General features: G+C 43.1%; 3 protein-coding genes across 3 annotated transcripts; 2 read left to right on the top strand and 1 right to left on the bottom strand.

Moving 5' to 3' along the window:
* Positions 1-1928: 1928 nt before the first annotated feature.
* On the top strand, positions 1929-18900 carry LOC306956438 (butyrophilin subfamily 1 member A1-like; the record flags this gene model as incomplete). The annotated part of the gene is given in 19 exon segments (XM_079547709.1): positions 1929-2031; positions 3440-3778; positions 4751-5014; positions 5568-5675; positions 5678-5836; positions 6751-6804; positions 7662-7728; positions 8262-8353; positions 8990-9034; positions 9215-9232; positions 9586-9606; positions 10618-10638; positions 11175-11195; positions 12419-12439; positions 14061-14105; positions 14671-14691; positions 16171-16191; positions 17582-17608; positions 18338-18900. Coding segments are annotated over 19 exon segments (2010 nt in total).
* A 3076-nt stretch (positions 18901-21976) lies between these two features.
* LOC306956440 (butyrophilin subfamily 3 member A2-like) lies at positions 21977-30386 on the bottom strand (the record flags this gene model as incomplete). Its single annotated transcript, XM_079547711.1, has 7 exons — positions 21977-22512; positions 23232-23258; positions 26219-26245; positions 26617-26715; positions 27450-27734; positions 28387-28743; positions 30314-30386. 7 exons carry the CDS (start codon positions 30384-30386, stop codon positions 21977-21979), a joined length of 1404 nt encoding a protein of 467 aa, XP_079403837.1.
* A 9485-nt stretch (positions 30387-39871) lies between these two features.
* LOC306956442 (butyrophilin subfamily 2 member A1-like) lies at positions 39872-49548 on the top strand (the record flags this gene model as incomplete). Its single annotated transcript, XM_079547713.1, has 12 exons — positions 39872-39947; positions 41232-41582; positions 42860-43144; positions 44806-44904; positions 45294-45320; positions 46031-46057; positions 46614-46640; positions 47055-47081; positions 47443-47469; positions 48375-48395; positions 48578-48604; positions 49010-49548. The coding sequence occupies 12 exons, from the start codon at positions 39872-39874 to the stop codon at positions 49546-49548; spliced, it is 1533 nt and encodes a 510-aa protein (XP_079403839.1).
* Positions 49549-72089: the final 22541 nt, after the last annotated feature.

Genomic DNA, 72089 nt, shown 5'->3' on the forward strand with positions numbered 1-72089 from the left:
AGCCTCAGAATATTTATATAAGTTAATCAAATGTTGTGAGACTTCTACTGCAGTTTTATTCATTGGACTACTACTCTGGAAATACATATAAACTTTGCAAAGAATTGGTAAGTGCAAACATGCAATCGAAAGGTGGATCAGTGTGCTTGTCTATATATAGTTAATCATGTTTAGCATGCAGCTGTGTACGGTTTTGGTGCTTGGTGAAACAACGTGAAGGAATTAATTGGGAATGTGTTATTCTGACATGCTTGTTGGTTGATTAGTATCCTCAGTGGTGTTGTGGATATTTGCATTGTCTCCTTTTTCTCCTCTGTGCATTTAAATTGAAGTCTGTACTCTTATGAGTAATGGTGTATACCTCTGGTGCTTCCTTACAACACTCAGCTTTATTGCCCTAACGTACTTCTACTACCCTTCAGCATTTCACTTACACTTTTCATTGAAAGAGGACAAGAGTACAAACTCATGGCAGTAAAGATAGATCGCAGGTGCAAGATAACATAACCATAGATATAGGGAGTGGGGCATGCTGGGAGACAGGGTGATGGGCTTAATGAGACTATGAGAGGCGCTGTAAGAAAGGAGTGGCTGCTGGTAGTTCAGTCACCACTGGCTCCTTGCTCTGAGAATCTTGCACCAGAACATGACACAACACTGCAGAATCAAGGTAGGTGAGGAAGCATGAAGCACAGCTCCATTTTGTAAATGAAGCCAACACGAGCATGTGATGCATTGCAGCCCATGTGTAGCATGAGAGCCTGAACAGGACTGGCAGTGAGCTTCAATCTGGGTTCAAGGTCTGCCCAGGACCCAAGCTACCTACAGCACAGGTCCAAGGTCTGTCAAGAAGAAAGAGCTTGGAACAGGGCTGCAGTCCATGGTACAAGCTTGAATTTCCAAAAGTAATGGGTAGAAAGCATGGCTGGAGGTGAGGGTGCTCAGGGTCGTTAAGGCACTTTACAGGGTCGTTATTGCACTTAAGACACTGACAATGACAAAACTGAGAGCGCCACGTGACCAACCCAATTCTTAGTGCCAAAAAGAACCCCAGGGATTACAGGATGCAGCCAGAGGGAGGGTATTGAGACTCTGCCTGTGCTGCCCATCTTGCTTGTGGATTTCCTCCTAGGATAGTATGGAGCTGCAAGAATCCCTTCAGCGGAGACAAAAAAGGGAGTCTGTAGTTTATGCCAAACTCAGATCACCAGCAGTTATGATGAGGGAAAAACTCCATGTATTCTAAGGGCTGTATATTTTGTTTGCACTGTTTAGAAGCAAAAAAGTATTTCCTGCTTGAAATTGCCAAACTTTGGCCTCAGGAGATGTAGTTGTTCTGTAGAGCAGTTCTGTGGCTGAGAAGTTCATGCTTGACAATCACTTTCAGGTGGCCTAAATGCTTTGCCATTCCAAGGCCAAGAAGGAAAATACAACAATATGTCATCAGAATTTTAATCTTCTTAAACCCTTGGTGGGGCCCATGGTGTGGTCTGAGTTTTGGTAAGAATAATGTAAGGGAATAGCAATTCAGCTGGTAAGTAATACATCCACAGAGAGCTCTACTAAATGACATGACTGTTCCATCCTACGTATGCTTCTTTCTTTTTTATTGCTTCTTCACTGTCTATTGGAAAACGGTGGAACTTGAGGAGGTGGGAAAGGCCCAAATGAGTCTTATGGCATTTTCTTTATTCAAGTTCTCTGTTCAAACCATACGTTTTGCACTTTGGATGACTATCATCCAAAGATGTACTGAATATTTCCCACTCTACATGCTAAAGAGCAATGAAGACCTCAATGCCTTGCTAAAGAATGTGATTCTGTTTTAGGAATATTCGTTTGCTTATGTTTCGTTCCTCTCAGGAATTTTTATTTTTTCTCATATCAGGTCAGCCTTTTCCAGGAGGATTATAAACAACTTGCCCAACATGACAGTTTGGGAAGTTTTATCGCGTGTGCGCCCCAGAAATATGAGGGAAGTCCTGTTCTTGAGTATTCCAATATGTTTTCTTACTGCAGTGTGGCTTACAGGTAAGACAAAACATATTCTATCCAGTGATTCAATACAGTTGTAGAATATAAATAAGTACGATATGTAAGATCAGTAAAATGCAGTGAAATGAAGAAAGCAGAAGCCATGGAGTAGGCTGGAACTGTGTTCTAGTTCCCATTTCTCTCAGTTTCTCTCAGTTTCTCTCTCTCTCTCTCTCTCTCTCTCAAAAAGAAAAAAAAAAAAAAAAAAAAAAAAAAGGAGAAGAGAGAAAAGCACCTTTTATTTTCCTGCATTAGCATATAAAAGACAGTGACACCAAGCTAAATATTTCTTCTGAGGACTACCTTAGTTGCTGATCACTAGAGGATTGTTGTCCTTGGCGAAAAGCCCCTTGTGGAGAGACAATAAGCAAAATCTGACTTTGGTGTAGGAATATGCTTCCAATGGGAGTTTACCTTCTGTGTCACCCTTACATTATTTATTTTAAACCCATGACTGATTCTTTCTGGTCAGGAGTTAGCTAGAGTTTAAACCATTGATTTGAACCACATTAAAACTTGCTGTGATGAAGTTTCTGAGGTAGGTCTCCAAATGACTCTTTCAAGGGACAAGGAAAGATCATGATAATGACTGCTACTGTTCCAGCCCCAGTTTTCTTGCCAACACGCACACTGCTGATGCATCCACCAGGAAATGGCCTAGAGCAACTTGCAATATCAAACCAAAGTTCTGCTTATTACTTTGGCACAACATCTTAGTGTACAGTTCAGTGTCAGTTATCCTGAGATATCACACCTGCACTTCATGTCATATTCCCATTTTCTGATGGAAGAAATGTAATGTAGATCCTGTCTGAAACAGTCTAGACTGGGGCTTGGGACAGCGCTGGCCATCTCAAATGATGGGAGACACTTCAGTCCCACTCTGGGTTTTCAGGGAGTAAAAGTAGTTGTGTTGTCACATCACAAACATGGAAAAGGCACGGTCAGTGTCTCACAGGTCCCATAGCCAGACTGAGTGAAGAACAAAAGCCTGTACAGATTGCTTTCAGGGTGTGATGATTGTTGCACAGATCTTTGCACCTCGTGTTGGTAATTTGCTCACTGGTCATTGAGCTTTCAATTATAATCCTCCCAGTAATGTCACCTATTGTCTGCCTGAAAAAAAATTCCTGTCCCAGATGCCCCTGTTCTCCAGGACTGTCTAACGTGACTGACATCAGTAAAACCTGGAAAGGTGGAAATTCTAACGTGTGTATGTGGCTTAAGGAGCTCCTAAAATTGACTCAAGACTCTCCTTATCATTGAAGGGGACTGAAGAATTCTAGCCTAGAAAGTACATTTTTGTTTCGGATTAACCTAATGTCAAGAATTTTTGTCTAATTTTTCCATCCTTAGAATGGTTATATTTGCAGAGAAAATCAATGCTCCCACATTTTCCTTGCAGGTGAATCTATCACCATCACCGCTGATCCTTCAGTTGCCCTTGTTGGTGAGCAAGTAACTCTGTCTTGCCAGCTGACTCCCAGAATCCTCTCCAACGCAAGTGTGCACTGGTACAAAGAGGAAAAGGGAAGAGATGCTCCACTCTGCTCTTCCTCCAGCCTGGATGGGGAGGTGGAGCAGTGCCAGGATGAAGAACAGTGCAGGATTAAAGGGCGCTGGGAGAGAAGAAGATTTCTCCTGACTATCCAAAAAGCGCAAATATCTGACAGCGGGGTGTACATTTGTGTTGTAAGTGGCAACGCTGTCTCCCAGGAGGCTGTCACTCACCTTGATATTATAGGTAAGCAGGGAGGTTGCTATGACTGTGCTTAGTTCAGTTCCCATCAGGACTCTTTTGCTCTGTCTATACCTTGCTCAGCAGTTGAGATCTTCCCCACAGTGAATTAAGGCAAGACATGCTGGAAAACCTTGCTTCAGGTCTGACTGTCTAAGGTCTGGGTACAGAAGGAGCAAGGTGTTGTGGCTTGTCGTGTGGGAAAACAGTGCAATGGGGAACAGCATTATGATGCTCAGTATTCCTGTGTCAGTACTGATAGGGTTTTCTGCTCTGGGATTATTATCCCTTCCTCCCTTCCTCCCTTCCTCCCTTCCTCCCTTCCTCCCTTCCTCCCTTCCTCCCTCCCTCCCTCCCTCCCTCCCTCCCTCCCTCCCTCCCTTCCTTCCTTCCTTCCTTCCTTCCTTCCTTCCTTCCTTCCTTCCTTCCTTCCTTCCTTCCTTCCTTCCTTCCTTCCTTCCTTCCTTCCTTCCTTCCTTCCTTCCTTCCTTCCTTCCTTCCTTCCTTCCTTCCTTCCTTCCTTCCTTCCTTCCTTCCTTCCATTTATTCATTCATTCATTCATTTACTTTTATTTATGAACATGCCACTGCTATTTTTTTTACTGGACAAGACAGAGAACAATTCCTTATTATTCTTTCTTTCCCCACTGTTCCTTTTCAATTGGTCTGTATTACATCCCCTCTCAGTAATATGGAGACTCCCCTGTTTTCTCAAATTTTCATATAGTCTTCCTGACTTCTCACCATTCCATTTCCCTGTGGTTCACCAGGTGTGGTGTCTCACAACGGTGCTTTTCCTTGTAAGATTCTAACTAAATGACCCTTTTGTCTGGCTATGTATGGTAGTTCCTATGTGCCATGAATATTTAGAGCAGTGTATTGACACTTTCAGATTTGTTTCTTTTTGCTTTTATATAACTTACTTAGGAGTTATGCAGAGTATTTTTTCTGTCCCTCATTTCAATAACTCCATTACAGCAATAGGGAACAAACCAGCTTTGGTAAAGGATCAGCAAGAGGAGAGCTTGTGTCGCTACACATGTAATTCAAAAGGATGGTACCCAAAGCCTCAAGTCATTTGGACAACCTATGGAGGAGGCCAAAAACATATGGAGATCAAGACCAGCGTCACCTGGAGTGAGACAGACCTTTTTGTAGTACAAAGCATCGTGGCAGTTCCTTGTGATGACGTAGATGTGAAATGTGTCATTATGCTCGTCAAAGAAAAGATAAACCAAACTGGTAGGTTCCTAGAATCATTTTGGGTTGGAAGGGACCTTAAAGACCTTGTATTCCTAACAACTTTGATGTGGGCAGGGATGCCACCCACAAATTAAGGGTTTCAGAGATTTCACTCGTTTTTAACAGCGTGAAATGTGTGTGTTTTTTTGTGTGTGCAGGGTTCCTGCACTCAGGAAACTGGAAAAGATAGTGTGATTCCAAGGGAGTCTTCTTTTTTACTGTAAATGCCACCTCAGTCATGGAGAACAGTGACAAATACAGCTTTCCTAATGTCTAGCCAGTAATTTCTATTATCTGTGCTGAATTTATTGAAAAGCTTTTTGTGAAAATCCTTCTTGGTTCAGGCAGGAAGTTACACATTTGCAAGTGAAAAAATAAAAATTCTTCCTGTTGCTTCTGAAATTTTTAAAAGTAAATGCTCAAAGGCCAGATGTGTTTCATGGCAGATGAAGCAGCAACAAAGCTGTGGGTGCTCTGTGAAATCTCTTTCATGTTGTACTTGTTATTTCTGTGTTATGCCCAATGCAAGAGTGATCAGTTGCCTTTGTTACAGGTTCCTTGAATGAAATAATTATGCAAAAGCCAAGCACTGTACGTACTTGTATGTACAAGAGCCAAATGAGAGGTGTCTGTGTAAATCCCAAGGCTATTTTGGTATTTCCCCAGGAGAACATCTATCTTCATTGACCAAGACAAGCATCCTAGAGGAGAAGTACAATATTTTTGCAATAAAAAGCTCTGATGAGATACATGGTGGACATCTAGCACTTTCTGACTTGACAACTAATGGGGAATCCTATTTACATATTGTTCAGCAGTCAGGTATGCAGCAATTAAGATTTATTTCTTGTACTTAAACCTTTTATGTTGGGAAAGGTGCCCTCTTCTCACATTATCCTACCCTAATAAGAAGGATGGGCCTAATGCTGTGAATTATTTCACCCTGTTTCCAACAACACTCAACAGTTGACTCAATTCAGACAACTATTGCTCAATAATCTGAGAAAATCAGTAGCTCTATAGATACGGTATCGCGCTATCCAACTTCTGTTTGCAAAGGGAAGAGCACCAAGGGATGCCAGGAAAGCCAGGAAGACAGTGGGTTCCTCAGCTGAGTGCATCTATCCTGTTTCCCACCGTGAATATCTACTTCTCAATGCTGACAGATCTTTTGTATTAAGCTCTTTATTAAGAATTATTCTGACTGAAAGATGACATTGAGCAGCAAGGCTAGGGCTGAGCTCCTTCAGAATCATAGAAGCATGAAATCATTAATATTGGAAAGGACCGCTCAGGCCATCTTCTGTTAATTCTACTCAGTCATAGCTTTGAAATTCAACTTAAGATAGAGCAATTTTATGGTATCACTTACAGCAATATTACTCGATTCAGAAATAGTCTGCTAAACAGGCAGGCTCTTGAATAACAGTGGAGACATGATTTCAAAATCAACATTAATTTAAAAATTCCCAGATATTTCCTTCTTTGTTTATCTCCAGGGTGTCTAAGAAGTGGTACAATACAAAAACTTCAGTACTATGTCTAAGCTTTCTTTAAAATATTTTGTGGTCCTCATCACTCTCCCAGATGAGTAATTATTTTAAAAAATGTTCTTCTGTTAACCATATCCAAATGGCACAGATTAGATGACTTTCACTGCCACTCTACACCTGTATTATATTGCAATAAATGGCTTATCATTTTTTTTAAAAAATTGCTTTTTCTCCCTTTCTTAGGAAACCATGACTGGCTCTGGATTCTTTATCTCTTTTGCTTCATTATTGCAGTAGGTAAGCTATTCCACCATGCCAGAGCCCCCAGTTTACAGTTCGTGGCAGAGAAATTTTGATAGCCTTCTCACCCAGAATTTCCAACCTTCTATTGTCCTCCCAAGTGGCATAGACATCCTATGTTGGAGATAACTCATTCTTTCCAAGAAACTCACAGCTCTGGATTCCTTCAAGAGAATCTTTTTGTTAATGAATTCACTCAGGAGTGGCTTCCACCTTCCAGATGAACCCAAAACTTTCCATCTTCCAAAATCAACATCTTCCCTCACCTTCACAGAACAATATTGTCCTTTGCCTCTCCAGTCCTTTGTGTTTCTAGCACCTAGACATTCTGAAGTTGGTTTTCTCAAATGAAATACCTTTTTCATTGTCTCATCTTTCCTCTTATTTATTTTATTTCCTTTTTATTTATTCTTTTCTGGCTTAGTAATGAACTACAGAAACATTCCTTATTAACTGGGCATCTGTCTGTTCAGATGTTATGAATTGGGTATCTTTTCACACTCTCATTTTTCCTTCCCAATGTGTAGAGTTCACCAGAACCAATTTTTATGTGCAAATATTTTAACTGAAATTGAAATTATATAATTTGACAAGCTTACTATTACCTGGAGAAAAGTAAAAATTGTCTTCTGTGTGCAGCAGAAGAGAGAATATGATTTCTGCATGTTGAGAATGCCAATGATGCTGAAGAACACTAAGAAAGCCTCTGGGGCATTTTATACGAAGCAAGATCTGCATCATTTTGTGTAAATGTGGAAAAAAAAAAATAATAATGCAAATCTGACTTCTTTGGGGCCATAACATTCCATGTTTTTAGGTCTGTCATGACGGTAACAGTGTAGTTCCATTTTTAGCATTTGTACTACAGATTTTCCAAATGATCCTCTGGCATCCATTCATTGTCACAACTGAGTTTTCCTGGTTTTTTTTTTTTGTTTTTTTGTTTTTTTTTTTTGCCTTTTAAGTACAGATGTGTATTTCACATTCAGGTGTGAGACGACTTGATAGCATTTAGTTGGGATATATATCTCAGTTTCTGGCAAATTGCAGGGTTGATACATATCGAAGTTTTAAGGAGTATGCTTTTAAGATGGACCTTCCTGAGAAGCGATCTAAAATAGTATTGCAACCATGGCGCTGGGAAAAGCTTTTGCTACTTCCCTTCTAACCACTGTCCCAAAAGACCTCACTGAGGGAGGAAGATGCAAAGTGTTATAAGGAAGGCAGGTATACAGCTGCACACAGACTTTCTCTTCCTCTAGAAAATGTCCAGTCCTTTGTTAGGAAAGGTCCTTATGAGTGTCAGATATCACAGACCAAAGAAGGAAGAGTGCAGTAGAGTGAGTGGATTGGTTTACAGTGAGTATGTAGGACATATGTTTATTTGGTGGACTGAAGTGAGAGCTCAGAATGGCTGTCCTCATCTCTGAGGCAAGGCTGTTCTCCTGCTACAGTACACATTTGTCAGGGTCTGTAGAAATTTGTGGCAGGAGACCACAGTTCACAAACTGGCCAGAATACACACTAATAAATGCAGATCTAACAGGTGAGGTGGAACAACTATGGAAAAAAACTCCAGGGAAATTGACTACCATTCCCTGAGAAGTAAGGAACCACTGAGGTGCTATTTTTCATGTATTTTCTTTTTAGCACACAGTGAGAGAAAAATCAGTGTGTGTGTTGATGGTGTAATAATGAAGAATGGCCATGGAGTGAGTTCCATATTAGAATGAGGAATGTGCAAAGGTTTGTTCTCTCCATGGCCTCAGGTCTCTTCTGTGCCCTATTGTGCATTTGGTATAGATGAGAGGATGTGCTTATGATATTAGGACTCAAATATTGACTGGACTTCTTTCTCAGTTGCATTTTTCCTGTGTCAAGATTTTAAGCACTGGACATTGAGAGCAAGCAGTCCAAGGTACAGTATATGCCATGACAGAGCAAATAGGGGACTGTGAGGTTTAAGTCTTGGTCTGAACCAGAAAGAAAGGGCAATTGAGATGTGATGTAGGTGTTACCTCAAAGCCACCATGTATGGGAAAACCCTGACTAAGTAAGGGGTTGGTGGAGAATGAGTGTGCCATGCTGAAGGCATCCCATCCTTTTCCCTAAAGTTCTTGGGAATGGGTTGCTAAGAAAGGTGTCCTGATTACTCTCACCAATATCTGTGTCCCTTTTTTAGAGGAGCTCCATGCACAAAGAAGAGCAGGGGAGGATGCACAGAAAGGTGAGTGCATGCAGGGTAGTGCCCCAATGGCACTGTGCATGAGTGTTCTCTTGAATAATTAAGGTCTACACCTTCATTGTGAGTGTGCTTTGTTGAGGGATTCCCATACTTCTTCCCAAGTCTTTCTGGACGATGTAGTGCTGAGCAACATTTCCATCCTTTCCTCTTTTCTTCTTGCAGAGACCCTGAAGAAGATTGGTGAGTAGAGCTGTCTCACTCCTGCCAAACCCTGCAACTGCTTGGCAGACTGTTGGGATGTGCGGTTGTGTTGGAGGTTGTAATGAGTTTGGTGGAGACTTTGGAGCAGATAAGAGTGATCCTCTTTTTCAGAGCAACTGCTGGCACAAAGAAAAGCAGAGGAAGATGCAGAGAAAGGTGTGTACAGGAAGGACAGTACAGCAATGCCTCTGTGCATGAGGAATTACAGCATAATGTATTGTTGATGTAGTGTCGGTGTGCCTTGTTGAAGGCTTCCCACACTTCTTCCCAAGTCTTTATGGAGGATGGGGTGCTAAGCAAGGTATTCTTTCATTCCTCCTTTCTTCTTGCAGAGACCCTGAAGAAGACAATTGGTGAGTAGAGCTGGCTAACTCCTGCCAACCCCTGCAACTGCTTGGCAGACTGTTGGGATGTGCGGTTGTGTTGGAGGTTGTAATGAGTTTGGTGGAGACTTTGGAGCAGATAAGAGTGATCCTCTTTTTCAGAGCAACTGCTGGCACAGAGAAGAGCAGAGGAAGATGCAGAGAAAGGTATGTACAGGAAGGACAGTGTGACAATGCCTCCGTGCATGAGGAATTACAGCATAATGTAATGTTGGTGTAGTGTCGGTGTGCCTTGTTGAAGGCTTCCCACACTTTTTCCCAAGTCTTTATCATAGAATAGAATCATAGAATCACCAAGGTTGGAAAAGACCTAAAAGATCATCCAGTCCAACCGTTCACCTATTGCCAATAGCTCCCACTAAACCATGTCCCTCAACATAACATCCAGCCTTTCCTTGAACACCCCCAGGCTCGGTGACTCCACCACCTCCCTGGGCAGTCCATTCCAGTGCCTGACCACCCTTTCTGAAAAGTAATTCTTCCTCATGTCCAGCCTGAATCTCCCCTGCCGTAGCTTGAAGCCATTCCCTCTGCTCCTATCAGTAATGACACGAGAGAAGAGGCCGACCCCCAGCTCACTACAACGTCCCTTCAGGAAGTTATAGAGTGCAATGAGGTCTCCCCTGAGCCTCCTCTTCTCCAGGCTGAACATTCCCAGCTCCTTCAGCCTCTCCTCATATGGCCTGTGTTCCAGACCCCTCACCAGTTTTGTTGCCCTCCTTTGAACACGTTCCAGGGCCTCAATATCTTTCTTGCAGTGAGGGGCCCAAAACTGAACACAGTACTCGAGGTGCAGCCTCACTAGTGCTGAGTATAGGGGAACAATCACCTCTCTGCTCCTGCTTGCAACGCTGTTTCTGATGCAAGCCAGGATGCCATTGGCCTTCTTGGCCACCTGGGCACACTGGGCACACTGGGCATCCTTTATGGAGGATGGGGTGCTAAGCAAGGTATTCTTTCATTCCTCCTTTCTTCTTGCAGAGACCCTGAAGAAGAAGATTGGTGAGTGGAGCTGTCTGTCTGCTGGCTACCCCTGCAACTGCTCAGCAGGCTGTTGGGATGTGCGGTTCTGTTGGAGGTTGTAATGAGTTTGGTGGAGACTTTGGAGGAGATGAGGGTGTAAAAAGGACTGCTCAGAGAAAGCACAGATGGGGCGGCAGGATGGAGAGCCTGGGCTCGGATGAGTCCTGTGTGCCAGGGGGAAGTGATGGTTGGAGCAGGTGACTTGTGATCCCATTCAGAATGAGAGGTTTATGAGGACTTGAGCCAATTCCCTGCCAGAGGCCTTTGTTGTACATGGCTGGGGTGGGCAGCTCCAACAGGCAGCACCCTGGGACCTTTGTGGGTCTGGACCTGACTTGGATTCTTCCTTTTTTGGTGACTTCTTGGACTGGGCAGAGGAGCTCTGTGCCAAGTATGGTGAGTATTTCTGCTCGCCCTCAGGAATTTGCAACGAAGGGCTTCCCATCCTGTTCCCAGAGCCTTTGTCGATGCTGGGGTGCTAAGTAAGGTGTTTCCCCCTTCCTCTCTGTCTGCAGCAAGTCTGAAGAAGGAGAATGGTGAGTGGGACTGTAGCCTGGCAAGCCATCCCTTCCACCAATATTCAGGTTTATTTGTCATGGCATTGTGCTGCTGGTGATGGTGTTGTGCATGGAGGAGTTTTTGAAGCAAATGAGAATGCATAGAAAGGGCTGTGGAGGGATGGCTGCGATTCAAAGGCTACAGATGGCCAGGCCCCTGGCAACCCAGTCATCTGTCTTTGATGCTGTGGCAAGGAGTGGTGAAATTATTCTGGCTCTAGTGTGTGAGGGGTAAGTTGGGTGGCATAACGTGGCATGAGCCAAGGCACCTCCAGAATCCTATGTTGATCCTTGCTGGGTTGGAAAATCCAAGGGAGCAGTGCTCTGGGACATCTGGATTTGTAACTGACATTGTGACTTTTTCTGCTCTGGATGCATTGATTGGGCAGAGCAGCTCTGTGCCAAGTATGGTGAGTCTCTCTGCTGACCTCAGTCAATTGGTACTGGGATAAGGCCTTGGGGATAGAGAAGAGGACTATTTCAGCAATGCCAAGTGTCTACAGACAGATCTGTGATTGAGCCTGCCAAAACAAGAGTGTGCAAAAGGAAGTGTGTGGAGGGAAGACAGAGTTCTTTTATGCTTTGGATTACTAATGCTCAGGAGTTGCCAGTGTTAGATTCCCAGAGCCCTGTTGCAGTGTCCATCCTTAACTGAGTAGCTTGTGGCAACAAGTGGCCACGTGCAAATGGAATTCCACCCTCAGTGATGCACGAGGAAGTCTGGTAGAGCTGCTTGTGTGGTGTAGAAAAGCAGGTGCGGGGATGTTCATGTGGGGGTGGGATATTCCACATTTGGTAGTGCACAGACCACATCCGTGAGACGTGGGGAGCAGCATGGAGGGCCGTTGGACTGTCTCAGCACTGCAGCTGGGTGCTGCTGTGCCCAGAGCTCATGGGGACCTTTTACCATCGGTTGGCATTGCCTCCTTGCTGGGACAGATGCTGAGGTCTCTTCCTTCTCCCCACACGTATTTTTCAGAGGAACTCCTGAAGCAAGGCAGAGCACAGGAGGATGCAGAGAAAGGTGAGCTTATGCAACGTAATGTCCCAGTGCTTCTGTGCGTGAGGAATCTCGAGCAAAGCAACTGTGTTTGTGTAGCGTGAGGGTGCCTTGTTGAAGGCATTCCACACTGTTCCCAAGCAATTGTGAGTGATAGAGTGCTAACCCAGGTGTTTCCCCCTTCCTCCTTTTCTTTCTGCAGAGACTCTGAAGAAGGAGAATGGTGAGTGGGACTGTAGCCTGGCAAGCCATCCCTTCCACCAATATTCAGGTTTATTTGTCATGGTATTGTGCTGGTGATGGCGATGTGTGTGTTGGAGTGTTTGGAAGAGATGAGCTGGAGCGGGTGGAGTGGGAAGGCTGGAGCCCTGAGCAGCCCTGTCTGTGTTGGTGGCATGGTTCCAAATCAGATGGTGGGGGAGTTGAGTGTCGGTATGTCGGGGTGTGAGCCAAAGTCCCTCTAGGGAAACCTGTTGCTACTGGCAAGTGTGGGAAGTCCCCCTGGGACATGAGGTTCTTGGGCCTAACTTGTTGTTTTGTTTTGTGGTGGCTGCGGTGACTGTGCAGAGGAGCTCCGTGCCAAGTATGGTGAGTCCCTGTGCTTGCCCACATGCGCTCCCGATGGGGATAAGGTCTTGGAGATGGTGAGGAGGGCTATATCAGCCATACCAAATGTCCCCACACGTGTGCACGATTGAGTCGGCCTCTCCCCCAGTCTCCCTGTTCCAGCTGGTGTTCTTCAGCTTTGGCTTTGCCAGGGCTGTGTCCTCTGGCCAGTGCTACAATGCATTTGGGAGCTTTGTTTTGAGTGTCTGGCTCTGCAGCCCAACTCTGGAGCTTCTCATCATGGTGTCTTTGCCTTTCAGCACAATGTCAAGAGCAGATTGGTAAGTGAATGTTAATAGAGTAATATCCTTGAGTGCTGGCACCGGGACTGTGATGGTTGAAGAAGGTTTTGGCTAAAGAGCTGCTTCACCTCAGCTGCTTTCACCCACATGTTACAAATATCAGAACTGATGGAAAGTTCTGTAAACTTTTGGGACCTTGTTCAGATGTGGAGGCAGTTTGAAGAGTGGGTGGCAGTGCTGCTGAGTGAAGTTTGAGTTAATTACCTTGTGATGACCTGTATCCCAAAAGAAAGGAACTGTCATCCACGGGGAAGTTTGGGCTCCTTGCCGTTTCCTCAATGGCTTTGGTAAACTCAAAATTGGAGTGGAAGCTGAGCAGTGCAGCTGGGGAGATTCTGGTAATGGTTTGCTTCCCTTTCAGGACAATGTCAGATGTAGCTTGGTAGCTGTATCTTAATGGTGTTATGCAGCTGTGTGACGATGGGACAAAGACCGAAGGGGCAAGATGAATTCCCTTGGGCTTTGCTAACCTTGGTCTCCTGGGCTGTTCCCTGACACATTCACGAATGAGCAGGACTGCTGGAATGTTCTTTTGTGCTTTGGATTACTAATGCTCAGGAATTGCCAGTGTTAGATTTCCAGAGCCCTGTTGCAGTGTCCATCCTTAACTGAGTAGCTTGTGGCAACAAGTGGCCACGTGCAAATGGAATTTCACCCTCAGTGATGCACGCGGAGGCCTGGTAGAGCTGCTTGTGTGGTGTAGAAAAGCAGGTGCGGGGATGTTCATGTGGGGGTGGGATATTCCACGTTTGGTAGTGCACAGACCACATCCGTGAGACGTGGAGAGCAGCATGGAGGGCCGTTGGACTGTCTCAGCACTGCAGCTGGGTGCTGCTGTGCCCAGAGCTCATGGGGACCTTTTACCATCGGTTGGCATTGCCTCCTTGCTGGGACAGATGCTGAGGTCTCTTCCTTCTCCCCACACGTATTTTTCAGAGGAACTCCTGAAGCAAGGCAGAGCACAGGAGGATGCAGAGAAAGGTGAGCTTATGCAACGTAATGTCCCAGTGCTTCTGTGCGTGAGGAATCTCGAGCAAAGCAACTGTGTTTGTGTAGCGTGAGGGTGCCTTGTTGAAGGCATTCCACACTGTTCCCAAGCAATTGTGAGTGATAGAGTGCTAACCCAGGTGTTTCCCCCTTCCTCCTTTTCTTTCTGCAGAGACTCTGAAGAAGGAGAATGGTGAGTGGGACTGTAGCCTGGCAAGCCATCCCTTCCACCAATATTCAGGTTTATTTGTCATGGTGTTGTGCTGGTGATGGCGATGTGTGTGTTGGAGTGTTTGGAAGAGATGAGCTGGAGCGGGTGGAGTGGGAAGGCTGGAGCCCTGAGCAGCCCTGTCTGCCGCTGGTTGAGTGGTGGCTTGTGTTGGTGGCATGGTTCCAAATCAGATGGTGGGGGAGTTGAGTGTCGGTATGTCGGGGTGTGAGCCAAAGTCCCTCTAGGGAAACCTGTTGCTACTGGCAAGTGTGGGAAGTCCCCCTGGGACATGAGGTTCTTGGGCCTAACTTGTTGTTTTGTTTTGTGGTGACTGCGGTGACTGTGCAGAGGAGCTCCGTGCCAAGTATGGTGAGTCCCTGTGCTTGCCCACATGCGCTCCCGATGGGGATAAGGTCTTGGAGATGGTGAGGAGGGCTATATCAGCCATACCAAATGTCCCCACACGTGTGCACGATTGAGTCGGCCTCTCCCCCAGTCTCCCTGTTCCAGCTGGTGTTCTTCAGCTTTGGCTTTGCCAGGGCTGTGTCCTCTGGCCAGTGCTACAATGCATTTGGGAGCTTTGTTTTGAGTGTCTGGCTCTGCAGCCCAACTCTGGAGCTTCTCATCATGGTGTCTTTGCCTTTCAGCACAATGTCAAGAGCAGATTGGTAAGTGAATGTTAATAGAGTAATATCCTTGAGTGCTGGCACCGGGACTGTGATGGTTGAAGAAGGTTTTGGCTAAAGAGCTGCTTCACCTCAGCTGCTTTCACCCACATGTTACAAATATCAGAACTGATGGAAAGTTCTGTAAACTTTTGGGACCTTGTTCAGATGTGGAGGCAGTTTGAAGAGTGGGTGGCAGTGCTGCTGAGTGAAGTTTGAGTTAATTACCTTGTGATGACCTGTATCCCAAAAGAAAGGAACTGTCATCCACGGGGAAGTTTGGGCTCCTTGCCGTTTCCTCAATGGCTTTGGTAAACTCAAAATTGGAGTGGAAGCTGAGCAGTGCAGCTGGGGAGATTCTGGTAATGGTTTGCTTCCCTTTCAGGACAATGTCAGATGTAGCTTGGTAGCTGTATCTTAATGGTGTTATGCAGCTGTGTGACGATGGGACAAAGACCGAAGGGGCAAGATGAATTCCCTTGGGCTTTGCTAACCTTGGTCTCCTGGGCTGTTCCCTGACACATTCACGAATGAGCAGGACTGCTGGAATGTTCTTTTGTGCTTTGGATTACTAATGCTCAGGAGTTGCCAGTGTTAGATTTCCAGAGCCCTGTTGCAGTGTCCATCCTTAACTGAGTAGCTTGTGGCAACAAGTGGCCACGTGCAAATGGAATTTCACCCTCAGTGATGCACGCGGAGGCCTGGTAGAGCTGCTTGTGTGGTGTAGAAAAGCAGGTGCGGGGATGTTCATGTGGGGGTGGGATATTCCACGTTTGGTAGTGCACAGACCACATCCGTGAGACGTGGAGAGCAGCATGGAGGGCCGTTGGACTGTCTCAGCACTGCAGCTGGGTGCTGCTGTGCCCAGAGCTCATGGGGACCTTTTACCATCGGTTGGCATTGCCTCCTTGCTGGGACAGATGCTGAGGTCTCTTCCTTCTCCCCACACGTATTTTTCAGAGGAACTCCTGAAGCAAGGCAGAGCACAGGAGGATGCAGAGAAAGGTGAGCTTATGCAACGTAATGTCCCAGTGCTTCTGTGCGTGAGGAATCTCGAGCAAAGCAACTGTGTTTGTGTAGCGTGAGGGTGCCTTGTTGAAGGCGTCCCACACTGTTCCCAAGCATTTGTGAGCGATAGAGTGCTAACCCAGGTGTTTCCCCCTTCCTCCTTTTCTTTCTGCAGAGACTCTGAAGAAGGAGAATGGTGAGTGGGACTGTAGCCTGGCAAGCCATCCCTTCCACCAATATTCAGGTTTATTTGTCATGGTATTGTGCTGGTGATGGCGATTTGTGTGGAGGAGTGTTTGGAGCAAATTAGAATGGAGAAGGGACTGTTGAGGCATGGCAACGACTCAAAGGCTAGTGATGGTTGGGCCCATGGCAGCCTGTTCTCTTTTGGTTGACAATGACACTTTGAGTGGTGAATTATTCTGGCTCTAGTGTGAGGGGTGTGTGGGCCAGTATGGCGCAGCATGAGGCAAGGCACCTCCTGAATCCTGTGTTTTTCCTTTCTGGGTTGGGAAATCCAAGGAAGCAGTACTGTGGGACCCTTGCATTTTTTACTGACATTGTGTTTTTTTCTGCGCTGGCTGCACTGATTGGGCAGAGAACCTCAGTGCAAATAAATCTGAATCCCTCAGCCTGCCCTCAGGCATTTTCTATTGGGACAAGGCCTTGGGGATAGCAAAGAGGGCTATTCCTGCAATGCCAAGTGTCTCCAGACAGGTCTATGATTGAGCCTACCACCTCCCCAGTTCTCAGTGTTCCAACTGGTGCTTGTCATCTCCTGGGTTGGTCTCAAGAATATAATCTGAACCACATGGATTTTCTCTTACTGTTCAGGACTTCATTGCTTTGTGGTGGCCAGTGTGAATGTTGTATGTTACTTTTGAGGAGTCTGGACCACTTGCGTAATGTATTTTTATCTGCTTGTTTTGGAAGTGTTTCCTCAACCTAACTGTGGAGTTACTGTTCGTGTTGTCTTTGCCTTTCAGCACTCTCTCAGACTGTTTAGTGAATGTTAAGTGTTGAATGTCCTTGAGTGCTCATGTTGCAAAGCCAAGATTGAAGGGAGGACTTCACCTGGATGTGTTTCTCCTTATCTCCTGGGCTGTTCTCTCCTGCAGCTTCTGATTATTTTCAAAACTGATCTCAGAATCGCAGAATTGTGTGGCTTACAAAGGACACCTCTAGGTCACCCAGTGCTCTTGCTAAAGCAGGTTTCCTATTATAGGTTGCACAGAAAAACGTCCTTGTGGCTTTTGAGTATCTCCAGAGAAGTAGACTCTCTGGGCTCTGTCACGGACACAGTAGGTTTTGTCTCTTCCTTTTAGTTGTGTGGGATGTTATGGAAGTTTTGAACTTACTGTTTAAGTATAACACACTTCTGTGTAATCAGCTGATGTTTTCCTGGTTTCAAATATTCTTGTCCTTTGTCATGGAAGATGATAATCATAAAATGGCCTTCTTATGTGCAGAACAGGCAAGCAGTAACAGAAGTACTTGATTGTCTGCCAGTAGCGTGGGCTGTTAAGTCACTGGAGACTAGATTTCCTGAAAATATTTTTCTTCCTTTTTTTTTTTTTTTCCTGTAGAGTTATTGCGTGCACAAAGACATAAAGGTAAGTAAAATACATTCTGAATCCCACCTCTTAAAGCTTTGATATAGCTCTTGAGTAACCATTTGTTCTCAGGCCTCTTGTTCTGTAAGTAACAGCACAAGAGAAAGAACTGATTTTGAATCCTTTAGTTATCGATTTGCTGGCCTAGAAATGTTTCAGTGATTTCTGTTCTTCTGGGATATATAACAGAATTGTTTCTTCTATAAAATTAGAGGTTTGATCTGTATAAGAAGGTGGAGTTTGTTTCAGGGTGTTCATCTAGAGCAATACTACTGCTAAGTGCACACAAACCTGCTGAATTTATCATGCAGCGTTGGTGAATGGAATTATTCCTCATTCCCTTGCAAGAAGATTTTGTGATTCTGGTTTTGTTCAAAGAGGAGTTGTGTTCCAAAGCAGGGCTCTTATTGTCTGGTCTTTTCCTTACTGCTGAACGATTCCTTAATCAAAAGCTTATAATCTCCTTACACTTTTCCTTTGTGTTGCATGCCATTGTTGCATGCTGGTGTCTTTCAGTATGTCACAGATGAGACACGAAGGTGAAGGGAGATGACTTGGGTTGCCAGAAGTTGGTGGTATCCTGGGCATAAAATTTCCTAGGGCCTGTCAGAGTGTAGATCAAGGCAAGGCAGGGGAATAAATACATATTCATACGATCAACCAATAGGAAGTCTCAAAGCAGTTGACCTCTTGTTATTTAGTACTTAAGAAGTTGCCTTGTTATTGCAGTTGATGTCACCCTCGATGCTGACACAGCTCATCCTAGACTGCAAGTGTCTGAAGATGGGAAGAGTGTAACAGACACCGGTGTGATCAGAAAAGTGCCCAGCAAGGAGGAAAGATTTGATTCCCACACTTTTCTGTTGGCAAAAGAAGGTTACACATCGGGGAGACATTATTGGGAAGTGGATGTTGGAAAGAAGCTCAACTGGAACTTGGGTGTTGCCCAGGAGACTGTGACTCGGAAAGAGACAGTGGCTCTGTCTCCAGAGAATGGTTTCTGGGTCATAGGGTTAGCAGATGGGCAAGAGTATTGGGCCCATTCGGATCCCTGGACCCGTTTAACTGTGAGTGGCAGACCACAGAAGATTGGGATCTTCCTGGACATCTCATCCAAGAAGTTGTCATTCTTCAATGTTCATCAGAAAAAAATGATGTATGCTTTTAGCTTTGTTAATTATCACAGCCAGAATGTGAAGCTTTTTCCCTTCTTCTCAACAGGTTCATCTGCAACCAATTCTGACACTGAGCCTCTAAGAATTGCATGGGGGTTTGATGATGATGACAAGTGAATGGTTGAAGTAAAAATGTACAGTTAATTAATGACTGAAAAGTGAGTCTGAGGTCCGAGTACACTATATTCAGCCCCATGCTTTGTGCCACCAAGTTGAAATATAAAATTCTTTCACCATTGCTTGCTAAGTCTTCCGTGAGCCATTTTCTGCAGGAAATCTCTCACTTCAGGCCTCCTAGTCAATGGGTAGAGAGAGTCTCCAGGTGTTTCTATGAACCTACACAAGTGTTTTCTAAGCGCAGGAACTGTTTTATGCATGTATGGCTGCGTAGGGATCATTCCATCAGATGTGAGGAAGAGCATGAATTCTTTTTCTGTGCACTGATAATCACAGGAAATATTCATGACATTTATGTGCAAAAGTTGGCTAGTGTCCTAGCGTGGGAGAGCTTTCTGATGAGCTGAAACCACGCTGCTTAAGAATACCTCTGACTTCTGATACTAGATGATCACCAGTCATGGTAGATCCTTGTATATCAGCTGCAAAAACAAAGTGCCTACTGAAAACAACCTGACTGACCTTCCATCAGTATTTCTTTCTGCAGAAAGTCCTTTCACTTGGAAATGGTGTGGAATATGTTCCAGCCATTCTCATTTTGGTATTTGGTCTGAAAAGTATTCAGGAGAATTTACAAGGTACTAATATCCTCTCAATTTTAGTGAGTACAGACTGAATTCACACATGAAGATGAAGATTTCTAAGCTTACCTGTCAGTGAACTTGTTGTTGACCTCTCCTGCCCTTCCTGCTATTTCTAGATTCATGGATTTCATCTTTTTCTCTCCTCGGGAGAGAATGGATACATGCTCAAGAACCTATTTTAGGATGCATGCACAGTCTCCTTCACACAGTTTTCAGAATAGCCTCTGCCAGAGCAAGAATATCTTTACTTCACTCTTTGTTGATGTCTACTGCTGTTAGAACACCTGATCCTAATGTGCTAGTGTTGCCTTAAAGAAGTTGGGGAGAATATAAATCCCTTTGTATTCTAGCTTGTCCACAAAAATCAGAGGGGCTGAGGGCAGCTTGACTTAAACACTGAGTGATCCCAGTTTTGGCACTGAAGTCTTGTTATGTTCAGTATATCAGACTATCACAATTACAGGATATTCAAGAAACTCTATGCAGCCAGTGAACATACTGCTGTCTGTATAATGAACAGAACAAACTACAGTCTGGATTTCCATTGAGAGTGTCAGGAATGTGTTCAATTCAGTGACTGAATTGGAAGTGGCATGTCAGTTGCCCTGATATCCCTTATCCTTATGGCTGGCAGCAGCTGCTGCCTGGCACAGTCATGAATGCTCAGCCTTCTCTCCTCTCTTCTTGTGCAGAGAAGCTGTGATCCAAAGTGTGACTCTTATTCTCTGCTTGCCACTGTACAATTTCAACGATTAAGAGTAAGGCTTAATTACATTCTTCCTTGATGTTTCATGTCATTGATCAAGAGACACCTTCTGCCAGTTGCTCTGCATTCGTTGCATGATGGTGAACAGCAGGTGAGAGACAAGGGAAAAGGGAAACTTAGGTTGCTAGAAGATGGAGACATCCTGGGCAAAGAAATTTCCTAGGACCTATCGGAGTGAAGATCATAACAAGGCAGGGGAATATATGCAGAGGGTCAACCAATAGAAAGCATAAAAGCAGTAGCCCTCCTGTTATTTAGTACTTAAGAAATTACCTTATTGCATTAATGACACCTTTGACACAGATCATCCTAGAAGTGTCTGAAGATGGAAAGAGCATAACAGAAAGGTGCCCAGCAAGGAGAGATTTGATTCCCATATGTTGAGGGAGTTAAGGGTTGTCTGCTTTGCCATGTAGCCCATCTTGAAGTTCTCTTGCAACATGCATGCTTAGACTTGTCTCTCAAGCACACCATGTTGCAAGTTCCCCTGGGCGTACCAGCACAGACCCACCAACCAATCACCTGACTCAGACTTCAGGATTCCCACTTCTTACAGGCTGTTCCAGCTTAAACTTTACGAGTCAATACACATGCTTATCCCACGCACATCTGTTTGGTGAAGATGCACATACTTGATGCACTCAGCAGGTGACACCAGGCTCATGGGCTGTAACCCAATGCCCTACTTCTGCCTCTGGGGTGGAGACACTTGTCTCACTCACACCAGTCCCACCAGTATCTGGGAAAACAGACTAGTCTCTTCCCATGGCTGGGAGTAGAAGACCCCCACTTGCTCCAGTACATCACGTCAGGGCCCTCCCTGCTCACTTCAGTAGCGGTTCTACAGCCTACAGCTCAGCCTGACTCCAGGAGCAGACCCCCAGACCACTCATTGATCTGCCAAGTGTCTGGCACTCTGGGTTCATAGACTGTGGTGCCCTCCCAAGTCCTGGAGACAACTCTCCAACCGTGATACCAGGACCCTCACTCACTCCTGTAGCTGACCCCACATCTGTGGCCGACACCCTTGGCTTAACTTCAGTAGCTGCACCTAGTCCACACGTGACAATCCCCATAGGCACCATCCCAGGCTAAGAGCCCACAAGGCCATCTACTTGCTGACAGTAGGACCCTTCACTCCGCTGGCTGACACCATAGCTCATACATCACTGTATCTAACCGTAAATGTTCTAATGTGCTTAAGAAAGAAAATATGTTTAAATATGTTTTTTCCATCAGATAACATTTATTTAGTTTCTTGATACAATTATAGTGGAATTGGGCTTGCTTAATTGGATGGATTCCAACAAACTTAAACGCAAATTGGAAATGAGCATGGATTCAACTCCTCCCGCAGAAAAGTGGTGGAAAGACAGGTTATATAGCACCTCCTAAATTACAGCTGTCACTTCTGGGAACTGAATATGTTTTGTAAACTTGAGACTTTCTTACTCAATAACAAGAACTCAATCAACTAACCAGGGTTTTCTGAATATGGCTCCAACCTAATAATCCTAACTGGTTCTTTTTCCTCTCTAGAATTTTGTGCCTTTTTTATCTAAGTCTTTCTTTCTCATTTTGTTTTACATTATGCTGACGTTTGTTCGTGATTTCTCCCTTTTACCTTTGACTGAACTGTCCTTCCCTAGACAACTCTCTGTGCAATTTATGGATTTGTTAATGGAACAGGAATATTTTGATGACAAACAGCCATGAATCTCAATTCCCCTTTCGATAGAAAAGGGTGAAACACTTCTGCAGATTCCTTTCCAAGGCTTATAGATATTCTCAATGCTTTGCTTCTCTTCTTTGCATCATAAAAGTAGACTTGTGCTTCCTCCAAATCCAGAAGCACACCAATCATTGCGTCATTCATTTCCTTCTTCTCTGGCCTGTTGTTTCCTTTGATAGAGAAAACCTCTCCCCTGGTTTTCTGCAGAGCCCAGAAGTCCCCTCTTGCAAGTATCCCTTGCTCCTCTTGTTTCCCTTTGTGCCTCATGACCCCCAGCACCCAGTCCTGCTGCTGGCCCACATCCACTTCCCAGTAGTGTTTCCCAGATGCAAACCCTTCCTTTGCCACCAGGACAGGGATTGTGAAGGGGCTGCTCAGGTCAGCAGGTTCAGTTTCATTGCTTTCAACATCTGGAGCTCCTGGCACTTGGATCTTGAGGAGTTGGCATTCAGGATTCACAGTAAAGGGAACTGGAGGGGAAGATGACAATGACCCAGTGAGCAAAGTGTTTCAGGAACATATCTTTGGAGTGGGAAGTGGGTTGAAGCATTTCAGGGCTTCAGTAATCTGGGCATGATTTGACAAGGAATTGAAATGTTTTCCCCAAACAGGGCAAGAAACAGACATGTAGGAACTGACAGGTCCCTTGGAGCTGTCATAGCCATGATGTCTCTCTTGTGGACAAATCCAGGTGATTCTCACTGTCTTTCACACGCTTTATAATTAATTACTCTCTCTCACTTTTCCATTATGTCAGGGAGGTGGCTGAGTCACCATCCCAGGATATCTTTAAAAACTGTTTGGATGTGGTGCTCAGGGACATGATTTAGCGGAGTGTTGCTAGAGTTAGGGTAGCTTGGTTAGGCTGTGTTTGAACTTGATGGTCTTTTCTAACCTGAGCAATTCCATAATCCATGATTCTATGATCATTATTATTATTGCTATTATTATTATTATTGCTATTATTATTATACATTCAGTCCTTACATGAACACAATTCTGCAACTTCTTTTCTCAGTGTTTCCAATGGTCACCTCCAAGCCTCATTTTGTTTTATCCATTTAAAGTGAAGGCTTATTCCTGTGATTCCAGCTCAGCTGGCCAACCTCTAAGATCATGCCACTGTCATTTCCGGAGAACTTGGACAGAGAAATACACCATTTTCCTACCCTTTCTTCTGTCTGCTTACCTGCTTTGTCCTGAGCTTTCCAGAAATCTGCAGAGGAGAAAGAGAGGAAAGAGTTTTGTGAATCTGTTGTGTGGTTACACAACTGTTAGCCTATCTTCTGTTGCCTTATGTTGTGCAGTTATTGCCATCACTGAAATTCATCCCAAGGGTTGACTTTATGTAAAGCAGTAGCATGTATTCCAAGAAAAACAAAACTTTAAAACCACTTACCCAATTCACATTCTAGTATGTCTGCAAGAAAAATACATTCTAATTATTAAAATGTATTTTGTTGAAAGGATGTTCTAGTTACTGACACCAATAATCTTTATATGAGATTTATCTGTGTTGTGGTTCAGTTTTTCAAAGCTGGACAAACCCAGACCACAGGACATCAAGCTACACAACATGTAAATACTAGCATGTTTTGAATTAGTGCAGGAGAGGCTCCACATCTGAACGCAGTACCTCAGGTGAGGCCTCAGCAGCGCAGGGTAGAGGGAAATGATCAGCTCCCCTGAGGTGCATCTTTTGATACAGCCCAGGATGCAGTTGGCTTTTTGGGCTGTGTGGGCACAGTGCTGGCTCATGTCCAGCTTTCCATGCACCAGTACCACCAGATCTTTTTGTAATGAAACAATTCATAGCACGTTACGGTTGCCTGTAGATCTGTCCTAGCTTTAGGTATAGCAGCTTCTGGCAAGAAGGATTATTCACAGTTCAGGAAAATCTTACAGCATGCCTCTTGACATCTGCATTGAAGGAGGAAAGAGATCTGAACTATGATGAGGTTGGTGCAGTCTGTTCATGCTCAGGTATGGCTTCCTCACACTGGTCTGAGTACTTTATTTTTTTGTAAGGTTCACAAGAGTAAGATTTATAGTTGTTATCTTACCAAGCCAATGTTTCGTTGAAGAGTATCCTGCAAAATAACGGCTTTAATAAGTGAAAAGGAATCTCGAGGAGATGAGGATTCAGAGTTGAGTGTGATGCAGATAATTCACACCTTGAGAATTCAACACTGAAATGAAGTTTCCTTTAAATTTCACCAGGCAAATATTGTCGATCATATGTTAAAGGTTTGACCAAGAAGGGAAAAAGCACAGGAGCCATAAACTAGAGCTTCAAGAATTTCTTGTATGGCCAGCAAAACTCAAGGCGGGTGGATTACAGAGAGGAAAGAAAGTATCTCAGGGCTTCTAGAAGCATAGCCATGCTGTATAATAATGTTCATAGCCATTTAATGTATGCATTAACCATTCAACTAGAAACAAGCTGCCTTGATTTTTACTGAAATAGCTGAGTTTCCTTCCCTTTTACTTCTAAGAATCATCAAAACTGTCTTGTTTGCAGTATTTCCTTACCTCCATCGCGTGTCTTCTTCTCTGAGTCTAAGTTGACCAGCAGACAGAAAATACCAAAGGAAAAAGAAAAGAAAAAGCAAACATTACTGACTTGAACAGTTGCTTTTTAAAAAAGAGTTCAAAGGATGATCAGATATGCTTTAAAATTTATGCCATTGCACTCAATAACAAAAGCTCCAAAACATTCATGGAAAATGGATCACAATGATATTTTGAATCTTTGGATTTGTGATGAACCATCAGCGCAGATCACAATAACATTTGATAAAAGAAACAGTCACATCCAGAAGAACTTCATATCAAAATGTTCTACATCTCATTTGCTCTTTTGGGGATGTAAATAGCTTGCTGACCAGAAGTAGTTGAAGAACTCTCAAAACCATCTTCTTACCTAAGTCTTTCTCCAAATCCTCTTTGTCTGAAAGAGATGACATCTGATTATCATTGCATCTGTTACAGTATCAAATTGTAAAACAGACATTACTCATTGTTCTGAATGCTAATTCCTGCATGATCTGTTTACATAGGACCAACTGTGATTATTCCAGTCTACCTGGTGAGCAAAAGAAGGATATGCTGCATGGCAATTAAGAAGCCAAATGACAACCTGGTAACACACAACTTCACAACCAGTAAGGGGGATGAATGATATCCATACAGCCTCTTTAAGGCACCTACCTGTTGAATATCTCAATCTCATCTAGTTACCTTTCATGTCCCTTAGATTTCAAGTAGGAAATCCACACACCCCTCCTCCCACCAGCTCTTCTCCCCAGTAATGATTTCCTCATAGAGTTGAAATCTAATCTCTCTGTGATCACATCTAACAATAGGAGAAAAGGAGTATTTACTCTTTTTGAGCTCGTCCATCGTTGTTTCTAAGAATAAAACAGCAGACAACAAAAATTGTCATATTAATTATTCATTTAAATATTCACCATCTCAAAACAAACAAACAAACAAAAAATAACCAACCAGAATAGAATAATCTGAAATGCTCAGTGGAAGTTGAGCCCATGAGTTCTGCAGAACAACAACTAAATCATTATAACAGGGGAGTATTTTTAGTAGAAGAGCATCTTAAAAATACTAGAAGAAACATGAGCTGCTGGAACAGGAATATTGTCAGGCATTCACAAAAGAACCCCTGCAATTATCTCCTGTCTGGAGAAATACTGTGGGCAGAAGGAACTTCCTTACACAAGAATGCAGGCTTATTAATAATACATATTCATATTGGATTCATTGTTTGGTGTTGACACATCTGTATGCAACAAATTCTTGTTTCTGGGACCTGTTGAAGGAACACAGTTTGCTTTTGCCTCTGAAGGTACAGAAACTTTTGGCTTTATTGTGACACTAGAGGGAAGAGTTTGTCTGTGTTGACAACTAGCTCTGCCTGCGAGTGGTGGAAGCACAACTCCCTGCTGGGGCAGCAGTGGTGGTACTTGTAGCTGATGAGAAGAAACAGGCAATGCACCTTGGTGCATTACAAAACTGAAATGTCTCAGTATTGATTGTTCCTGCATTCTTATCAGAACAGTAATCTATGAAAATGCTTCTGAAACCGTTGCTAGCTCAAAAATTGAGGCTATTGTCCCAAAGTAGGATTGTGTGGGTTTACTTAGCCCCCTTGTTACTCACCTTCTTTTTGTTTTCTTGTATAATTTGCTGGAAAAGGAAGAAGAATTTTAATTATTTTCCCAAGAAAAAAAAAAATCAGTTTAAATAATCATAGTATAATCCCAATATGAGTTTTATTTCCAAAAAAGCACTGTTCTAAAGATGAGCCACGTATTCAGTGCCTATTTATCATTTGTGATCACTTAAAATTGTATCTCACAAACAACCTCCTTGTTAAGGATGCTTTGTGCATTCACACATATATCACTCTCAGACATATCACTTTTTTCCTCTCTCCATCTCATTCCTGTCTCTTTCTTTCTCACGCTGATATTGAAATGACACTTCATTTTCCATTAACTGCACTTTGCAGTGTGGTTACGACTTCCGTATCAGCTGTTGTTGGTGTAAGTACTTACTCTTCAGCTTATAGCCTGCAGCAGCAATAACAGCCACAGCACAAAATATAATCACAAGGAATGCGGTCATCCAAGGTGAAGTGGATGGAAAGAAGACCTCTGTAAAATATAAACAGTGTTCCTTTCAATGAATGCTTGTGAAAAACAGTCTAGGACATGTCCAGTGTCTAAGGCATGTGAATTTAATGCTATAATTTTGCTGTACTGTATCACACTGGGACTCTTTTTGCCATCTGTGGCAGTTATAGCTGCCCTCCCATTCTCCACGGTGCATTGCCAGATAGAGAAATTGACAGAGCATCTCATATATTGTGAGATGCCACCTTTCTATAAGAAGTATGTGTTGAGTGATCCATCTGAGGACATTATTTTAATTATTGTCCTTATAGATGAAGTTTTTGGGAACGAAAAACTGTCTATAGTGCTATTTCAGATGGAAAAAAAGGATTCTTCTGCTTTACTTTTGAAATTAAGATCCAAATGGGAGGGTGGCACCTGCTGTTGTGCAGAGTCATCATGCTGTTGTCAAGGAGAGAAAAAGGATGAGAGCAGACCTTCACCATTTCCTACAGGCACTTCTAAATCATTCCCTTTCCAAATCATTTCAGTGCTCCCGTGTGATGATAAATGAGAATTGACTACTATTTCTTGATAAGGTGAATTCTGAACTTAATGAGTAATATGAAATTTTAATTCTTATAACGTTATCCATCTCAGCACTTGCCATTTATGTCTTTTCTGGATATCCAGAATCTCTCTGGGAAAAATGGAGAGATGAAGGACAGCAGCCAGCAAACTGGTTCTCATAAATCTCAGCCCTGGAGTTCACTTACCTGAAACCAGGACTCGCGATTCACATGCTGTGTTGAGGATATCATTGACTATTCTGCAGGAGACTTCCATGTCAGTTCCTGGTTCTAGGGCCATGGAACTGACAACATCAAAAAGGCCTGAAGAAGTCTGCACTCTTTGTGTGACCACTTTCTCTTTCCGTGTCTGTCCTTTGCTGTCCAGCCAAATTACTTCAGGCTGTGGAAACCATCCCTGGGACTTGCAGGTGACGCCAATGCCCTGATCCACGTGGCCATCTATATGAACTGCAGAGTCCTTACCTTGAGCTGTAGAGAAGGAAAGAAACAAACAGGCAATGAGATATTCTCTGACTGAGCAGCCTATGTTGGAAAGATCTTCCTCAGATTTGTCCATAAACACACTGCATGAGTTGAACAGATGGAGATGCCTGTATGCAGCATGTCTCTTACTGTACTGATAAAGAAATTTTTTTCAGACATTTTTGATACCTTCATAAATAATTTGAAATAAAAATGAAAAGGAGTAATCGCAACACCATACTGACTAGCAGAAAATTTGCTGTTGAAATAGATTTGGATGACACTATTATGAGACTACAGTTGGAATACTGGACCAGAAAAGTGATGTGTAAGATGGAGCAACAAAAATGGGTTGAAACACAAAATAGTCTCTCAGCCAGCCTACAATTGCCTCACTTCTACATAAATAGGTTTGCTTTATTGCAGCATTCAGCCCTACTCCCTTTACACATTTTCATACCCACATGTAAGAGAATGTTAAAAAGATATTCTTAGTGTCCAGATGTCAATGAAGGAAGACTACCAGAGTGGAGGCTGGTCTTCCTCATGGCTAACAGAGCCCCATCGTCCTTACCAAAGATACAAAACTGCACTGAGTAAGAAGTCAAAAGCACCTTTTTGGAAGGTTTTGGAACCTTGGAAAAGACATTCCACTCACCTGCCACATTCAGGTCAACCTCCACTTCATTGTACTGATTCTCCAAAGAGACACTGCAGACGTATTTCCCTTTATCAGAGACCATGACATTTTTCAGGTGAAGGGATAAGTTCCCCTTAGTAACTTCACTCAGAAAAAAATTTGTACGGCCCAGGTATGCCTTATTCTCCATTACTGGATTCTGTGCATTTTTTCCATCATAGGTAGTCACTTCATAGTTTACGGGATGTCCAATTACTGTCCACTGAACAAGTACTCCCTCTGAGACTGACTTAGCATCCAGCTGGCAGGGCAGGGTGACTCCCATTCCAACAACTCCAAGCACAGGATCGTAAGGAGGTATAATTCTTAACTGACCTGAAAGAAGATGTAGATGTAAATCTTGCCAGCCACAGATGTTCTCATTAGCATTTTGTATAGGAAGCGGTAATGTCAGTTAGTGAATGTAGGTCTTCCGTTCTGATAAAAATCAGTGTATCAGGAAATGCTGTGGATCAGGATGTTATCTCAAGAATTATTTCAATAATTTCCTACTTTGAAATCAGGCGCTGATGAGATCAGACAAATGGAGAGGAAGAAATCCCATCACGGTAAGGACTCAGGGATTCTGGTGGATAAGAAGCCGGCAATGTGCACTTGTAGCCCAAAAGACATTGTGTGCTGCACTGACAGAGGGGTAGCAGCAGGGAGAGGGTGGGGATTGTCCCCCTCTACTATGTGAGGCCTCATAAGGTGTACTGTGCTCAAACCTGGGACCCCCACCATGACAAAGATGTGGAGCTGTTGGAATAAGTCTGGAAAAGGGCCACAGAGATGCTCAGAGCACTGGAGCACCTCTTATGTAAAGAGGCTGAGAGGGATGGTCTTGTTAAGTCTGGAAAAGAAAAAGCTCATTTGTGACTTCACTGCAGCTTTCCAGCACATAAAGGGAGCTTATAAACAGAAGGGAGAGTGACTTTTTACACAGTCTGATAGTGATAGGACTAGTTATTCTGAAAGATGCGAGATTGCAATTAGACATCAAGGGGAAATTTTTCACTGAGATGGTGGTGAAGTGCTGCCCACAGAAATTGTGGAGTTACTTGATGACGGTTTGGGATGGCCCTCCTGATGTAGTACAACAAGTCTGACCTAGATGACAACAAGTCCATGGCAGGGGGTTGGAACTGGAAGGGCTTTAAGATCCCTTCCAACCCAAGCCGTTCTATGATTCTATGTCAGTTTTGTAAGTGGAAGAAGACTTTTCTGTCCTCTGCTGTTGTTCAACACCATCACTTACCCACTCAGAATGCAGGGTAACCTCAGGGAAGGGTTATTGGAAAAACTGTGCTTAATTTGCAGACAGATTCTGAGGCAGAAATGGCATGCTACCATAAAGAAAGATAGGCTCGTTATGTAAAGCTTTAATTCAAAAGGCAAGCTTATGCCTACCTAATATCAGATGCCAATCATATTTTCACTTGTGAGATGAAACACACAACAGGAAAGAGATTTCATGTCAAATACTTGTTGAAATATGGTCATTAATGAAAATTAGACATAGTTAATTTTGATTTTTATTGGAAAATATTCTAGCAGACCTTTGCAGATTTTACTCTCCTACTCTGTCACTCAGAAGTGGACAATACCCAAAGAAATGTAGGTTTCTGAGCGCAATTAAGTGACAGGACCAGCTGAGCTGAGAAAAGAAGTCAAAGCAAAGTAAAAAAGAAAGCTCTCTGAAAAAACAATCTCAGAAATCAGTAAATTTATGTATAATGCTATATGAAAATACACAAGTAAATTTCTTCATTTCTTTCATTTCCTGTTTTTTTTTTTTTGTTTGTTTGTTTGTTTGCTTTGTTTTGTTTTTAAGTTCTAGAACAACCCATCAGCTTTGGAAATTACAGTACCATTTAAATGAAATAAGAACAAAACCCAGACTTACCTTTGATCAAATGAACTATCTGTAGGAAAATTATAATGTGAAGATTCATTGTGTGCTGAAATCTGGAAGCCATCACCACGCAGGTTTGGATGTCTTCAGTAACCACGGCCAAATCTTACCACATGCCTGTAATCTTTCCAAGTATGGAACAGAAAATGAGAAGACCGAATTGGGAATGAAAGGCATATGTTTATGTAGATATCAAAGTACGTGGAGTGATACAAAGATAAACCCTTTAAAATGCTTAAGTTTCATGGAAGAAAAATAAGGAAAATGAATGAATATGTTGTTTAGAATGGAAGTCTATGACTTATGTTAAGATTCTAAGACTTCCACTTGTCCTGCAGAGACCAAGAGAGGTATTTCTGAAAGACTTAGAAAAGACATGAGAATGGATCAGAAGGGTGTTTTACAGTCTTTTCCCCGAAGGGTCTAAAAGACACCTTGTGTTTAGGAAAACTCTAGTCATTTTTTGTAGATGAAGACAGAATAAATACAGACACTGGAGGATGTATGGTTGTTACCTTCAGGCAGGGGAAATTTTAAGGCAAACTTGTCACATGAAATGTGCCTTCATTTCTAGGTCTCACTAGAAAACATTTAATCTGCACTCTAATTCCATATGTGAATTCTCTTACTCACTGAAAATTAATGTGACTTGTCTTTGCATTTTCTTTATGGAGGAAGGCATGAATATTAAAAATATCAAAAGACTAAGGAACAGTTTTCCCATCATTTTCCCTTTTGAATAGAGTAGTATCTTAGCACTAACAGATGTGTTTGCCATGGAACCATGCATTCAGGTTGGAAAATTCCTGACCTAAGTACCACGTGTTGGAGTTCAAATGATTATTCCTGGCATGTATGTATAGTAAAAGTAGTTTCTATTACCTAACTAATAAGATAGAACTCCTTGGAGAGAAATAAATAGGAAAAATGAAATGTAACTCATCAGGTTACTCTAAAAAAAATGGGAATATATAGACATGCAAATTCTAGAACTGTAAACTTAAAGAGTCTCTCTACATTTTTCAATCTTCATATATTTTTAACATAACATGTAATTGCTTTTCCCCAAGCAGAGGTTTCCATACAACCTCTGAAATAAATTTAATCCAATCAAAACTACTCCAGTACAGCCTCTCCTATCTGCGCACAGGAAGGGACTGATTTCTCTAGGGCATAGTAGTAACACTGTGCACATGGAGATAAGCTTGAAGAACATGCATAGCGTTCACTTGTGAAGGCAAACATGCATTTTTATTTTCTAACAAAAATAAATGGATAAATAAACAATTTTTTTTTTTTTTTAAAGGGAATCATGAAGAGTAAAGAGCTTAAAGAGTTTAAATGGAAGCGAGAAATTGCAAGCGCAGAATGTCATGCCAGGGATTGTAACTGCATTCATACACTGCTCTTTCTATTGACCTACTAGTCACTAGGCAGTAGATTTAGCTTTACCGAGATCTTGACTGAAGGAAAGAAGAAAGAATCAAAAGGATAAAAAACTACAGCTATAACTTCATGCATCTTTCTATATTAAAGTGAAGTAAAATAAAGAAAAAGGAAAAGGAAAATAAAGAGTTAAGGAAAAAGAAAAGAATGAGAAAGAAAAAGAAAAAGAGAAAGGAAAAGAAAAAGAAAAAGAAAAAGAAAAAGAAAAAGAAAAAGAAAATGGAAAAGAAAAAGAGAAAGAAAAAAAGAAAAAGAAAATGGAAAAGAAAAAGAGAAAGAAAAAAGAAAAAAAAAAAAGAAAAAGAAAAAGAAAAAGAAAAAGAAAAAGAAAAAGAAAAAGAAAAAGAAAAAGAAAAAGAAAAAGAGAAAGAAAAAAAAAAAAACAGAGAAAGAAAAAGAAAATGGAAAATGAAAAGTCTATATTTCTGACACATTAAGAGCAAAGTAAATTTCTCCCATATGTGAAAATGTATTTCAGAATCAGCATATTTCAGACCTCAACACAACCCCAGTCATAAGAAGAGTTTTGGGAAACTTTCTTTCAAGCAACTCAGCAAATAAATGAGCATTTTGCAGACTTTAATAAAAGTTGCTAACTGATAGCTTCTGATGTCGAACTGTCATCATAGATTAGATTTATGCCTCATCCATTCTTAAGAATCAGACTGTCTTAATATCTACATGAAGGCAGTAGAAAGAAAGGACCTCAGACAACTTTTAGCAAATAGTTTAAAATGCCACATACAGAAGACAGAGAGCATTCCCATTGATCCAGCCGAGAAAGAAGCCATTTTAATCCAGGGCTGAGATCATTCCCTGGGAAATATAAATCATGTCCCACACTGATTCAGCCAGGCCTTCATTCCTTACCTGGATACTAAGATCCAAATGATCCATTTTAAATTCAGTGTGTATTGCAGAACTGAGGGGTCTCTGTCACTTTGCTGTTCTCATGTGAACGCAAATATTTCCATTTTCCATAGAGAGTAGACTTCAGTAATTTGCTCACTGAAGTTGTTTAGTATGAAAGACTGAACTTTCACCCATAGCAAATCATTGCCCTTGGGTCCAACAGATTGTAGGAGATACCTGAAGGTTTGATTTCCCTACCCACCTAGATCCAAAGTGCAGCAACAGGTTTCTGTTTCAAACACTTCCTCATGTGTGCATTACATCTCACTGAAACATGTCTTAGGTTGGAAGGGGCCTTAAAGCTCGTTGAGCTCCAGCTCCCCATTGTGGGCAGTTTTGCATCCCACTAAATCAGAAACTGGATCAGGTTGCCCAGGGCCCATCCAAGCTTTCCTTGGCTGTCTCTGTGCAGAGGTGCTCTCAGTGAGTTCTTTGCCCGGTCTGTACACGCTTCTGGGATGGCTGTGAGCAGGTTGCAACACATTCCACTTGATCTTATTGAATCTCATAAGGTTCATGTGAGCCCACTTCACAAGCTCATATTTTTGTCTGACTTCTTGACAGTTACTACATTAAACAGAAATCCCCATCAAGGACAGAGAGACCAGTCTAAGGGGTTGTGGCAGAGTAGAGTGGCAGAATCACCTCCCTCGACATGCTGAGTCACCCAAGCTTCTCTTGGTGTAACCCAGGATAAATGTTGGCCTTCTGGGCTGAAAGTGCACATTGCTGGCTTGTGTGACATCCCCAAATCCTTCTCCTCATGGCTGCTCTCAAGCCATCCTCCTCCTAGTCTGTATCTGTGCTTGGGATTGCCCCAAAGCAGGTGCAGGACCTTGCATTTGACCTTGTTGTGCTTTATGAGGTTGACATAGGCTCACCTGTCCATCCTGCCCAGGTCCCTCTGGATGGCATCCCTTCCCTCTTACCATGTCAGCTGCACCACTCAGCTTCGTATCATCTGCAACCAGGATGTCATGTGGGACAGTGTCAAACGCTTTACACAAGTACAGGTAGATGATGTCTGTTGTCCTTTTATCCACTGATGCTGTAACTCCATCCTAAAAGGCCACTAAATTTGTCAGTTTGTCACTGAATTTTCACTTACCCTTGGTGAAGCCATGCTGGATACCACCAATCACTTCATCTTTATTTCTTGTGTGCTTTAGTAGGGCTTTCAAGAGCATCTCCTCCATGATGCTTCCAGGCACAGAGGTGACACTGACTGGCCTGCTGTTCCCTGGATCTTCTTTTTTATTTCCTTCTTGAAAATGGAGGTTATGTTTCCCTTTTTCCAGTCAATGAGAACTTCATCAGTCTGCCATGACCTTTCAAATACGATGGATAGTGGCTTGACAACTTCACCTGCTAGTACTCACAGTACCCACAGACCTTGCTTCATCCATTCAACATGTGTACCTTCTGGTCCTTTTGATGGCCTCGAACCTGACCTTCACTTACAGCAGGCAGAACATTCTTCTCCCATTTCTTATCTTTGCTTTCTGCAGCTTGGGCAGTGCTATGAGTCTGATCCAATCATCTTACTCTATCAAAATTGAGCAGCCCAAGAACCTCTTGAGCTGTGATCTTCATAAGACTGCATTCGACCTCCCCAGTTGCTTATAAATGTTATGAAGATTGAGTGACTGCAGTCATTCTTCTCTTAAGAGAAAGTACAGAGTGGAGAAAACTTCCATGGTGGAATAAGGTGAATATGCAGGGAGTCTGTTCTAAACAACATAAACTGGCAAATTTCAATGTTACTAACACCAGGAGAATGTGTTGTGCTGACTGTAAGTGTTACAACTGTAGAGCAGAGTGAAAACCACTTAGCCAAACTGAGATAAACATGTAGAGATGGGAATTTGGTGGTACCATGGAACTGGGAGCCTGCAGGGTTGTCACCCTGAGCCAGCAGCTTTCCATTTAATCAATCACAACAAAGATATGGATGACGAGTCACTTTTGAGAAACCTGATATTACAGACTTATTTGCTTACAACCTTGGGATGGTGCACCTGTAAACCTAGCATGCATAAAAGAATGCTTGAAAGAGGCCTCAGGTCATCATTTTCTCTGCAATCTTCATTGCTGTTTGTCAGTTCAAGACTGTGATGTCTGCTGGTATTTGTGAGTCTGGTCAGCCCTTCTCACTCTTTATGGGCAGGATGCTACAACAAGGTCCTGAAGGCACAAAGTGACAATAAGGTACCTGAAAGGATCATCAGAAAGTCTGGGAAAAAAACACTCTAACTCAAATGTGATGTCAAAAAGCAGGCATTCCTTTTAATTCAGGACACTTACTGGGTAACTTGGCAGATAAAGCATGCTTGAAACTCTTGGAGTTCAGGTTCAGCATTTAAACAGTAAAGACATACACATGCAACATCTTTACCAGAAATGATGTACGTATTCATTATTTTTTCAAGAGCTTTTTAATGTATGCTGATGTCTCTTTGGGCATACGTGGTGCATCTGTATGAGCACCTACTTCCTTATTTCAGCTTTAGATTCTTCACAGTGAATTTTGGACTACTTTCAGCTTTTTTCCCCCACTTGACAAATTTCCAGCTTGTTACGCCATAATGAACAGCTTTTTATCTTGCTACACCATAACTCAAAACAATTTATATGAAACACCCGGTGGATACAAGGGAGCTCCCAGTACATACTACTGGGATAGATAAAAAGTGGTCGTTGTGGCTTCAGTGAAGCAAGGATCACGCAAAACAAGGCTGTTCACATACCAAGCAAAGCTAAACTGGAAAATCTTAGAACAAGCACACATGAAGTCCTTTTGGTAAACTAATCTATCTGTTCTTAAACTAATGTGTGTAGTTTGGTTGGTTTTCTTTTTTGCTAAACAGGCCTACATGAAAGGGAAAAAAATCCTATAAAAATGTCCTAGAAGAGAAGGAATTCAGACAAAACACCATTGTAGACAACTTAGGAGGACATTGCTGGCTGCAGAATCTTCCCTTTCTCCCCTTTAGGGACACATCTCTGGTGAGACAGCACTTGGCTGTACAGAGTACTTCCCCATGAAACTTAGAAATCCCTGTAGAGTTATTCCCTTTTTTTTTTTTTTTTCCTTTCACATTCTTGGTTCCTGCACATGTGCTGCTGACACTGTAATTATCACAGGTGATCCAAAGGAATCTGTGGTCTGTTGCTGAAATAAACAGCATGATTCATTATGCTAGTCATGAGAGTTCTCATGGAATAGAACAAGGCTCCTTAAGAGTGGCCATGTGAGTCCACTCAGACACGACTGGACTTATAGTACAGACTTGAATAACTACCCCTTAATGCAAAAGTGGGTTGCCTGAGTCCATTACACAGTTGAATGGTTTTAATTAAAAGTCTGAATAAACAAGTCAAAGACCAGGAAGAATATCCAAGTAATCTGGACATGATAATGACTCGCCAGAATTATTTTCCAGCTGCAAACCCTTCCTTCCCCACAAGGATGGGACTATGAAGGGGCTGCTCAAGCAATCAGGTTCACATGCATTGTCCTCAACATCTGGAGCACCTGACTCTTGGAGACTGAGGAGTCAGCATTCATTGTTTGCAGTAGGGGGAACTGGAGGAGAAAACAAAAATGATCCAGTGAGCCTCTGGGACCTCTATCTTCAGGGGAAGATTGGTTGAATTACTTCAGGGTTTCAGTAATCCTGTCTTGTTTCAACAAAGTTTTTAACATTTCCCCCAAAGAAGGCAAGCAACAGACACGTAGGAGCCCACAGGTAGGTTCCTTGGAGCTGTCATGGACATGGAAGTCTCTCTCGTGGGCAAATCCAGGTGACTCTCTCACTCTTCACATGGTTTCTTTTAATTTTCCATTTCTCCATCCATTCTCTTAATAGTTGTAATACCTTACAACAACACAGTTCTGCAACTCCTTTTCTCAGTATTTCCAATTGTCTCATCCAAACCTTGTTTCATTTTATCCAATGAAGGCTTATGCTATTGACTTCAGCTCATCCAGGCTTATTCCTGTGACTCTAGCTCAGCTGCCTGATCTCTAAGATCATGGCATTGCCATTTCAGGAGAATTTGGACAGAGAAGTGCACCATTTTCCTGTCTTTTCTTCTGTCTGCTTACCTGCTTTGTCCTGAGCTCTCCAGGAAGCTGCAGAAGGAAAAGAGACAGAAGGGTTTTGTGAATCTCATGCACAGTTGGGTAACTGTAAGCTTGTCTTCTGCTTCCTTCTGATGTGCAGTTATTGCCATCACTGTGATTTTATCCATGGCCTGACGTTACCTAAAACAGCAGTACATATTCCAAGAAAACAAAGATTTTAAACCACTTACCCAACTCAGTTTCTAGTGCATCTGAAAGAAGAAGATATTGTCATTATTTTGGAACATATTCTAGTTACTAACACCAGTAATCATTTTAGAGAGTCTTCTCAGTTTTACTTTTCGACTCTGGACAAACCCAGACCTCAACACAAGCCCTCAACACAAGCCCAATCATGAGAAAAGTTTCAGGAAACTCTCTTTCAAGCAAATTTTCAGCAAATAAACGAGCATTTCAGAGACTTTAAGAAAGACTCTGCTAGCTGGTAGCTTCTGATGTAGAACTATAATCGTAGATTAGAGTTATGCCTCGTCCATTCTTAAGAAAGAAGATTGTGTTCATACTTACATTAAAGTATTAGAAAGAGAGAACCTTAAACAACCTTTAGCAAATTGTTTAAAATGCTGCACGCAGAATTCCAAAATGTACTCCCACTTATCTAGACGAGAAAGAAGCCATTTTAATCCAGGGCTGAAACCATTCTCTGGGGGAATGTAAAGGGCAAACAGCCACCTCGATACTCGTGCAAACCCCACATTTGTGAGTGCACAGCATTGTTTCAGCCAGACTTTCATTCCTTACCTGAATGGCATGAACCAAACAATCCATTTTAAATACAGCTTGTATTGCAGAACTGAGGAATCTTTGTCACTTTGCAGTTGTCTTGTATTCCCTGAACACAAGTACTTTCATTTTCCCTACTTATACAGATAGTGGACCTCAGTGGTTTGCTCACTGAAGTTGACAAATATGAAAGACTGAACTTCAACCCTAGGAAATTACTGCCCTTTGGTCCAAAGGATTGCAGGAGATACCTGAAGGTTTGATTTTCCTACACACCTAGGTCCAACGTGCAGCAACACGTTTGTGTTTCAACCACTTTCATACCTTTGCAGAACAATTCATATGCTATTATGATTTTCTGACAATTAGCTATTATGATTTTCTGACAATTACTACATTAAAATGGAAAACAGCATCAACAGGAGACAGAGAAACCAGAATCAGTAGTTGCCTAAGTCCATTATCCTTTAGAATGATTTGTGATCAGAAATATGAATATAGAAGTCAGAGACCAAGTAGGAAATTGAAGTAAGCTAGAAACGCAATGATTTAATTACAACAGACTTATTCAAATCCTGATTGTAGCCCTAGCCTCATTAATTCCCTTGTGATAGCAGAAATCCTTGACCTTCTCTGGGAACAACTCTTTTCATAGACCTTACAGAGATTTTTTGTTTCTGAAAAACTCTACCGCTAGATCTGATTTGGTTAAAAACGATCAGAGTAGCTTAAAAAGCCAGAAAGATGAAGGAGACTGAAACGCTTTATGTTCAGAATCCTGATTTCCACAGCCGTGCTTTTGCTTAAGGAATAAATACATAAATAAATAAATGGAAACAAACAAACCAACAGAAAAAAGAAAAGAAAACAAAAAAACCAGCAAAATCAGAATCACCGAAGTCCAAAAATGAGTAAACTTCCAATGTGATTGTTTTCAGATCTTGAATGGAACATAAAAAGTATTACATGAGAAAACACACTTCCAAGATCTAGGCATGTCAACAAAGAGAGATCAACATTCAAGTATGTGATAGGAAAAACAAAATAAAACATACTAATAACAATATACCTAATAACCTGTTCATTATACACTTGTAAGTCTTATTGCAGCGCTTTCTGGCTAAATGCTGGTTGAAGAGAGAGCTGGTTTGCACAGGGGAATGAGGAGGAATATCTCTACCTTGTTTGCCCTAGTGTATGGAAATGGATCGGGAGGCAAGATGATATTTTTGTCTTTCAGCATGAATTCTGACATTTACATTTTTCCCAATCAGTCTGGTCAAGCCTCTCTATCCTATTGGATGTTAAAAATGCAATCACAAGTTTCCCTGGTAATAAAGATATAAGGACAAAGGTTCAAAACTACCTTACATAAGTCTTAAGGTTCGTTCTATTCAGGTAAGAAATTATATTTTTTCTACAACCATAAGGAAAATCCCCTGCATTTACAATGATACAGGAATTAATTTCTAATAATTAATTAATTATTAATTATTCCATAATTAATTAATGGAATGCACTGACAGACATGAACCTGCTTGCTGTAGTTGCATTGTTATTCGGGTGGGAATGCCTCCCTCTGACTTGATTTTTATCAGTTACTGGAAATGTGAGAAAAAGAAAACCACACAGAAAGGTGGAGGAGAGCAGGAAATGTTTTGTCTCCAATTAGTGAGATTTAAAGACATGACACCACTTAATCTTTACTGGGTACATGATGAGTATGGATTAGTTCAGCAATGACTTTGAAAACCAAGTTCTTTGCAGGAAGTTGGAAAGAGTTACCTTTGTTAAATCACAAGTTTCTCCTTAAAATGCTCATGGAAGTCAACAGGGAGATTGGTATAGGAACACTTTGCTTAGGAATTTATCCATGAAGGTGGTTCCGTTTTGTTTTGTTTTTGATTAAGAGAGAAAGAAGAGAAAGAGCTTTTTGCTACAAACAAAAGATAAAATAATGTTAACTTCTCACTGAACGAAAATATTGCCAAGGAAGGTAATGGAATTTCTGGAAGACAAAGGTAAGCATGGACAACTGAACAGAGCAGACAAAGATCATATTGCTTTTGAATGATTGAATGATAGGTAGTTAAATTTGATAGATCTGTTAAGGAAGACAGATGCTCTGCAAATGTCATTGCCTTTGACTGCATGCAACACAATGTCTTCATGATCTTTGTTCATACTTTTCCTCATTATATTACATGTGCATTTATGCCTGTTATTTTACACTGAACACACGAAGAGACCAAAGGAGTCCCACAGGAATTTCACCTGGAAGATTTACTTTCGGTCGTGTTGATGATTAAGAAACCTGGATAATGTTGGGTTTCCCGTCTTGGATGTTGACACCTTTTCAAGTTCTGGCTTTTCAACACTTATCGTGCTTGATTACAGGTAAAATAGTTCAATTTTAAATATATTTCATTTTAATTATGCCTAGGTTCACATAAAAGAAATAAATAATGAGCACACAATTTATTTCTTTTTTACTTGGTTAACTTCTAACTAAAAACACCAAGAATGCCCCTTGTACAATCTGATATCTGCCAAGGTAGTCAAGACTGGAAGATAACATCAGCCAGTAGGGGACTTACAGACTTTCGATCAGGGAATGGAAGCCAGGTGGAATTCAGCTCTAGACTTCTAGATGTAGCCAACCATGTCATGCCTGAGAGTATGGGCTCAGCTCAGAGATTTAGCTGTTTATCTTCAGCTTTCTAGAGGCAGATGTCTACATAAAAGCTCAGTGGAATTCTCAGGATTCCACTCAATTACCCAAATTTTGCGTACTGCAGGCTTTTCTTCTTTGAGCATGGATGCTCCAAAAGAGAACAGATTCAATGTAATGGAATAATGCCAGTGCTTCTGCGTAAAGTTTATTGATCCTGAAGAAAGTACACAGGAGAAAGTTGATATTCATCTATTAAATAGAGAGGTACTCATATTGTTGGGGTGAGCCAGCTGGTACAATCACTAGCAAGCTCTTATCACTGGGGATGGCTGGCTGGTACAGCGTCCATCCTGGGATGGACTGAAGTGCAGGCTGAGGCACTTTACTTGTGTTCCCAAGCTAACACAAGATCTTTCTCTGGGCTAGTCACCAATTCAGGCTGTGATCTGTGTTTTTACACATAGCCAGCATGTATCCTGAAGTCACTTCTACCAGTCCTGATGTCTGAGGTCATGAAATGCAAGTGTTCAAGAAACTCTACTGCGTTCAGTGAACAAACTCACTCTTGACTGTAGAATGAATGGAACAATTAGCTAGAGCTCAACTGACAAGGATTGACATGGAGGTGGCAGATCAGATGCACACACTATCATTTTCTAAATGATACTAGGTACCACCATCTGAAAAACTGTATCCCACCTTCATTTTTTCTGTCTTATAGATCCTGCATCCTATGTTGGATCTTTGACAGACTTTGTCAGTTTTCATCTTTTTTTTCATGATTTCTCAGTTTCCACTTAACAGTCGTGAACTTTCTTAAGCTCATCTTCAGAAAATTGAGGAATGGGAATATTGTTCATCTAAGCACCCTGCCATGCTGTTTTCTACTTTTGTTCTAGATTTCTCTTCTATTGATAGTGATATTAAGTCAATTTACTGACTGATGTAATGCCAAGTAAAATATGATATGGACAAATGAAAACAGCTGTCATTTTTACTCTCCACAGGTCAGTTTATTAGCTCTTCTCCTCGTAGTTCCATCACTGGAGTCATTGGAGAAGGGGTCATTTTGCCTTGTTATGTGGTAGCAGAGAACATTCCTGAGATGTTCTCTGTCCAGTGGATATTTAATGGACAGTCTGAAAAAATAACGGTGAACACATACCATGGAAAAAATAAAAATGAAAAGCAAGATGAGAGATACCAAGGCAGAATAGAACTCTTCTACAGTGAATTTAAAACTGGAAACATGTCTCTGCATTTGAAGAATATCAGAAGTTCTGACAAAGGATTGTATACCTGTGTGGTCTCTTTCAATAATGAGCACCATGATGAGCTGATTGAACTGCAAGTAGCAGGTTAGTGGCTATTCTCTCGCATTATTCAGAAATGGAGATGAACAGAAGCATGTATGTCCACCACTGACTGAGAGAAATGTAATTTTAATGTAATTTGATTGATAAATTTTCTCCATGGAAGAATGTTTGACTTGTGTTTGCTTTCTCTAAATAAATGCCTGTCTCTGACTATGTGAGGACAGATTTATCTTGAGATACCAAGCATCTTTATGTGACCTGGTGGTACAATCTCCTTTCAGGTTCAACGGAAGCCTAGACAGCAAGTTTAGAAAGCTCTGTTATTATTCAGCTAAATCTAGGTTTCTACTCTGCAATCAACCATTATTGAACCTATTGTCCAGTCTCTCTCTATGATGATATCAATTGGGATAGGTACAATCAATTTGTTTCATCCCAGTACCTCACTGCTTCCCTTGCCCGTATCAGGAAAACAAAGCAGTGGACAATGCTCCTATTTATTTTTATTTCAGTATATTAATAGATACCATCTTCATAGGTAGCTCTTATTAATGTGGTTGGCTTAGATTTGGGCACATTTCTCCTTTCTTTCTCTGCTACACTGGATCCAATTTTCCTTAAATCACAGAATAGCAGAATGGCCGGGGTTGGAAGGGACTTGATGGATCATGAATCTCCAACCCCCCTGCCACATGCAGTGCCACCAACCTCCCCATTTAGTACTAGACCAGGCTGCCCAGGGCCCCATCCAATCTGCCCTCAAATACCTCTAGAGATGGGGCATCCACAGCCTCTCTGGGCAGCTGTTCCAGCACCTCACCGCTTTCTCTGTAAAGAACTTCTCCCTGACATCCAACCTAAGTCTTCCCTCCCTCAACTTAAAACCATTTCCCCTTGTCCTGCTGCTGTCTACCCTTTCAAAGAGCTGATTCCCCTCCTGTTTCTGAATGGGCATAATGGCTTCTAAAAATTACAGCCAGATTCTCCTGAAGATGTTTTCATAGTTAATTCTAGAGGAAGCAAAGGTTTAACATCTATGTAACACTGTAATTTAGTCATCTGAGTCCATGAATACAAAGAATATGATGTTATTTTTTTTTTTTTTTTCACTATGTCAGTATAAATTTTACTTGAAATACCTAACCTGAGGCTCTAATAAATTCTGTTTTCATGGACAGATTGCACTAGTTGTTCACAGGCTTCCTGTAATTCACCAATTTTCTTCATTTTATGAGGTTTTTATATTTTTCACCAAATACTAGGAGATTTCACTGGCAACAGTATAAGAATATAAACTTACAAGTATGTTTTCTCCTTAGCTAAAGGTAGTGTGCCTTCCATTTTCCTGAGGAGTTCCAGGAAAGAGGGCATTGGCCTCACCTGCCATGCAGATGGGTGGTTTCCTAAACCTGAAGTGATTTGGTTGGATGGCCAAGGACAGATCAGGAAGGAACTATCAACCACAAAAGTTTTGATGATGCCTTCAGGCCTGTACAGTGTTCTAAGTTCCGTGAACCTAATACCAGGATCCGACATGGAAGTCTCCTGCAGGATAGTTAACAATCTCCTAAAGACAATGAGCGAATCCCGAGTGCTGATTTCAGGTGAGTGAGCAGAGTCATCTACTTGTAAGATCAAAAAGATAGGAAAAATAGTGTGGGTCCCATTTTTATGTCACGATCTGGCCCAAAAATATAGTCCCAGAACCACTGTAGGACAAAAGGTCTTGAGAGCTGCAATCTTCTGCAACCTTTATTTCTAGTTTATTACACAGTCTTTGTGGCATCCAATTTTCTCCTTCAAAAAAAAAAGACTCAGATATTAACAAAACTTCATGTTCCCTGGTTCACATTTAGAGATGTCAGTGGACAGAGCTGAATTAAAATGAATTAAAAATCCAACTGTATGTACATTTGAAAATGACATTTTTCCTTAGTTATGGCTTCACATTCTACAGGATTTTATTATCTAGACCATTACCAGAACATTTGATAAGATTTGCATAGATGGGCTTCACAGAGCATAGCTGAAAACAAAAGCAAAAAAAAAAAAAGAAGGAAGTGTTCAGAAGAGTTAATATGATAGTTTCAATATCTCACAAATATTTTTATTCCATTTTTTAACCTTCACTCTTATTAATACATACCTTACTTTTTAATCACTGTAGGGTGGACCATCTTATGTTTTCCTGTGCTTTGTAGCACTTCACACATCTTTCTTTGTTGGGTAAATAGACAGGCATTAGGTAGATTCAAGCAAGACTCACAGGGCTGGAACCCAAAAAGAAATTCATTACCACAAAGGCAATGTGCAGTCTGGAATGGGAACCAGAGTGAAGGGTAGTGCTCTTGAAGAAGTGTGCAAGTAAACTCCCTTTCAGGATGGCATGAAGAAATCCCAGAAAATGAATGTGGAGAGACTTAGGAAGAGACAATAAGAAAAAGAAAGAGAGAAAGAGAGAAAGAGAGAAAGAGAGAAAGAGAGAAAGAGAGAAAGAGAGAAAGAGAGAGAGAGAGAAAGAGAAAGAGAGAAAGAGAAAGAGAAAGAAAGAGAAAGAGAGGAAGAGGGAAAGAAAGAGAGAAAGAGAGAAAGAGAGAAGAGGAGAGAAAGAGAGAAAGAGAGAAAGAGAGAAAGAGAGAAAGAGAGAAAGAAAGAAAGAAAGAAAGAAAGAAAGAAGGAAGGAAGGAAGGAAGGAAGGAAGGAAGGAAGGAAGGAAGGAAGGAAGGAAGGAAGGAAGGAAGGAAGGAAGGAAGGAAGGAAGGAAGGAAGGAAGGAAGGAAGGAAGGAAGGAAGGAAGGAAGGAAGGAAGGAAGGAAGGAAGGAAGGAAGGAAGGAAGGAAGGAAGGAAGGAAGGAAGGAAGGAAGGAAGGAAGGAAGGAAGGAAGGAAGGAAGGAAGGAAGGAAGGAAGGAAGGAAGGAAGGAAGGAAATACTGAGTCTTGCTCAGTACTGATGACTTCTTCCTTCTTTAAATCTCCTGCTTTGTGGTCAGTTCAGTACGAAATGCAACACACTTGTGGGGAAAAAAGAATTCCTTCAGATTTATGAACTACTTGAAGCTTTCTCCATATCTCAAATTTGGTACCCACAGAAAGACTCTCCCTGAATTACTGCTCCCTTCGTACTAGATCTCTTCTTCAGCAATTTTATTAGGAAAATTAAAGAAAAATACAAGCTCACCATCTCCTTGATTACATCCTGAGTTACAGTTGTCTTTTTATTTAACTCATTAATATAATACAATACTTTTTTGTTCATTTTTGTAGATATTTTCTTCCCCTCCATTTCAAAATGGCCGGTTGCCTACCTGGTAATTTTATGTGCTATCGCAGTCCTAATTTGTGTTGTATTTTTTAAGCTAAAAAGTAAGTATTTCTTCATATATTCTTTCAAATAGTGTACAGAAGTATCATATTGAAATTCATGATTGCAACAAAAGCTTACAATCAAAACGACCAGTGATTATTTCATGAGTGAATTCAGGAAATTGAACAACAATAAAAGAGTGGGGAAGTACATGGGCTGAACAAGTGGTAAGACACATTGCGTGTCCTTACCTCAGACAACGTTAGATCTGACAAGGATTGCTCTATGAGCTCAACTACATGTCTGAGACCCTCTCTGTATTCATTAGGGACACAATTCCAGAGAGTTACCCATGACACTAGAGAGAAACCAGATAAATGATCGCTCTCAGTATTACTCTTCAAAAGTCATTTTGTTCTTTTTTGTTTGTTTTGTTGTTGTAAACCAGGTAATCACAAGAAAACAATTAATTCAGGTAAGAGACGATGAAGATGAAGAATATGACACTTTGTAAAGCATATGGATTATTTATATTTAAATAAAGGAAATACTGATGGACTGTTTAGTAATTGTTATAGACAAATATTCTTAGTTTTTCATTTTAGTTTTGCACCACTCAGTGTAAAAACATCTTGCATGAGCTTTTTTCCATATGTATTTTATAATACATGAAATTATATGTATATATATATATACATATGTATATATATATGTATATGTATATATAAAATATGTATTTTATAATACATGAAAGCTCCTGCTTTCATTAAGCCCTAGTCATTACTATATGTGGACTGACATTTGACTAACATTTTCTGTCATTCCTAGTTAAACTTCCTGTCTAATCATGCCTAATTAAGGCATCAGAAGCATTCCTCAGATTCTTTAATAACTAGACAGTGATGAGGTCTTTCCTCAGGCTCCTCTTCTCTAAATAAACAAAGTGACTTCAGCAGCTCTTCATAAATCTTCCCTTTTGTGTGTGTGTGTAACTCTATTAGAAGTGATATCCCCCTTGGTCTGGAAAAGTAGAGCTAACCAGAAGCCTTAGAAAATATACCAGGTTAAATTAAATTTAACTTTTAACCCCACTTATTTCTATTTACACTTAAAATTCACTATTGCAGAATTAGTGGCGTACACAAGAGTAGCTAACACGATGATCTGCTTGTCTCTGTTTTTTAGTAAAATTGAAGAAAACGATGGAAGAAGGTAAAATCCCTTTGCATTTGTGATGATGTTAAGTTGTTCCAGTGCCTCAACAAATCTACTATAAAAAACTTCTTCCCTATATCCAGCCTAAATATCTCTCTTCAGGTTTGAAATGATTTTTCCTTGTTCTGTCACGGCAAACCATGCTAAAGAATCTGTCCAGGTCTTTTTGATAGCCTCCTTTAGATGCTGACATGCCCCTCTCAGCTCTCTTAGGAGCCTTCACTTCTCCAGGCTGCACAGCTCCAGCTCTGTCTGTCCTTGTAGGGAGGTGTTCGATGTACCAGCAGTACAAATAAGTTGTCTTTCCACCTTGCTCAAGTTTTATCAGTTACCTACATCTAATACAGTTAAAATATTGTGATCCATTCACGGGTGAATTATTTGGTTTCCTCTGGATTTACACCTGCTTGAAGCAGTTGACAGTGCAGTGAAAGTAGCCAAGCTCCAAGGACGCCCAAGGACACCATGCTATGTGATTTTGCAGTTTGCATATTGGTATTTTTGAGCCATTCTGCCACGGGATGCATTGGTGTCTGTGTATTGTCTCTTCCAGAAAATGAACAACTGAAGTTGATGTTAGGTAAGATGTTTTTGTTGTTCATTAAATACGATGCCTTTGCTCTGAAGATGGAGAATTGTCTGATTTTTGTTTGTTTGTTTGTTTGTCAATTGGTTTTGATGTGATTACTAGTCTTGATAGTGCTTTTTAATTTGAACAAGGGATTTAAATGAATTGGATTATTCTCATGTGAAAATATCCAAAGGTAATAAGGAAAGGCTAAGCACTGTAGATTCTGTGTGTGTGCATGTGTCCTAGTTGTAAAGTAGAATAACAGTAAGACTTTTTTCAGAATATTTACTCAACTTTAACAGTGAAACTTTATGGAAAGTCCATACATATAAAACATAATAGTCCACTTAGTAAGTTTATATCCAATAACTATCACATTTATGTGTGTTTTTTTCCTTTCATTCTGTCTGCTGAACTGATTAGAACAAGAGGAAGCCAGAAATCGAAGAGGTAAATCTCATTTTCTTCAATAATTGAGGATGGATGCAGTTTAGGCACAATGGAATAAATTGCTTTATTTAATTATCTTGGTTTTAGTTTAAATGACTTCTTGGATATGTTAGTAGAGATGATTAGATGGTAGAAAATTGATGATATTTACCTCTCTACCTTCAACTGGAGTGTATGCTCTGCCTGTTATCAGAATCACAGAATCACAGAATTGTAGGGGTTGGAAGGGACCTCCAGAAGGAAAGAACAGGCATGTGCATGTAACTATTATGTTATTTTCACAAATGCTTCTTATTGTTGTTGCTGTTGTTGTTGTTTTCCTTGAGTTCTTGTATCACTTATTTATGTTCTTATTTTTCAGAAAAATCCAAACTCAAAGGCCGCTTTGGTAAGAAAACACACTTTATATACACCTTACAATCCCATCAAGCATAGAAACAATAATAAAATTCTTCAGATGAGTTTGTCAGTGCCATCCCAGATTGTGAAATGGAACAAATATGGTGAAACATCCATCTACAAGGTTCTGTTTTTTTCTTTAAAAAAAATAATCTCACCATGGTTGCTGTCCTGCTGCTTTACTGTATGACTAGCCTAGACTACCTTTTCTTGGCCACAAGTTTTCCAGGCCTAACTTCACAATAAAGATCTGGATACCATTGATTTCTAATGGATTTTATCCTATAAAAGAACTGCACTAATGGAGGTGAGCCTCTCTCACTGTTACTACTGCTGAAACTCACCACCCACCGCCCCACTGTGCTCACATACACTGTTTGGTCTCCATAAACATTCAGGAAGCATCAATGAATGTCAATAGGGTGCAATTATTTCTTCATGGAGGAATTCAGTTACACACCTTTGCTTCATATGCGTTTGCCAATTTGTCAGAGTGCCCCTCTGCTGCCATCTGTCACATGGCAACAAAATGTAATGAATTATTGGCAAGAAGGTTCTACTTCCATTGCCATCTCATCAACACACGCCTCTGACATGGTCGGCCAACAGAATAAAATAGTAGACATTACCTTCAGAGCAATCCTCACAAAATGCATATTATGTATAAACTTATCTTCATACTACATGCACTTGTTTTTCACTTTATTTCATCTTTTTCTTGTTTCTTATAAATATCTTTGTTACAACATATCTTTGTTATAACACTTATAACACTTGTTATAACACTTATATACACTTATTATATACACTTATTACACTTATAACACTTGTTATAACACTTGTTTCTTATAAAAAGAAACAAGTGTTATTGACTGAAATATCTTTCCCTTGCAGGTAAACTGAAAGCTGAGCTGGGTAAGTCATTAAAAATGATAACAAGCAGAAGAATTGTGGAGTTAAGAGGACCTAAGCCAAAACTGATAGAGAATCAGAGGTGACAAGAATTGTATGGGGGTAATTTTTTCAGTACATTAGTTTCAGAAGTCTGCAATTGCCAATGGAATAATAAAACCCTATCATCTCTTTCCTTTCTGCAGATTTCTGGGAAGCCCAGAGCTATGCAGGTAAAACTGAAAGGAAGGAGTGTACAAAAAATTCTTTGACCAAGTTCCCTTGAAATGACAATGCTGTGATCTTAGAAATTGAACATCTGAGCTGGAGTCATAGGAGTAAGCCTTCACCAGGCTTGGTTAGAAGGGAATGAGGCTTGTGGCTATTGTATTATTCAATTTTAAATTGTATGGAGAGGGAGGGAATCACCTGGAATTGCCCACAAGGGAGAACACCATGGCTATGACAACTCCAAGGTCCTGTTAGTTCGTATGTGATTGATTCCTGCCCTGTTAGGGGGAAATGTTTCAATTCCTTGCCAAATTATGCCAGGACTGCTCGGATCCTCAAATGCTTCAACCCACCTCACCCTGAACATAGAGGTCCCTGAAGCACTGTTATCTCATTTTCCCCTTCAGTTCCCATTACTGTGAATCCTGAATGCCAACTCCTTGAGATTCAAGTGCCAGGGGCTCCAGATGTTGAGGACAATGCATTTGAACCTGCTGACCTGAACAGCCCCTCCACAATCCCTGTCCTGGTGGCAAAGGAAGGGTTTGCATCTGGGAAACACTACTGGGAAGTGGATGTGGGCCAGCAGCAGGACTGGGTGCTGGGGGTCATAAGGCAGAAAGGAAAACAAGAGGAGCAAGAGACACTTGCTAGAGAGGACTTCTGGGCTCTGCAGAAATCCAAGGGAGACATTTTCTCTATCAAGGGAAACATCAGTTTTGAGAAGAAGGAGATGAATGACTCAGTGATTGGTGTGCTTCTGGACTTGGAGGAAGCACAAATAAACTTTTACGAAGCCCATCAGATGACCACCATGGTAAAAATCTTTATAAGTCTTGGAAAGGAACCTACAGAAATGTTTTTCCCATTTTTATCCAAAGGAGGAGAGGCAGACACACCTGTTATCCACCCAGTATTAACCCCCGTCCCTTTGGAGCCACTGTAAAATGAGATTTTGAATAAAGCATCTTACAGAATCCAAGTGGGCTTTTTTTTGTTGTTTTTTTTTGTTGTTTGTTTGTTTTTTTAACTGCAATTTTTTGTTTGTTTGTTTGTTTGTTTTGTATTTTAAGTGGTCAGGGCAGAGGGGAGGAGAGGTAACATCATCTTAGGATGTCATAAAATAAGGAAAGTAGGATTCAAGAAAAAAAAAAAGGAAAACATGGGAAGAAAAGACAAATGGGGCAAAATTTCAGCATTGCAAAGTAGAAAAAAAAATCAGTTTGAAGTGAAATAGCTTTTATCTTACTTCTCAACTAAGAGAATACGAACAGTTTCTGACTTTGGTTGAGAGTATTCTTGAGATTGGGTGTGAATTCCAAGTCCTGTATAAACCACCACAATAAAACAAAGCACCATAGTAAGTCTGTCCAGGCAAAGAAAATAGAAGACTGGAGGACAGCCAATGTCACTTCCGTCTTCAAAAAGTGCAAGAACAATTATCTAAGATACTACAGGGCAGCCAACTTTACCTCCATCCCTGGAAAAGGGATGGAACAACTTGTTTTGAATGTCATCTCCAAGTAATTGGAAGATAAGAAGGTTATCAGGAGAAGCCAACATGGATTCACCAAGGGGAAATCATGTTCAACCAACCTGGTGGCCTTCTATGATGCCATCACTGGATGATAGATGGAAGAAGAACGGTAAGTGCTGTGTACCTTGACTTCAGCAAGTGACATTGTGTCACACAGCTGTAATGAAGGTAGCGTGGAATAGATGAGTAGATGGTGAGGTGGACTGAGAACTGGCTGAGGGCAGAGTTCAGAGGGCTGTGATCAGTGGCACAGAGTATTGTTGGAAGTCTGTAACTAGCAGTTCTCCAGGGTCTGTAACTAGCAGTTCTCCAGGGGTAAGTGCTGGATCTGGTCTTCTTCAGTATCTTCATCAATGGCCTGGATGAACGGACAGAGTTGACCCTCAGCAAGCTTGCTGATGACACAAAGCTGAGAGGAGTGGCTGACACACCTGAAAGCTGTGCTACCATTCAACAGGACCTGAATGGACTGGAGACTCTATTCTTCATCACTGTTGTTAGGAGGAACACTGCCTGCCTGCCAGCTCCCCTCCACCACCTGTATGCAGGGTGGGGTGATGTGATCCATGTGGAGCCTAAACTGGCTGCCTAGATCTCAGGGCCGATAGGAACTGGGACCACCAATCAATCTCCCTCTCACACCTCCCTCCTCAGCCTCTCCAGCTTCTCCTTCAGGTCAACCACAAGGCTGAGTGAGTCATTTACCTGGTTGTATCTAACACAAGTGCTGTCTCCATTGTCTAACACTGCAAAGGCCAGGTTCTGGCACTTCACTGCAGCCAGAGACCTGTGCACTAGGGTGTTGTTTCAGTACCTCAGTCTGAGTTCCCACATTTTTCTTAGCAGCAGCCTTCCCATGTATGCATAGGGCCTAGACTGAGGTCTTGTTCTCCACATTTTTCCTGGCAATAGCCTTCCACCAGGGTGCAGCCTCAGCAAACCAGCAGACTCACCAGCAGGGCTAATTGCCCTGGCAATGCTCATCTCATGTCAGCCACTCTGGTGAGAGCTGCTGGGCTGCTCTGTTATCTCAGGGTTCCCTGGATGAAGGAGCCGACCAAACCCCCCTGTACTTCATGATCAGTCACTGCTGTCCTGGCCAGGACAGTTTTGAAGCAGCAAACCTCAGCAATCAAGGTACATCTGTGTCTTTCTGTCGCTCTGTATCCTGGTATGAATTTCATGATCAGGCTTCGAATAGCATCCTCAGAATGTATGCCACCAAGACAAATAAAAAGCTCACTTTGCTGAAGCTTATGATTGTGTTCGTCTTCAAGGGCATCAAGTTGTGTAGGTGATAAAATACAGCAGCCTCCTATGTGATCCATCAGTGATTTGATTATGAAATAAATCCATAAACTGTTTCAACTCTAAGGGTTTACTGCCTCTATGTAACCCCAGATCCATACTGTATGACAAGTAACCACATTATGCCCCACCGACCCTTTTTTTTTTGTGTTTGAGTTTTTCTGGGATATTCTTGTTCACCCATGCAGGGCTTGTGGACTTCCCTGCTCTGGGTATCTCCCCAACTTCAGTCAGTCTGTAAACCCCTTGGAAGTTTGAGACATAAGCAAACGTAAGTGGAAAATAGTAAGACGTGGGCAAATAACAGAAAGGAAATTATTTATTTCTATTTAAACTGTGGTTACACTGAATTACAGGGTAGGATTTTTTACACTTGGATTTATGTAGATACTCATAGGCACTAACCAGAACTTACAATATGAAAGAAGAACATTTTTTTTTCTGTTTGATGTAATATATCTCCTAATTCTTCCAAAAGTTCTGCTATTCATTTGTCAAAAACTTTCACTGAATGCTTCTTGTGATCTTCCTTCACATACTGTTTGGTTCTCCACTTGCTATTATGATTTTACATGTTTTCATTTCATTTCATACTTGGGATGGTCTGAGTAGGAAAAGGCCTTTAAAGATTGTCCTCTAAACTCTGTGCCATGGGAAAGGGCATCTTTACCTTAAAGCAGGTTGTTCAGTCTCATCAAACATGATTTAGAACAATTCAATTGACAGAATTTAGACTAGTGTATAAAATAGGTAAATAATTACTGAAATACAAGCTTCCAATTTCATGGAACTGCTGGGACTTTTTGAGAATCCTTTTTGAGAAAGACACTCCATGAAAATTCAGAAAGGAGAGCCTTAACTGACTGATTGCGAGCAATTGTAATTAGAAGGAAGTCTGGAGTGGTCTACAGTGCCCAGAGTGAAGCAGGAAGTTTTGGCACCTTGATTCTGGTAAGTGGAATATGTCAATCATCACTGGTTGGGAATTGAAGGACATTGAAACACTACAAAGCCCCTCATCCATGCTTCAGGTTTTCTACTGGAATAAGGGGATAGGAACGACTTCCATACCATTTTTAAAGGATTGTTGGACTAGACAGTTGAGGCTTTAGTAGGAAAAATAGCAAAATCCTAATAATTCTCTATTTGGTATCTGTGGATAAAATTTATCAGACCTTTTAGACCCTTAGGAATGACAGACTAACCCTTGCTATGCTTTGATGCCTCTGGAGAGGAACAGAAACTTCAACCACAAACTGATTTCACACCTACAAAAATGGCATGGAAGATACATATGAATTGAACTGAAGAAAAGCAGCATGATGTGACTGATGCAGATTTGACTATATGAGTCTGATGTGATCTGCTTTTGGACATCTCCTGGATACTGAATTTAGTTCCATGTGACTGAGGTGGGAAAAAACAGCCAGGGGCTATCAAATTGAAATCTTGCACTTCCTGCTCTGAAAAGACATTTCAGTTCCCCACACAAGTCTTTAATAAAACTCATGTTTTACAAGGAGTTCATAAGGATACTGAGTGCTATACTCCAATCAACGTGATTTCTAACTCCTATCAACGTGATTTCTAGTGCTTCTTTCTGCTGTCTCACAGCAGGAATAGCAAGCAGTGCTGAAAATTTCTGGTACCAACAACCTAGCCAGATTCCACTGGGAAACACAAAGTTGGGGATTTTTTGACAACATATCAGTCTCATTTCGCAATCTGTATTTAATCACACATTCAATCATCATCAGCAAACCCTTGGATAATTTTCAATGGCTCAGTATCAAGCGCTGAGACACCAGAATCAGTTGAGAAGAAGGGAACAAATTTCCTTTCCAGTCTGCTATCACCAATACTGGTAAAAGTGTACAAAGCTGATTTCTTTTTGGCATTATAAAACGAGAGCTTGTTGGCAGAGATGTCCAGGAAGATCCCAATCTTCTGTGGTCTACCACTCGCTGTCAAATGAGTCCAAGGATCCGTGTGCGCCCAATACTCTTCCCCATCTCTTAACCCTATGACCCAGAAGCCATTCTTTGGGGACAGGTTCACAGTCCCTTTACGAGCCACAGACTCAGAAGCAACACCCAAGATCCAGTTTCTTCTCTTTCCAACATCCACTTCCCAGTATTTTCTTCCGGATGTGTATCCTTCCTTTGCCAACACAAAAATGTGGGAATCAAATCTCTCCTTCTTGCTAGGCACCTGTCTGATCACACCGGTATCATTCACACTCTTCCCATCTTCAGACACTTCCAGTCTGGGGTGAGCCGTGTCAGCATTCAGGGTGACATCAACTGCAATGATCAAGTCATGTTGTAAGTAGCAAGAAAACACAACGTCTGGTTTACTAAGGCTTTCTTTACTTAGTGCTTACTCACACCTTACTTTCCCTCTACTCAGGGTGCAGCCAGTAGCTAATTGCCTCAGGGTATCCTAGCTTCTCCCCTCTCATTCTCCCAGGACCCTTCATTCCCACAATTGAAGTATGTGATGAAGTGCCTGGCGGACAGAAGACCCTACAGAGGTATCTGGACCAGCTGATTGCTGGGCTGAAGCGAATAGGATGAAGTTCAACAACCCCGAGTGCCAGCTTCTGCACTTGGGCCACAACAATCCTAGGCAACACTACAGGCTTGAGGCAAAGCGTATGGAAGACTGTGTAGAGGAAACAGAATGGGGGTATTTTATGACAGTCAGCTGAGCATGAGCCAGCACTGTGCCCAGGTGGCCAAGAAGGCCAAACGCCTCCTGACTTAGAAATAGTGTTGCCAGCAAGAGCAAGGAGTGATCATCCCTCTGTCCTCAGAGCTGGTGAAGCTCTACCTTATGGACTGTGTTGAGTTTTGGGCCTCTCTCTGTAAGAGAGACATCAAAGCCCTGTGGCATATCCATAGAAAAGCAATGAACCTTGAGGTGTCTGGAACAAAAGTCCTAAGAGGAGTGGCTGAGGGAAGTGGAATTATTTATTCTGAAGAAGAGGAGGCTCAGGGAAGACCTTATCTCTCTCTACAACTACCTGAAAGGGAGGTTGCGGTGAGGTGGGGGTTGAGCTCTTCTCCCATATAACTAGCAATAGGACTAGAGGGAATGGCCTAATGCTGTGTCAGGGGAGATTCAGGTTTGACTCTGTGAACATCTCCTCTGAAAGAATGGGCAGGTGCTGAAACAGGTTGCCCAGGGACGTGGTAGAGTCACCAATCGTGGAAGCACTCAAGTGTTTAGACGTTCTACTGAAGGACATGATTTAGTGGAAGCAATTGGTGATAGGTGGATGGATGGACCGGATGATCTTAGAAGTGTTTTCCAACCTTGGTGATTCTACAATTCGATGATTCTATGATACTTGGCCTGCTATTGAAACCATGATGCCCACCCAGGGGTCATGAACTGCAAGGCACTCTAACAGGGATCATTTGAAGAAAGCATTCAGCATCAAGAAAGACTCTGTGGGCTCAAACACGTCTTTGAATTTCTCTTGACCACACTCAGATGATTTGTGGGTTAGAATTTAAGAGTGACTTTCACTGGTGCAATAACAAGGAAATATTTCTTCCCTCCTCTCACCCAGCTAAGCTCTGCACATTATGATCACTGGACAGGCCTCTAGCAAGGTGCAGTACTGTGAAATAATCCCCTCTCACTCCAAAGAGGGCAAAGAGAGGAGTGTGTTACAGAGGCTGAAGTGGCCAATGCAAGCAGCCACTATTGGCTACACACAGCTAAAATGCCTCCTGCCAAGCATACATAAGGCCTCTGGCAGTGCACAAGAAAGAAAAGAGTTATCAGTCATTCCTTCCTCTGAGCACGTTGTCTTCCATACAACTCTGCACCTGGGCTGGATTTGTATTTCAGAGGTGCAGCCAGACTGTGAGAATTCGTGTCCATCATTTCTTTTTTGCTTACCTTTGTAGCGCTGCATTTTGAAAAAACCTGTGAGAAAAAATTAAAGCAGACAGTTAGTGGATTTCTCAGGGCATGATGGCCTCAAGTATAATGAGACACAGTCTGCGCTGCTGACTGAAAGTGCAGTGTTCTCCTACATGACATGTTAGTTCTGTAGTTGGGTAAGCGTGTCAATCCACCATAGAAGGTGAAGTCTCAGGCCATTGGGAGGGCTTGGTCTTCCAGCAGCAAAACTGTAACCAAGCTTAAATTCAAGGAAGGAATAACTAAAGGTAAGAAAAACAAGGTCATACTTGTGGCATGGAAGGAAAGGGTAGAGAACAAGGGACATGAATTTGCAGTTATCTCAATTTGTCCTGAATGCAGATGATCATATTTAGGAATGCCAGGAGCACAGACACTTCCTAACTAAATCATACTTGCAGCTGAAGCTTCCTCAATGAAACACTTATCCCACCATCCCTCAAAATCTGCTGCTTGTCCATTGTTGCTTCTGGCTTTTGATTCCTCTCAGAACATGCCCCCACGCAGAAGAAAAGAGGAATAAAATCTAAACACCATTTTCTAATTACCTGCCTTATGTGGCACCCAGACCCACTCCACCTGCCACACACACATGCTTTTATCAACTCTCAGGTCTCAGTGTGACTCACGGGTGAGAAACCTCATTCATATTTAGATCTTATGTTTCTAGACCAAGAGGCCTGAAAGACAACTGTAGAAGAAAGAAGACAAGAAGTTCACGGCAGGGAAGAAGGGATAGGGAACAAGGAGATGAAGTTTTTAGAGGGCAGCCTCTCAGGTTTCTCACACAACGGGAGCAGAGGAGTTCTTGCTGAAATGCTCTTCCTGACGATGGACCACCCTGGGCCACCTGCAGGCAGTGTTATTCTCTAGCCATCAGTAGGGATTTGTGCCTCCTCATGGCAAAGGAAATTTTATCAGTGTAACACTTGTCTTAGAATGCCCTAAAATCTGCTTGTTGTCCACTCTCAATTCCAGCTTCTGATTCTTCTAAAGATGTGTACCCTAATAAATAGAGGAACAGTTATCCATTATTCTGACCCAGGCAATGTTCATCATCCCTTCTCCTCCCCATCACATCTCCTAGCACACACAGTTCTCTCAAAGTGTTGTTTCTGTTGGAGGTGACAGGTAGCTGAGACAGGTAGTTTCTAATTGCAATTAACGATTTAGATTGGATATAAAACAGAAGTTATTTTGCAATAAGGGTAATGAAAAACAGGAACAGGTTGCAAAGAGAGGTGGCAGTTTTTGTGGACATTCAAAATCAGGCTTCACTGAGCACTGAGCAATCTGATGGAGTAGGAGGTATTTTTCCTCTTTGCAGAGCCTTCCTGGGTGAGTTATCCGGAGTTTCTCTGGGCAACCTGTGCCAGTGCCTCACTATCTTGCGAGTAACAATTTTCCACCTAACACCAAATCTAGATCTCCCCTCCTTTAATTTAAACCAACCTCCCTGTCCGATCACTACTGGGCTGTGTGAAATGTAGGACACCATTTTGTGAGCTCTCATTCATTATTGAATGAACTTCAGTTCAGAAAGGAGAAATACATCTCAAAGGAATGAATACCAGAATCACAGGGTTTGGAAAGAACCTCTAGAGGTTATCAAGACCACCCCCAACCAAAGCAGGTAACCTACAGCAGGTTGCAGAGGTAGGTCACCAGAAGGGTCTTGAATATCTCCGCAGAAGGAGACTCCATAACCTCACTGGGCATCCTGTTCCAGTGCTCCATCATCCTAACCATGAAGAAGTTCTTCTGCATGTTAGTACAGAACTTCGTATGTTCCAGTTTTAGGCTGTTACTTCTCATGCTGTCACTACACACCATCAAGAAGAGCCTGGCCTCGTCCGTTTACCTCCACCATCCCTTCTGATATTTATAAACATTTATCAGATCCCCTCTAAGTCTTTTTTTCCCCGGGCTGAACAGACCCTGGTGTTCTTCACCAGTTGAGTGTGGTGTTCTTCAAAGTGGAGATGCTCCAGGCCCTTTATCATCTTGGCAAGACCATGGACAGAAAGGGGGCACTCCTCTTACAGTGATGAACCTCCCAGGGTAGAAAGGCTTCCCGAGGGAATACTTGTCCTATGACAAAGCTGTCAAGCGCTTTGCCAGTCACTCCTATAGTCTCTCACTGAGCTCCTGCCAGCAAGGGAATCTCAGAGTCTTCAGCAAAGAGCAAAAGGAGTGCTATGTCATCACCTGGGGTTGTTGTAAGAGGCCACATAAAATATATAGCACACAGAAAAAAGCATGATGAAAACTCAGATTGCACAGTAGATTCAGTCCTGTTGAACAGTTTTACCATCTGTGGAGATGAAAGCCTGCTTAAGGATGGCCGTGCTCATTGGACTGGTACTTCAGAAAGAACAGTGTTTCCTCAGACCCAGAACCCTTAGACCTTTCATTCTTCTGCCCTCTACGTAGCATCTGAGGACATTTCAGCATCTGAAGGATAGCAGACCCCAATAGGAAAAAAGGACATTCTATACCAGATGGCATCTTGCTCGGCTAAGGTAAAGAAGGAGGAATGGCAGATGTTCCTGCTTATGTATGAATGGAGGAGGAATGGCAGATTCCATGCTCCTGCTTATGATCTTTGCCTGCCCGCATTAAATTAATAAGGAATTCAGGCCTTTTTTTTTTCCTGGAAATGCCTGAAATCTGTCTGCCAGTGGGAAGTAGACAATGAATTCCTGATTTTCTTTGTTGTGTGTGCCCACTGTTCACCTGTTAAATTCCCTTCTCTCAAACATGATGTTTCCTCTTCTTTACCACTCCAGTTCTCCCTCCCATCTCTTTAGAGGAGACTGACTGAGGGTTTATGTGCTCATAGGAGATCCAACACAGGGAAATGAAAGCCCGCTTGGGGGTAGCCATGCTCACCTCCATGGTTCTCCACATCCAACAGATTCTCTTCAGACTCAGACCTTTTGGGTGTATTCCATGCTTTTGGTACTCTTTCCTCCAGGTCTGCTCTGAGCATCTGAAGGCCCTCCTTTGTGGACACATGCATGCTCTCCAAACCTTTCTGCAGGGCTTGCACATTCTCAGAGATACTCTGAAGGGTAGTCCAGGTGTTGGTCGGTTCCTTCATGGGTGGGATTGCATGCTGGGTCGTTATCAGTTCTCTCTGCAACGCAGCCAGTTTGTTGCTCAGAATCTTCTCCATTTCCTCCCTCATGGATTCCACGACCTCTGAGGTGCTCATCTCCACTGTCCTTCCTGTGAAGAAAGAAACGAATCACTGGAAATTAACACTGCCTCTTGTCGTCTGAGGAATATTCTGTACAAGCAGGAAGTACTTTTCCTGTAAGAAATGTCAAGGAAAGCAATCTTTCTGTTTTAGTTCCTAAGTGGACATTCACAAGAATATGCTGAAGCCCAAAATATGGCCTTCAGAAGCTCTTTTCAGCAGTATGGGGACACTGTAGATTGCAAGAATGTGTAGAGGGAGAGGAATCCATTTCAGGTCTTCTGTTCCTTATCCAATGGAGGAGATGAGGGGAAACCAAGTGCCTGAGCCAGAGTTCCTTCTCTCCCTCGCCATCAAGACCAATCTGTCTCTCCTGCGTACTGCTAAAGGAAGGAAATCCTATCACATGGTCCTAGGCACACCTGCCTGTACCTAGGCTACTCTGGATGGAAGAGGACAGAAGTGAGAACAAAATTCCTCCTCTGCTGCATTGATTTTGATTGATTTAGTGCCAGAGAGATGAGAAAAGGGCACGGGCCTTGAGATTCTGTCTGAAGGTTTTACAGAGTCTGTTCAGGCAGAACAGATGCTAAGAATTGCCCTATGCCATCTCCTCAAGCCACAGTTTGTGTACTGTGGGATAGAAGGCTCTTTGCTGATTAGCAGTGTGAGTTTTGAAAGGGAGAGATTGTAGCAAGTTAAATAGGCTGCAGATGTGAGAGCCCCATCAGGGTCCTTCACAGTGTGTGAGAAGCACTGAGAGCTCCTCACTTTCTGTCTTCCAGAAGAAGGAGAGATGAAGGATTGTTATCACCCGCAGACTTGTCACCTGCATGGAGATTTCTCAGAGAAAAAGCACACAGGAAAAGGGCTGGCAGCCCTCTGCTATCACTGAGAAAATGCTTTGGGCTCACTCACTGTCTCAAACTTTGAGTTTAGGGAGATTGCCCATGTTATGATGGATGTATCACTCATTTTTCCTCAAAGAGATTTTAATGGTTCTATGTATGAAGTCTGTGATGCAAAGAGATGTTTAAGTTCTTCTGAGCAGTGCTTACACATGTGCAACAGCCCTTCTGGTGGCATGATGATCCTACGGTGTTTGCCTCCCTGCATTAAAACTATGCACAATCTAGCCCTGCCTTCGTGGAAACACCTGAAATCTGCTTGCCAGTGGGAAGTAGACAAAGAATTCCTGATTTTCATTGTCGTGTGTGCCCTCTGTTCACTTCACCGGTTAGGCCAGTTTCTTGCTCAGAATCTTCTCCATCTCTGCCCTCGTGGATTCTTGGCCCCATGAGGTGTTTGTCCTTCCTTTTAAAAAAGAAAAGAGAGACTGGAAGCTGACACTGCCTCCTGCCATTTGAGCCCTTGTCTCTCAGAGAAGGTAGTGCATTTCATGTCAGGGGAAGAAATCTTTCAGTTTTAGTTCCTTAGCAGACATTCCCTACAGTGTGCTTAAGAGCAAACATGGCCTTCAGATGCTCTTTTCACAGAAAGGAAACTCTGTAGAGGGCAAGAATGTGTAGAAAGGCAGGAATCCATTAGTGTTCCTATTCTCTGCTCTGTTCCTTCTCTAGTGGAAGAGGGGAAGCTTCTGAAGCTTCCTTCTCTCCCTCTCCATCTAGACCGATCTGTCTCTCGTGTTTATTGCTCCATGGAACTGAATCCTTCCTTGCAGTTCAAGGCACACCAGCTCTGGATGGAAGAGGACAGAAGTGAGAACAAAATTCCACCTCCACTGTATTGATTTGAATTGATTGAGTGCCAGAGGGATCAGGAAAGGCCCTCAGATTCTGCCTCAAGATTTTGTAGAGTCTGTCAGGGCCGAACAGAGGGCAGGAATTGTCCTGTGCCATGTCTACAAGCCGTAATCTGTGCCATGTCCACAAGTCATAATCTCATATCACTGTGGGATAGAAGGCTCTTTGTTGATTAGCAAATGTGAGTGGTAAAAGGGAGAGATTGTAGCAGGTTACATAGGCTGGAGAAGCGAGAACCCCAGCAGGGTCCTTCACAGTGTGTAAGGAGCATTGAGAGCTCCTCAGGCACTCTCTGCCTTAGAAGAGGAGGAGAGATGAAGAACTGTTACCACCTGCAGTCTTGTCACGTGCATGGAAGTGGGGAAACCAAGTTCCTGACCTGAAGTTCCCTCCCTTCACCTCTCCCTCTATGTCTTTTATTGTCCCTTGCTAATTTCCCAGCATTGCTCTCCCTAACTTACAACTCCCAGCCTCTTGCCATTGTTTTTCCACCAGACAACAGTGATAAAGCCAGACTGTTAACAGCGTGAAAAGGCTGCTCTTTTTTCCTCTTGTCAGCTGAGGACCTGTAGGTCTACCACCAGCTAGAGGATTTTTAGAAGTAATGATCATGTCTTCCCTGCCTTCTTGTGCAAACCAGAATCCATCCATACATAGAGTAGGTTGCATCTGACACCAGTGAGCTGTGACCCGCGTAAAGGAGTGGGGAGGTGGTGGAACATCACCCCAGATGCAGTGCGTACTGTGCGGAGGAGAAAATGGGATCTGCCAGACTCTGGGGTGCCTTTGGCTCCCAACAACAAGCAATACACTGCTAGAGAACAATGTGTCTGACACCAGAGAGCTGTTTTCCTCTGACCACAAGTGTTTCCCTCAGGTGGTCATGCCTTCTGACTGGGACCAGGATTGGTTCTCCTCACATCTTGTTCACACCCCTCAGGGCTCACTCTGATACAACCCTCCTGAGACATTTCAAGTGATGACCAGGAGCAGGAGAACTGGGATCCAGCATACTAATCCCGGGAACCAGTGGCTAAACCTGGGTTGCAGATCCACCATGGTGGGCACAGAACTTCTTTCAGTTACCTCCCGGTTACCTCTTTCCAGAATTACTGGATCTGCATTCCCTTTGCTTGGCTTAGAGAAACTTGCTTGGACTCTCCTATGTGAATCCACGCTGCTTTCCTTCTGGGATGATTTCTCTGGCACGTGGTTTAAGGCTGAAAAAGAAAACGACAGCAGCATGGTCAACATTTAACAACAACAGTGCCTGACTGTTCTGACTTGGTCCATTCCACTTCCCTCTCCGCGTTCATTCTGTTTCCTGTATGTCTGAGAATGAGCAAGCATCTGTGGAGTGCTTCAATTCGAATCTGTGGCTGTGGTTAAACTACAACGGCAGGCCAGCAGGAAAGAGCAGGGGCAGGAAAAGGGCACGTCCTACATGCTAGGAAGGAAAAGATTCAGCACAGTCTCAGCTGCCCGGTCAACCCTGGCACAGATCACTATTGGCCTGCCTGGCATACCTCTGTGTTATTCTCCTTTCTTCAAGTCATTTGCACCCAGATGTTGCACAGGACAAAGACCTGAAAGGAAGCCTTTGCAAGACGCAATGACTGTCTGGTACGAGAACAAATCTCTATCACTCTTTTCCATAGGTCACATCTCCTGGAAGTAGAGCTTGTCCTTCCCCCTGGGGTTCCCTATTGCTTAGTGCTCCTTCCCCAAGGATCCCTTGGCCACTCATGGATCATGGAGTCACAGAATTGCAAGGGTTGGAAGGGACCTCTAGGAATCATGGAGTCCAACCACCCTGCTAAATCAGGTTCCCTACAGTAGTTCACTCAGGTGGGTGCCCAGATGACTCTTGAAGATCTCCAAGGAAGAAGACTCCACCTCCTCTCTGGGAAGCTTGTTCCAGTGCTGGCTGGAACACTGTAAAGAAGTTCTCACTGCAAAGAAGTTCTTCCTCCGTCTATTTGTGTGGCACTTCCTATTTGCCACTGCTCCTTGTCCTGTCGGTACACACCACTGAAGAGTCAGACCTCATCCAATTGCCTCCCACACTGCAGATATTTCTAAACTTTGATCACACCCCCTCTCAGTCTTCTCTAGGCTGAAAGTCCCAGGTCTCTCAGTCTTTCCTTGTACGAGAGATGCTCCAGGTACTTTTATGATCTTCGTGGCCCTCTGGCTGGACTCTATCTAAGAGATCCCTGGTTGTTTTTCTTTTGAACTGCAGAGCCCAGAGTACTGACACAGTACTCCAGATGTGGGCTCACCAAAGCAGAGTAGAAGGAGAGGATCACCTGGCTCACTCTGCCAGCCACTCTCTTTTAATGTACGCCAGGATACTCTTGGTCTCCTTGGCCACCTCTGCAGGCTCATGGCCAACTTGCTGTCGACCAGGACTCCCAGGTCCATCTACACAAAGCTCCTCCCCAGCAGGTCATCCCCTAACTTGTACTGAGGCATGCCATCATTTCTCCCCGGGTGCACAACTAAACGTTTGCTTTTGTTGAACCTCATTGTGTCTCTCTCTCCAGCCTGCACTCCCATCTACCCAGGAGACCTGCTGAATGGCAGCACGGCCTTGTGTTGCGTCAGCCACTCCTCCCAGCCTTCCTTCTCTCATCAGCAAACTTGATGAGGCTTAACCATCTCTTCATCCAGGTCATTGATGAAGATGTTGAACAAGACTCACAGACCCAACACTAACCCCTGGGGAACACTGCCAGTTACAGCAGCATCTGAGCCACTGATCACAGCCCTCTGAACTCTGCCACTCAGTCCCTTCTCAATCCACCTCACTGTCCACTCATCTATCCTGCACTTCCTAAGTTTCATTACAAGGATGTTGTTAAAGAAGCTGTCAGGCGCCTCGCTGAAGTCAAGGTACCCAGCATTCTCTACTCTGCCCTTATCTACCAAGCCAGTGATGACATAACAGAAAGCTCCCCGGTTGGTGGAGCACGATTTCCCCTTGGTGAATCTGCACTGACTACTCCCGACAACCTTCTTCTCTTCCAATTACTTGGAGCTGGCTTCCAGAACAAGTTGTTCCATCACCTTACCAGGGACGGATGTGAGGCAGACTGGCCTGCAGCATCCCAGCTCTTCTCCAGTCGCTTGACCGTTCCTGACAGATTGATAGATGCAGCTGACTGAACAGAACTCCAGGATGGGGGAGCAATGTGAGCTAGGACGTGCTGGTAGGGAAGGATCAGCCTGGCCTCTCCAAGAACTGCTGCTTCGTGGCATTCAAATGAGCCCTTATTCATGACCACAGTCCATGGGTTCCGGAGGCATTGCTGAGCCCTGTTCCAGCTCCCAGCCCTGAGAGTGAAGCCAGTTCATAAACACACCCTGGAGAGAACTGCAGATGCCTGAGCTCTTTGATCCCACAGAGCTGGGAGATTTAGCATACGGTTGGAAGAGATGTGGCCAAAGAGATGGAAACCTTTTGATGAGCCTTGACAAAGTTGCAAGCCGTTGCTGACACTTCTGGAAAAGATGTCCTTGCTGAGTAAGATCTGGATGAGAAGTGTGATCTGTGGGGCTACATGGCTGGAGCAGGATGTGCCTGACAGCAGAGAACAGCGTCTCTCTGACCCAGTGCATCTCTCTTAGAAAGCCATACTTTCTGCTTGAGACCGGGAGGGGGGCTTACCACATCTTGCTGAGAGGGACAGGTCCCTCAGGGTTTGTTTCCTTGCATTCTCATAAATCCCACCCAAGATGTTCTGTGGTATGAAAACAGGCTACAGAAATGTGATCCAGCATACTTACCTGGAGACTCAAACACCTTCTTCAGATCTTGGATCCCTTGAGGCTGTATCTGGGTTTCTGGATCTTAAGTTCAAGTGAAAGAGAGAGAAAAAAAAAAAAAAAAGAGTAAATGTAAGAAAGCTTTTTTCACTCAAGACACCCGTAAATATATTAAATAGTTCTTGCGGAATAAGGCGCCATGCAGACACTTCAAGAAATATTTGCTGCTGTGAAACAAAGACCTCACCACCGTACTGTGAGGTTTGAGCATCGTGTCCTGGATTGGAACCCCAGTAATGCCGTCCTGTGCTGTCAATCTCCATGAGCTTCTATGCAGTCTAAGCGCCCTAGTGCATGAACCATCCTGGGAAGGGATCACAACCTTGCTCTGCCCCTTCCATTCCTCCCAGTGCACGAAGTGATTGCTCTGCTCCTGCCCTTCTCCTCCCTACAAGGCAGCTCTCCCTCTCACTTTGGTGGGATCTGAGGAAGTCAGTTGTGTTTTCCAGGCCTTGGCTTGGGCTACGGGCTTTTGCCTTTTCCAGCAAATAGTGCAAGTGCTCGGTTTGGGAAGGAGCTCAGGAGACCTTCAGTGGATTCTCCTGTTGAAAGGAGGATGTATCCTGACTTCTGAGCACCTAGCTTTAGGCTTTCTCCAATGTAGTGCTAAACACTGCTAAGATTGGTAGTTTGGTGTCACTGCATCAGTGGACAATGGAAGAGCCTCTGATGTCATTTGTTTTGAATTCAGTAAGGCCTTTGACGTGGTACTCCACAATAACTTTCTCTCCAAATTGGAGTGATATGGATTTGATGGGTGGACAGTTCGATAGAGAAAGAACTGGGTGCAGGGTCGAGTCCCAAGAGTGGTGGTCAGTGGCTCAGCATCTGGATGGATGTGGGGTGATACGTGGTGTCCCCCAGAGGTCGGTGCTGGGGCTGATACTCATTAATACCTTCATCAGTGACATCAACAGTGGGGTAATGCACACCTCAGCAAGTCTGCTGACGACACCAAGCTGTGAGGTGCAGTTGACACACCAGAGGGACGGGAGGCCATTGTGAGGAACCTGGACAGTCTTGCACCTGAGTCATCCCCCAGTATAAACTGGGGGATGAAAGGATTGAGTGCTTCCCTGCTGAAACAGACCCTGGGGTACCGGTGGATGGGAAGCTGGATAAGGGCCAGCAAAGCGCCCTTGCAGCCCAGAAAGTCAGCTGTATCCTGGGCTGCATCAAAAGCAGCGCGGCCATCAGGTCTAGAGAGGTAAACCGGCCCCTCTACTATGCTCTGGTGAGGCCTCCCCTGACGTACTGCATCCAGATGTGGAATCCCCAATACGAGACAGACAAGGACCTGTTGGAGCACATCCAGGGAAAAGGCCACAGAAATGATGGAATGGAACACCTCTCCTACAAGGACAGGCTAAAAGAGCTGGGCTGTGCAGCCTGGAGAGGAGCACTGGGGAGGTGCAGCCTGCAAGATGCCCTGATAGTGGCCTGTCAGTATTTAAAGGGGAGCTTAAAGGGAAGAAAGCAACAGACTCTTCAGCAGGGTCTGTGGTGATGGAACAAGGGGAAATGGTGTCAAGCTCAAAGAGGGTAGATACAGGTTAGACAGAAGGACAAAATCTTTTACAGCGAGGATGATGAGGCACTGGAACAGTTTGCCCAGAGGTGTGTTTAAAGCCCTGCCCCTGGAGACTTTTATGATGAGGCTGGATAAGGCCCTGGGCAGTCTGATCTGGCTGTGGTGTCTCTGTTTGTTGCAGGGGAGTTGGACTAGATTGCTTTCAGTGGTCCCTACCAACTCTAAAGATTCTATTGTTCTAAGTGAGAAGAGGTCAGATCTCCATCACGCAGTCCTATTGCATATGAGAAAGTCCACAGCCATCCAAGTGCTAAGTCAGCACCAAGCCGGGATGGAAGGGGATGGAAGGGGATGGAAGGGGAACTCCAACCCAGATGAGGAAATTGCATGTGCTTGTGGTAGGAAAACTGTAGGGAGGTGGTGGAACATCACCCCAGCTGCAGTGTGTACTGTGCGGAAGAGAAAATGGGATCTGCCAGACTCTGGGGGAAGTCTGAGAACCAGTGCCTTTGGCTCGCAACCACAAGCAAAACACTGCCAGAATAGGATGTGTCTGACACCAGAGAGCTGCGTTCCTCTGACCACAAGTGTTTCCCTCAGGCGGCCATGCCTTCTGACTGGGACCATTCTCCCCACATCTTGCTCACACCCCTCAGGGCTCACTCTGATACAACCCTCCTGAGACATTTCAAGTGATGACCAGGAGCAGGAGAACTGGGATCCAGCATACTAATCCCGGGAACCAGTGGCTAAACCTGGGTTGCAGATTCACCATGGTGGGCACAGAACTTCTTTCAGTTACCTCCCGGTTACCTCTTTCCAGAATTACTGGATCTGCATTCCCTTTGCTTGGCTTAGAGAAACTTGCTTGGACTCTCCTATGTGAATCCACGCTGCTTTCCTTCTGGGATGATTTCTCTGGCACGTGGTTTAAGGCTGAAAAAGAAAACGACAGCAGCATGGTCAACATTTAACAACAACCGTGCCTGACTTTCCCGACTTGGTCCATTCCTTGAATTTGAAGGATGGGCTGTTTGATAGCGAAAGAACTGGGTGCAGGATTGAGTCCAGAGAGTGGTGGTCAGTGGCTCAGTGCCTGGATGGATGTGGGGTGATACAAGATGCCCCCCAGAAGTCAGTCAGTGCTGGGGGCTGATACTCTTTAATAATTTTGTCAGTGACATTGATGGCGAGGTCCTGTGCATCTCAGCAAGCTTGTCCTCAGTACAGGAGAGACATAGATCTTTTGGAGTGCAGTCAGGGAAGAGACATGAAAATGATTGAGTGGAATGGAATAGAAGACATCTAGAGGGCAGGCTGAAAGAGCTGGGGCTGTGCAGCCTGGAGAACACTGCGAGGTGACCAGATAGTGGCTTTTCAGTATCTAAAGGGGAGCTACAGGAAAGAAAGGGACAGACTTTTTATCAAGGCCCTGTGGTAATAGAGCAAGGAGAAATGGTTTCAAGCTCAAAGACGATAGATTTAGGTTGGATAGAAGGAAAAAATCTTTTACAGTGAGGATGGTGAGGCACTGGAACAGGTTGCCCCATCCCTGGAGACTTTCAAGGCGAGGCTGGGTAAGGCCCTCCATAACCTGATCCAGCTGTGGTGCCCCGTTCATTGCAGGGGAATTGGACTAGATTGCTTTCAGCGGTCCCTTCCAACTCTGAGGATTCTGTTATTCTAAGTGAGAAGAGTTCAGGTCTCTATCACACAGTCCTATTGTAGAGGAGAAAGTCCACAGCCATCCAAGTGCTAAGCCAGCACCAATTCCAACTCCTGATGGAAGGAGAACAAGGAGAACTCCAACCCAGATGAGGAAATTACATGTGCACGTGATGGGAATGCAGCCAGGAGGTGGTGATACATCAGCCCAACTGCAGTGTGTACAGTGAGGGACTGCCAGACTCTGATGGCAGGAGGTGAGACAATTCCCAAACTGCAAAGAAGGCCCCACAGAGGGGGAATGTGGCAGTGAGTTGAGTAGTAGGGCCAACCCTGAGGTGAGGGTCCAACATTGTGTGCACAGTTCTTCTCCCAGCCCCAGTTACCTCTTTCCAGAATTACTGGATCTTCATTCCCCTTGCTCTGCTTGGAGAAGTTTGCTTGGACTCTCTTTGGTGAATCCACTCTGCTTCCCTTCTGTGGGGGTTTCTCTGGCCCATGGGTTAAGGCTGAAAAGGTGAGCAACAAGGCAACCATTTTACAACAACCATGCCTGAGTTTTCTGACTTAGTCCATTCCGCTTCTCTACCTGCATTTTCCTCGAAGCAGGTTTGAGAGTGAGCAAGCATCTATGGTGTGCTCCAATTCTAATCTGTGGCTGTAGTTAAACCACAACAGCAGGCCACCAGGAAAGAGCAGGGGCAGGAAAAGAGCACGTCCTACGTGCCAGGAAGGATGGGATTCCGCACAGACTCAGTTCTGTCCAGGCACAGATCACTACTGGTCTGGCCTGGCAAATATCTGTATGATTCACCCTTCTCCAGGTCACAATGTGCCCTCTGGGACGTCTACACTTAATTGTTCTGCAGGACAAAGACCTGCAAGGAAGCCTTTGCAAGAAGCAGTGTAGGGGGCAATGAGAACAGAGAAAAGTCATTATTTCCCATAGGCCACATCTCCTGGACGTAGAGCTTGTCCTTCCCTCCTGGGCATTCCCTGTTACTTAATGCTCCTTTCCTGAGGATCCCTCAACCACTTGTGGACCACAGAGTCACAGAATTGCAGGGGTTGGATGGGACATCTATAGATTATGGAGTCCAGCCTCCCTGCTAAATCAGATTCCCTACAGTAGGCCACACATGTCAGTGTCCAATTGGTTTTGAACATCTCCAAAGACTCCACCACCTCTCTGTTGCTGGAACACTGTAAAGAAGTTCTCACTATAAAGTTTGTGCTCTGTGTATTTGTGTGGAACTGCCTATATTCCTTTTTTTAACCACTTCTCCTTTTCTGATAAGAGCACAGAATTCCAAATGTGGCCTCACCAGGGCAGAGCAGAGGGGAGGAACACGTCGCTCACTCTACTGCCCACATGGAGTTGGCTGTTCAGAACTCCAGGATGGGGGAGCAATATGAGCTGAGACCTGATATTAGGGAAGGATCAGCCTGGTCTGTCCAAGAACAGTTGCTTCACAGCATTGAAAGCAGCCCTTATGCACAGCCCCCCTCCTGGCTTGCTTTGCAGGGCCCTGCTCCAGCTCCCAGAACTGAGAGTTAAGCCAGTTCATAAACACACACTGCAGAGGACTGAGGATGCCTGAGATCTTTGGTCCCACAGAGCTGCAGGACTTAGCGTACAGCTAAGTCATGCTCAGAGGGACAGACCCCTCAGGGCACATTTCCCTGCACTCTCACACGTAAGAGCCAACATGATCTGTGATATGATAATAGGCTACATAAATACGATCCAACATACTTACCCGTAGGCTCAAATTTCTTCCTTAATTCTTCCACACTGCAAGAATTTTGCTGGGATTCTGGATCTTTATGTTCAGATGAAAGATGCAGAAAAGAGGAAATGTAAGAAAGCTTTTCTCAGTGAAGAACCACATGAACATACTGAACAGCTTTTGTGAAATAACGCGTCATGTAGGCAGCCCAGGGGGAAGGTGGTTTGCTCTTCACTGCCACTACAGTTTTTCCAGTGGGGAGAGGATAACGGGATACGTCAGACTCTGGGCAGAGGGTGTGATCCACATCTCAAACTGCAGAGAAAGCTCCACAGAGACGGGATGTGGCTGTGTGGTGAGGAGAAGGGCCAACCCTGGGCTGAGTGTCCTGCATGGTGGGCAGAAGTCCTCTCTCAGCTATAATTACCTCTTTCCTGAGTTTCTGGAATTCCTTTTCCGTTTCTCAGTTTAGAGAATCTTCCCTCGTTTCTGTTATGTGAATCCACTCTACTTTTGTTCTGAGCGCCACGCTCTGGTACGTTGCCAAAAGCTGGAAAAAGCAATCAGGGTTTCAATCGACAGTCATAGGAAAAGCAATTTGTACCCATAGCTATTGGATCAGGGATGCCTCCAAGGGGATCACGAACTCTTCCTAAGGCTTCATTTGCTTTCCAGTAGGGAACACAGCAAATACATTCTGCGAAAGTCCGATGTTGGTCTGGTCTCACTGAATTGAGTGCAGACTCCTTTGTGTCACTGCTTTGGTGTGAAATACAGAACATGTATTAACAGTTCCAGTGACAGAATGAATGCCTTTTTTAAAGCTTCAGGCTTCTTATGCAATGAAAGAGTTTAGATTGTACAGTGTGATCTTAGAAGCCTCTTTTCCTCATGAGACTCTTCTTATTTATGCATCTTTAGCTTGTGTATGTCTGGTTCCTGGTCTCTACATTGCAAAGACAAAAGATTACTTCAAAAATGTGTATTTGTGACATAGACTACCAAAACTACGTTTGGCAACAAGCACTCTTTCTATACTGTCATTATCCATAAGAATTATACCGACTCTCCGTGTTGACCTTACCACTCTCATGTATCGTTATAGCAGACGCAGAGAGAGGAAGTTCTGCAATGCAAAATGAATAAATTAAGAAATATGGAAACAAGAAAGAATATTAGTAGAAAAGGCATCTTGCAGACAGCGCACTGAATACATCAGAGAATTTCCAGGGGCATTTTTCCCACGCTTGCCAATGCCATCGTAGCATCTTTAACATAAGTCACCCACTCACAGTGAAACCTATTGAAATTAATTGCAGTGCTAATTACTTCATTCTAATTGGGTGAAATTAAGACACGGCATTGCTGGGACTGGGAGATTCATTCTCTGTGCTGCCCTTCCCTATGATTTTCTTAGCATGATTTTGCTTGGCTGTTGCTGTGTTTCTGCCTTACTCTCTTGGGACACAGGTGTCCTGCTGTACACCCAGGGGAGGGCAGTCACATCCCCCGTAGCTGAAGTGACCTGGGATGATGCTTCTGTGAGCAGAAGAGGGGCAAGAGGTGAGAGGAAGGCCTTAGATGCGCCCCTGAAGTCATGGACTTTTATATCCCAGGTTCTCTTTCTCTTACATCGCATCTAAACACACAAGAAACTCCACTCTTACCTGGCTCCCAAGACATCTCCTGCTTTCTGCTTTCTCCAATCCTTTTCTAAAAGAGAAATATCTTTCAGAACCTTGTGGTTGCCACGGGCTGGTAGAGCAGCAGGCAGAGTCAGTGGGATGATCAGATGCTGGTCACTACCACACTTTGGGGGCAGTGCAGATGTCTGATTATCCTCACGCTCACACAAATGCTCAAAATGCCAAACACTTCCGGCATCTGCAGGATGCAGCAGGAGGCGCCTGACACCTGCCACTCTTTTCCACCGAGGCAGAGAATGAAGTCATATTTCTGCCTTTCCCTTCAAACCAATTCCAGTTCTGGAAGTGATCCTGAGCAAGCTATTTTCAAAGGACTGTAGCTTGTAGGCCTGGACTGGCATCACCAAGCCAATCTATCCAGTTTCCCCTCCTCTGCTAATCAGGAAGGAAAAAAGGACAACAAAGCTCCTCATTGACACAAAGAAAGGAAAATTACTTTTCAATTCACATCGTGGGCAATACAGATTCGGTTTAGAAGAAAAGCCCAAGAGCAGGCAAGAGAGACTTTGGACTACTGGGGCGATTGGTTAGTGTATCTGAGGCACAGGTAGTGCTTTCTTCTATCCTTCCATCATCTTAGTTGACCTCCTCTCGACCCATTCCAATATCTTCCTTGTGCTTGGGGCCCCAGGCCAGGTTGCAGAACTCCAGATGGGGCCTCACAAGACCTGAGTAGAGGGAGAAAATCACCTTCCTCTCCCTTCTGGCCTTCTGGCCACCCTTTTTGTAACGCAGCCCAGAACACGGTTGGACTTCTGGGCTGCAAGCACACACTGCTGGCTCTCTGGTTTATGTCCAGCTTCTCATCCACCAGGACCCCTAAATCCTTCTCCATAGGGGTTTAACACAATTAAAGAAAGCTGCATTCCTTTAGACTACATTCCTCCTTTTTTTTTTTTTTTTTTTGTCCATTCATGGTCAGAAAGGAACAACAGGTCGCATAAAACACTCGGCCTTTTGAGGGATTTTTTTTTTTTTTCCTGGCCACACAGTGATGCGTTCTTAAAGAATAATGCTAAATTTATATAAAGATACAGTAACTCACCTTGAAAGAGTTCTCACCTCAGTGGTGTTTCTTCTTAGCTGAGCTGGCTTTCACTTGAACTAAAACAATGCAGTTACAGGAAGCATATGGTGTCGATGGACTTTGTGCAGTTACAGGAAAGTCATTAAAGCTGCTCAGATGTCAGCCCTCGACCCTTTCACTGCCTGGCAGAAAAATTTTTATCACACTGGGCAAGTCTTGTTCCAAATGTAATTCTTGCTTGAGTGTTGTGCCTC

Source organism: Tetrao urogallus (assembly GCF_951394365.1).
Source record: "Tetrao urogallus genome assembly, chromosome: 30".
NCBI lineage: Eukaryota > Metazoa > Chordata > Aves > Galliformes > Phasianidae > Tetrao > Tetrao urogallus.